The 71,334-nt window shown below is 45.2% G+C and overlaps 1 protein-coding gene across 7 annotated transcripts; it reads left to right on the top strand.

Annotated features, from left to right (window-relative positions):
• The first annotated feature begins 27,085 nt into the window (after window positions 1-27,085).
• COG2 (component of oligomeric golgi complex 2) lies at window positions 27,086-68,211 on the top strand. Of its 7 annotated transcripts, XM_082424986.1 has the most exons (19): window positions 27,092-27,291; window positions 35,975-36,136; window positions 37,262-37,327; window positions 39,508-39,588; window positions 41,054-41,157; window positions 43,776-43,884; window positions 44,751-44,813; window positions 44,928-45,107; window positions 46,774-46,898; window positions 50,514-50,640; window positions 53,961-54,100; window positions 58,381-58,442; window positions 59,484-59,635; window positions 61,258-61,455; window positions 62,355-62,427; window positions 62,728-62,870; window positions 64,439-64,578; window positions 65,805-65,988; window positions 67,531-68,211. In XM_082424986.1, the coding sequence occupies exons 1-19, from the start codon at window positions 27,220-27,222 to the stop codon at window positions 67,630-67,632; spliced, it is 2,283 nt and encodes a 760-aa protein (XP_082281112.1). In that variant the 5' UTR covers window positions 27,092-27,219; the 3' UTR covers window positions 67,633-68,211. The 7 variants fall into 7 exon arrangements, with proteins under 7 accessions (XP_082281113.1, XP_082281112.1, XP_082281114.1 ...); XM_082424987.1 differs by lacking the exon at window positions 44,751-44,813 and having other exon boundaries at window positions 27,086-27,291; XM_082424988.1 differs by lacking the exon at window positions 37,262-37,327.
• Window positions 68,212-71,334: the final 3,123 nt, after the last annotated feature.

The following is a 71,334-nucleotide window of genomic DNA, read 5'->3' as shown; positions in this document are numbered from 1 at the left end:
CGCAGAGGTCCAGGGCATGGGCACGTGGAAGCTGGCAGTGGCGCCAGGGTCTGTATTCCAAACACTTTTGAGTGTGAATTTTCTTTTCAGTCTACCTATCCTGCAGAGAAATGCTCATATAGGAAATTATTCACTTGACAGATGGAGAGATAACCATAGCCTTTTTTCCTTAACAACTTAAAGCTCTGATCAGCAATGTGCCTTGGGGAAGAGTTTCATCCTCATCAACACAATATAGGCTGTGGATATGCACATTTTTGTCATTTTTGTGAGCGATGAACAAAGATTCTAAAATAAAACTCTGAAATAAGTAGGCCATTATAAATACTAAGATTAATTTTATGAAGCACCCTGGAGTTGTTACTCTTCTGGAATCTGCTGATGGCACCCAGAGTGAAGCCTTTCGTTCTGCTAACTTTTGGTTAAGAAAATCTTGTTATCCATTTATAATACGCTTCACTGAATAGGGTATGACTCAGGGCCTCCCAAGCTCACACTTCCCACATGGAGCTCAGCGTGACATTCAAAGTATTTAACAATCAGCTGGCCTGAGCAGTAAAACCAAGCGTACAGACACTGACCAGCCTGCCGTACTAGTGTGCACCAGCTAAATGTCACTGCCACTTAGTGCTAACCTCTGGCCTCACTTTTAGGCTGAAAACGTAAAATGATTTAATAGATATCAAAAGGCCTTAACCCAGAAACTCCTTTAACTGCAGCTGTGCACGTGAATTACGGTGTTGCATTTCTAGAAAGCTTTACCTAAGAGAAAGGATAAAGTAAGTGGCAAAGTCATAGGCATTTTTGTTACAAAAAATTATCTCACTGCAAAGTGGCTTCCTGTAATAATGAGATACATGATGGAAAATTTTGTTGAAAGGAAGAGCAAAGTAGAGTTGGTGAAAATTCCTTCTTATTCTATTTAAAACTCATTTTGTTCTGTTCAAATATATTTAAAACATTCGCAGGGAAAATAGCTGGTCTCTTTGGTTAGCTGCCTTAAAGAAGTTGCAAGTAGAAGCAGTTTGGTAAAATGTGAGGCCCGTAACTTAATAAAGAAATCTTTCTCAGTGCTAAAATAAGCATAACTTGGTGGTGGGGGAGGTTGGAGTGTATGCTGGGAGAGGAGGTGAGACAGTGATTACAGAGCAGGGGATAAAATACCTTGCACACACCATCTGTGTGTTGTGTACAGCAAATGCTGGGATGGCCCCTGAAAGCGACCCACAGATTTCCATGTGCATCATTACCGGGTCAGCCTAGTTTCACAGTGACTTCAAGGTAGGGGATCAAACGTGTGATCATAGCCGATTTGATGCCTCCCTGCCCCTCCTCAGCTTAGCCCAATTCCAGGCAAGATGAGGGTGTGGAGCGTGAGGGGACTTGGCAGAGGTCACGTGGCAGCTGCGACTGGCATTTTGGAGGCAGGAAGGAGCCCATATTCAAGGGTGAGACAAGACAAAATTTTGGAATTGATGATAATTATCCAGGACATATTTCCTCCCTCTGCGATGGACATTCCTCTTCAATTTTTTGATACTGGCCGTTTATACTTGTGCGGCACAGGGTTAACTCAGCAGCTTTGGGGGTGTTCAAACCCTGCACATTCCAAAGAAACTAGCTCTTGACTGGCTCCTGGGAGATGAGCTTCAATTCCTTGGAATCTGCTGCCTGATAAGACTGTTTCTGTGTACCTGAAGCTTTGGGCCCTGCCATATAGTTTATGCTAACAGTGTGATTTATGGCGGGGTCCTTGGGCCATGCCGTAACCGTTTGAGCCCTGAAGTAGCTGGAGACTGAGAACTAAGGTCAGCCCTGTGGGCGTTCCATGCTTATGTGACAAAACCCCAATAAGAACCCTGTACCCCAAGGCTGGGGGAGCTTCCCTAGCTGTCAGTGACCCACACATGTTGTCACACATCTTTGCTGGGAGAAGTAAGTGCTATCTACACAACTTCAGGGGGAGAGGACACCTGGACCTTGAGCCTGGTTTCTCCTGGATTCCATCCCCTCAACTCCTTTTCCCTTTGCTGGTTGTAATCTGCATCCCTTCACTGTAATAAACTGTAACTGTGAGTATAACAGCTTTTCTGAGTTCTCTAAGCCCTTCTAGTGAATCACTGGCAAACTTTCTATCCGAGGGTGGTCTTTCTGTTTCACTTGAGGGTGGCCTTAGGGACCCCTGACCACAATGTTGTTCTCGCACAAACCCAGACGATCTTCCTCCAAACAGCCCCAGGCTGTGAAATACGTTGCCCTCCACTCCCTTTCATCAAACTTGCATTCCTTCTAGCTGATCTCTGAGTCCTGAAAGATCCAAGACGAGCGCCTTCCAGGCCCAGGGTTGCTCTTGGCCAAGCAGCCAGAGTGACCGTGGGTACTTTTGTGATGCGGCCTCATCTCACTCCCAAGTATAATAGTGTGAGGCCGGGGCACTGTGTCCCCACGATGTCCACCCAATCTGTCAGGCGGACAGCTTCTACTTTGATTTTCTAGTTACACTGAAGTCTCACCTCCCCCCATGAAATGGAGCCCAGCCCTAACCTCCAGCGAATGGTTAAGGCCCAGACCATGTGCTTACTTATTGGCTCCCCTCTTCCCTAGAGCTGGACCCTCTCCTCCATGTCCCCAGGGGCCCCCAGGCCATACTGACCACCCTGATGTAGGTTCTGGCCTAGTCCAGTGCCTCCAGATCACTGCCATGGTTGAAAGCAGCCCAGAGTCCCTCCTCTAAAACATACTGAATCAGGGGACAGGACAGACTAAACCCCAAAAATATATTTTCCAGCCGACTGTCATCCTTACCTCGGCCTCCACCTGTAGAGGACAAAGCACCGTGTCCTTTGCTCCTGGAGGACTTGGAGTTCTAAGCAGTATGTGAGTGTTGTGTCCAGTCACCTTGCACCTCACTTGCTTGGCCACCTCAGGCCGCCCCTCCCCTTCCAACTGAGGCTCGACTCCCACTCATCATTCAGATCCCTGTTGATGTATTAATCATTCCTTGGGGAAACCTTTCCCGTGCCCCAGTCTAGGTCAGGTGCCTTTGGTCTATGCCTTCATAAAATTATGATCTTTTCCTTCCAAGAGTTCACCTGCGTTTGGAATTATTGGATTAATGTCTCTCCCGTTGCAGACTGAGGGCTCCGTGGATGTTATGTCCCATTCTGCTTACCATGTATCCCAGGACTTAGCACCATGCCTGGGCCATAGCAGGATGCTCAAAACATGTTTCTTGGACTAAGTATGAGGTCGCAATGTCACAATCACCTTGCGCTTTAAAGAAATTATGACAACGTTCTCTTCCATATACGTAAACTCAGTCTTCAAGACCTTGTGCTCTTGTAATTTGGTCATCTGTTCACAACCTTAAAAAAAATTAGAGAAGTGATCGGTTGCCAAGGTAACCCATTTATAACTGGGAAAAAAGTAGCCCTGCAGGAAACAGATGTGCGGGCATGTGTGGATCAGTCATGTTCCTTCTCCACGCCTCTTCCCTCCCCGTAGAAGGGAACAGAGCTAATTCTGGGGCGCTGCACGGACAACTACACAGAGAACCAGTTCTCCTTGAAAAAGTGGCTGGGAAAATTCTGACACGTGCTACAACAGGGACGGCCTGGAGTGAAATGAGCCAGACACAAAAGGACACACACTGTAGGAGTTCCACTGATGTGAGGTACCTGGAAGGGTCAGATTCATAGAAACAGACAGTAGAATGGTGGGTGCCAGGGGCTGGGAGGGAAATGGGAGTTGTTGGTGTGTAGTTACAGTTTGGGAAGATGGGAAAGTTCTGGAGATGGATGGTGGTGATGGCTGCACAGCAATGGAAATGTACTTAATGCCACTGAACTGTGCACAGAAAGAGTTAAATTGGAAAATTTTGTCACGTATATTTACCACAATAAAACAAACAAAAAAAGATGAATGAAGAGATCTTTCTAGTTAATCAGGAATTCAAAGGAAGCAATTGATGCTTTCTTGTTTAAATACTATAATCAAAGAAGTAGAAATTCTGTAAAGACATACAGTGGGAAAACATGGCCCATGAGCAAAAGTTAGGAGGTCTCCCTGTGACAGGTCGAGGACACCTTGGTCCCGTCCAGCAGTGGCTGAAGATCGAATGTATTCATGTTTATTTAATCTTGTCCCGTGAAGTGTGAGGGAAGAGTCCCTACTTCCTTTGGAGCGTCTCTGTCACTGTTCTGTACGTCTCCAGGCTGTACATCGGGACGACCAGGTGACATTGTGAGGAACGCTTTCCCAGATGCTGGAGAAGGGGAGTGGCACATGCGCAGCACCTGCTCTGCACCTGCAGCCTCTTTGGTCTTCATTAATCCTCAGACACAGGAAGCACACCTGCGACCTATCTCAGGAAGGTTATGAGAGAGAAAGAACCGCCTGGAGTTTACACCTTCTAAGAGGCAGAGACAGATTTAAATCCACCTGATGCTCTCGAGGGCGGCCCCCTCTGAAAGGGGCAGCACGGGTCTGGCTTCAGCTTTCCAGACTGAAGTGTGCTACAACCCCCTGGGGTCCCCTCCCTCTCCGTGATTGCGTCCCGGACACTCCCTCCGTGAAGGATGTTGGCCCTTTCCTTGGTTGGTGATGTGGCATCTGTGTAATTCTGGAGATTTCCTGCAAGAGGAACTCAAATGCCAAGAGGTTGGGCTGAATATCCCCAGTAAAGAGGGTTCACCGGGAGAAGCTAGAAGGGAACCTCCCAAAACAAACATGTTTGAGCAAAAGGCAAAGTTCCCAGCATTGCACCAAGCCCTCCCTTCTCTCCGCCTAAAGTTCTCGCCAGGCTGTCGGGCAATGCAGGTGGTGACGGTGCTCAAAGTGAGCTGCTCTTTGGTAGGACATAAGGTGTGGCAGCTGGCAGAAGCGGGCTTCCTCCTTCACGCAGGGCCTTCTTCAGAACGCCTCTTCCGGCATCCAAACCCCAGCTGCGGTGATGTCCACCCTAACAAGTGGCATCATACAAACCCCTCTGAATCTGGAGCCAGACGCGTCATCACCTCCCTTAAGTCACTCCAAGATCCCCACAGGGCCACGACTTCTGGCAGAGGGGCCCTGACATAAGGCTCCAGAGCCTCTATTTCTCCACCACTGCTCTCCAGAAAAACCCGTGCAGATGCTGTTTTTTCCAAGCGAAAGAAAGGAGCTGATTTGACTAGACGGGGGAGATACGTTGTGAAAACAAGTCCGGGAACTTCCTGTAACGTAGAGACTGGATGCTGCCTCCTGGAGGCTGGGGGCTGTCGGGTGGTGGCAGCAGCTACAGTTCACGTTGTCTCGGCAGCAGCAGGGACAGAAAGCAGGCGAGGAGAGCGGACCAGAGCCCTGGGCCGGGCGGCTGGCTCAGCGTGGGTGTTGGCTGCAGAGAGGTGGGTCATCAGTGAAGGGCTGAGGTGGGTCAGGAGCCAGGGCTGGGCCAGGCATCGGGGACCCGAGGCGGGGTGGGGCCGGAGAGTCTGCGGGAAGAGGCAGCGTGTTCCTGGTGAGATGGGAGGGACTTGGGATCACGCAGAACTGGAAAGCTCCTTCATTGTAAAAAAGAGCAAACGTGATAGATGTTCAATGTCAAAAATTCAAACAACAGAGAGGTGTGAGCGTGAAACTAAAAGTCCCTGCCTTCCTCTTCCAGCAATTTCTCTCCTCTCCCCGGGGATGGCCACTATGTAAGTACACCTCCCTGGTCTTTCTTCTAGGTATTTGGAAACACGTAGACTTCAGTCATCCAAATCAGATGTCATATGAAATGCTAGATTGCTTTATTAGTATTTTAATCAAGTTAAATCTGAATCCAAGCCCCCATCCTCCATCACCGGGGCTTTCCCAGTCCAGAGTGGCACAAAGATCCCAGGGTCCTGTGCCAGCCAAGGAGTTATCAGCTGCTGTGTGAGCCCACAGGGTCCCTTGAGGTCCGGCGCCTCTCCGGATTCTGTGCCTCGTGGGAGGCTGGGACACTGGCATCTTTGACAAACAGATACCGGTTCCCTGGGTCCAGCCCCGCAGGGCACATCAGGCTCTACCCTCACTGAGGTTTGCCATCCTGGGGGCAATATCAAGTTTCCCTCTGGGCCTAAACCCCTACCTCCTCCTGCTTTTTAGTTGGAGGGATTCTGTCTTGTTCTCTCCTCTGATGAGGCATTCTCTCTCTCTCTCTCTCTCTTTTCTTACCTTCAAACCACGCCCTAGTATAATCTCTTCGCTGAATGTGTTGACTTCTAAGGACCTGTGTTTTCTACCTGCAAAAATCACTAAAGCAAGAAATTACCAACCGTCTAAGTGCCTTGAGGAAGGGAGTAAACCGCGAACAATACACAAAATAATATAACACACACACACAAATATTACAGGATTACATAAATGGGTCCCACTGTACATAATAGTCTAAAGCTTGCTTCTTTCACTGAAGAATAGATGAGACATATTTCTTTGCCAGTATATTTAGATCAACATCTCCTTTTTCAAACAACTGAGCAAAGTAGTATTCCATGATTTATTTAGCCATTTCACGCTTAATGGAGATGTCAGTTTCCCTTTAAAAAACCCCCACACTATCAGTGCCGTACTTGTACACATACCTTTAAGTGCACATGCACGTATTTCTGTAAAAGAGAAACTCAGAAGTGGAATTACTGGACTTACTGGATTGGCGGCATATGCTCTTTATATTTAAATAAATATTGCCAACTCCTTAAACATACTGAGCCAGTTTATACTTCTACAGGTTCTGAGCACACCTGTATCTATATCTCCTCACTAATCCTGAGCCTTATCAGTCATTTTCTTTTTTTTAAATCCATTTTGTGGGTGAAGAATTGCATTTCGTTATGATTTTGTTTTGCATTTCCCTAATTACTAGAGAAGTTGAGCATCTTTTGAAGCTTATTGGCCACGTCTATTTCTTCTTCATGATCTTCTCCTAGCTTTAATCTATTAGTTTAAAAAAAATTCTTTTCTTATTGATTCTAAAGAGAATGCACTTTTCTGTTTCACGAAATTAAACCTTTGTCTTAACGCAAGTTACAATTTTTTTAAATTCCAGTTTGTCATTTATCTGTCAGCTTTGTTTGTGGTTGTGATTCTGACTTAACTGGTAAAGGGCGGGAAAAGTCGGTAAATATTTCAAAGCTCCATAAGGTAATTCTAATCAGCCAGGGTTGAGAACCACCAGTGCAAAGAATAAAACACACAGGGACTGGGAACCAGAGAAAGCTTCCAGGTGTAGCTGACTTAGTGAGCAGTCTTAAGTCACTGAGCTATAAACATGAGGCCACTTTTATACCAGCCCTATAGCCTCCCTAGTTTTGCCTTACTTTCCATTTTATTTACCATACGGAGGCGAAAGGGAACGACCAAGTTTCTCTCCAGCCGGACACCCTTCAGTGGCATCCCATTGCCCTTATAATAAAATCCAAACTTCTTCCCCTGACTCCGTAGGTCCTGCATGATCTGGCCCCTGTCTATTCAACATCATCCTAAGTCACACCCCCTGTGCTCACATCAGTCATTTCTTCCTGCTCACTCAGGGCCTTTGCACATGCTGCACCCTCCCTTCCCGACTCCCGCCCACCTCTCCTTGCACGGCAAGTGCCTTCTCCTTCTCTCTCCTTCACAACCCTTCAGAGATGTCTAAGAAGACTACCCCACCCCCTTCTCCACTCTGTGCCCTCTTTATTTCCTTCACAGCCTACCACGACTTGTCAGTATTTAACACACTTGTTTATTTTGTTTGGGAAGCAAGTATTCCCCCTGACATGGGGACTCCAGGATATTCCACTGCCTGGCACATTTTGTGGCACATAGAGGTTGCTCCATCACTGTTTGTTGAGTGATGGAGTTACAGCACGACCCCACCAGTGTTTCCTCCAACTCCAGCCCCTCCCCTTGGCATAGAACAACGGCTGAGGAGAAGAGGATGAGGGGCCCCCCCGGTCCCCAGGTGTAACTTGTGCTGACACTGTCCTCCCCTATGGCCCGTGCCTCTTGGTCTCCCAGGTGACCGATGTGCTGGCGAATCTCAACAACCGCTGGGTGCCGGGGCCTCTGCTCCTGCTCGGAAGTACCGGAGCTGGGCTCTTGCCCTCCCTGCCTGCCGCCCTTGACGCCCACTCTGCAGCACCTGGACTCCTCTGTCCTGGACAAATAGCTCCTCTTCCGGCCCAACATGGCCTCCTTTCACCTCCTGCACATCGAAATGTGGGGAGTGAGGGGAGGGTGAGAACGTTCCCCAGAGGCATTTTGTCTCCCTTCGGAAATGGACTTAAAGCCCCAGTAGAAGGCAGGTATGGTCCCCCCTCAATTTTTCCATTTCCATCACCACATATCTAGGAAAACCCTAGGGCAGTTCAAAGGATCCAGATGCCAGACCTTCACTCTGGTCTTTTCAGAAGCCCTAGACCCAGCAAGGGGAGGGGCGGGGCTCGTGGTCTCAGAGGGAGACACCCCACGGTGCTCTGTTATGGGCACAGGGTCTGCCCAGCATTGGAGTGCTATCATCCTGTCCCTTTAGGTGGTTTAACATGCCAGTCTTGCCTGCGACAAGTTGTCACATCTCTTTACAGTGACAGCATGCAACCCATCCGTCTGGAAAACAGGCATTTTACATCCAGGAGGATGCTGAGAAAATTGGCCACCAAGTACTGCTGGCCACACCTGGCCCGGCGGGAGTTCTTGACTAGGAGGTGGCATCGGTGGGCGAATCTACACGCCGCTTCCAGGGGACCACAGACAGGGTTGTGGGTATGATGACTGGGAATTTGTCCCTTGACCTGAGGCTTTTCCTGTTAAATCCTGGGTCTTCTGAGAAGGGCATCCATATGAGAGAGCCAAGGTTTGCCCTTTGGGATGTAACCTCTGAAACTTAATCCTTCGCCTTTTACTGAAGCCCAGTAGATTTCCTGGTATAACCCACAAGGCGCCCTAGTCCCCAGGGGACAAAACTTTAATTACCTAGAGAGGCCCTTGGGAATATGGCCTTTGTACAATAGCGATTAGTATTAGTCACTTCAGCTTATTTCCAATTCTAAACTGTCACACAGTCCTAGGGGAGCACAAAAGAAGTGTCACCGACACACCCTGTACCTCCTACACTCCTATCCACCACCTGCTTAAACCTTCCTTAGATTAGCTACTCTACAGCCCTTCGCTGGGGCTCTGGAGAGGGTCCTAGCTCGACCTACGGTTATCCTGTGCCCCACTGTGAATAACGTCATCACTCCCAGGCCCCTGCCCCCAAATTCCTGGGCTCCAGTGGGTCATGGGATTTATTGCTTTAAGCCTAGATTCAGTGCTCTGGCTTAAGGCTGAAAAAAATTTTTTTTCACCCAAAATAAAAATAACTTTACTGAGCCTCATAAAATGCATATCGTTTCAATTGAATTACCTATCTTATTGAATAAAGGGACTGAAGGAGAAATCTGGGAATGCTCATTAGCCACTAAAATGTCAAAGTCCTGCTTTCTGCGAGAAGCAATAACGAGGAAGCAGTTTTGCTGGGTTTCATACAGAAATTAGATCTGGACTCTCCCAACACTAGGCTGACTGGTGATAGCCCTTCACTGCTTTCCCTGTTCTCTTGGTAATTACATCCACCCCCTCGGAGTCAGCTATTAACGGAAGATGATGGCTGTGATAACTCCCGGTCCTTATCTTCAGCCCAAACCTTTCCAGATCTCCACATGGATGTCCTGTGGAAACATCTGCTCAGCATGTCCAAATGACCTCATCCCCTAAGCCTTTGGAATCTGCCACCATTACAACTGTTGCCTGGGTTCAGACCCTCTACCCTGGCATCCTCAATATCGCTCTTACTGTACCCCCCCCATACGGCATTCTAGCCCCTCGATTCCGCAGCACGGTGGGTGTCTGTGTCCTCCCTGTTGTCTCCTCTTCTGCCAGGAGCCCCTCCAGGCTGCCCAGGACCCCCATGCTCCCACGTCTCTGCCCCGGGTCACAGTTCACTCATCCAGGGTGGGCACACAAGGCAAGCTGGACCACCTGGACCCCTACTCCAGGATCCAAACTGGGTCACAGAAAGATGATTTCTGGTGGAGGGAGGTGTAAGGATGAAACTCTAGAAAACTTCGCTGCCATGAGGAGGAAACGAAGCCAACATGTAGAGTCAGGAGATGGAAAATCATCTTGGGGATATTTGCATTTTTGAGACTCAGATACATCCCCGCCCTTCCTTGGTTTTTGTAGGTTTGTGTGTTTGCTTGCTTTGGGGTGGAGAGTTTGTTGTTACTTAGAACAAAAAGAGGAGAGAAATGTTTTATTTGTCCCCCATCTGCCTGCTGCCCCAGCACCTAACACAGAGCCTGGCACGTATTAAGTACTTGAATAACATTCTCAACTGCTTGTCTCTCCCTCTAGGATAAATCTTTGAAGACATAAAGCCATGTCCTATTTGTACGCCCTGCACCAAGCACACTGCTTGATACATAGACAATGCTCAAGAATGTTTACTGCCCTTGTCTTCAGGGCAGGAACAAACAGCTGATGTAGAGTAGCGGGGGCCATGATAGAAAAGAGGGTTGACCTGGAGCAGTATTTGATGCTAGAATCAACCCACCCCACTGGGACAATATGTGTGGTACGAACAGAGAAAAATCAGCAGATCTTCTGGTTTCTGGCTGCCTGGCTTTGGTAGCTGTGTGGATGGTAGTGCCCTGCAACGTGTAGAGAACACAGGGGAGAAGCATGTTTCTTCTTCTTCTCTCAAGGTCGCCTGTGCTTCTCTTTGAGCCCAAGGAATTTTCCGACACTTCCCACTGTGCCCCAGGGACGTAACCACAGCCATCCTCACGAACAAACACCTATGAATACCTGCTCTGTTTACAACATGAGTAGCTATTTTTGGATTCCTGTCAGTTAAAAAATATAGCCCTCACATTCCAAATTATCAAAATTCTAAAAATGAATAAAAGCTTCTTATTTAACTAAAATTTTTACTGGGAAATAATGGTTTTTAATGTGAAAGTTCAAAATTTTATCACATGAATAAATTCAATTAATTTCATGCACTTAAGATGCAGACTCAGTCCCTGAGAGATGGGGCTAGAGATGGGACTGCAGGCACGTGAGGGTTTGGACAAGTTCCTGCCACCGCATGGCTATGATTGAAACCCATAATTTTCCTGCTTTTAGAGAATAACGAATCTCCCTGGGTGTATTTTCTATCTTTGTTTCCATCTGTCATTTGGGGTTCTTTGGAGATAAGTCAATCTACCGTCTCATATGAACAGTATCAATGCTAAATTGAAAAATAATCATAGGCTGAAAGGAAATTAAGGCTGTGTCAAGGTGTGTGTGTGTGTGTGTGTGTGCGTGCCTGTGTGTCTTGAGAAAGAAAGAGTGGACCAAGGAGAGACATCCTAAAGAGAGACTCCCATTTCCCAGCCACTTGTGGAAATCTATTTCAGGTCAACTGGGACCAGTTGTGAGTTCTGGCCTTGGGCAAAATTCCTATTTGCAGTCAACAAATGAATGGGTGGCACCTTGAAATGGGTTGGCCTTAGCTGAATCAATGTCTGATATGGCAATCTTTCCTCAGACCAAATTCCCACTGAGGTTCCTAGGTGGGAGCTGACCGAAGGAATGGACGGACCCTTGAACTTTTCAGTCTTCTCATGTATTCATTAAATGTTCATTTAGTTAAAGAAAAGACAATATTCTCACAGAGTAGCTCTTTGCGTTATGATGAAAGTCTTGGTTTGTAAGTGTTTTCATATAAATACAAACTGGCTATTACTTTTTATTGCTGAAGTGCTTATTTAACATGCAAGCTACAAAAGTGAGAAAGAATATTAAAGTAATATTTGGGGGGTTGATGCCATGCTTTGCTAAGATTAAAGAGTATACTCTTTCCTTCCCTCCAATTTTGAGGCAATTTTTAAAACCCTCTATGGCATGTAGCTGAACTCAAGCTGCCCTTCTAAGACCTGGAGACCCAGAGGCTAGAAACCAAATTATTTTTACCTTAGAGAAATGAACAATCACACAGGTGCACAAGGAGGTTTGTGTAAGGATGGTCTTTGCAGCATTTATTTATAGTAGCTAAAAACAAACAGCAACCTGAAAGCCACATAATTGTAAATCATAGGGGAATGGCTAAATAAACTTTGACTTATCTATGCCATAGAACACAACAAAACAGTTAAAAAGAACCAGGTGGAACTCAGGCACTTATTAATAAGGACCCACCTCTAAGACATAGAGATAATAAAAAAAGAAAACCCATATTGAACTCTTTTACACTGTTGGTGGGAATGTAAATGGTTCCTCCTTGTGCACCTATGTGATAAGGAAAACAATATGGAGGTTCCTCAAGATATTAAAGATAGATCTACCATACAATCCATCAATTCCACCTCTGGGTATACCCTCCAAAAAATGAAAGCAGGGTTTTGATGAGATGTGTGCATGCCCATGTTTATCACAGCATTATTCACAATGCCCAAGATATGGAAACAGCCCAAATACCCATCATCGGATGAATGAATAAAATTGAGGTGGGTTATATATACAATGGAATATTATTCAACCATGAGAAAGGAGGATATCCTTATGACAGCATGGATGGGCCTTGAGCGTATTATACAAAGAGAAATAAGTCAGATGGAGAAAGACAAGTAGTGTATGATATCACTTATATGTGGAATCTAAAACAGTTAAACCTGTAAAGAACCGAGAGTAAAATGCTGGATACCAGGAGATGGTGGGGAGAGGAATTAGAGTGATGCTGTTTAAGGTCACAAACTTATAACGAGAAGTAAATAAAACATAAGAGATCTAATGCACAGTATAATAAACATAGTACTCTTGTACTATAATTATGTAATGTGATAAATACCCCTATATCAGCCACCATACTACAATATGTAAATGTATCAAAGTAACACTGTACACCTTAACCTTACACAATGTTACATGTCAAATTTATTCAATAGTAAAATATTAAAATCATGCATACTATTTACATTAAATACACACTTACACACGTAAAACAATACTTTATAGTTTCTACGTAGAAGAAGGTCTGTAAAGGAAACTTGATAAACTGATAAAAGACTCCCTTGGAAGCGGCAGGGGCAGAATTGGGATTGAGAATGGTGGTGACAGGGGAGTTTAGCCTTTTATGTAATATTTTCATTTTTCACAAAGAAACTGTATCCATATATTATTTATATAGTTCCAATTTAAGCCCTTGTAAACAATCACAGTATTACGAGGTTAAAACATTTATTTCTTGCCTTGCTCTATTTAGCCAGCCCTTCATATTGTCCTAAAAATCAGCGATTCTTCTTCCTGAGGCTTATTTACTCCGGAGGTTCTGTTCTAGCAGAGCAATCGGAGAGGAAGGGTAAACAAACTAGAATCTGAACTAAATTTCCACGTGGAATAAAACAGTTCAGGAGGAACCAGGTCATCTTCAAGGCTGGGTCTACCCTCCCACAAGACTTCCATAAGGTGACACGGGAGACAGCTTCTTCCTAGCAGATAAACATTTCAGGTACTGACCTTTGTATATTTCAGATCTCCAGACGGAGGAACAATTGGCCACATTAGAGCAGAATGGAAAATGCAGAGACATTCTCCTGGATGTGGGAAGAAAAGGAGGGAATGGAAGTGAGCTTTGCAGCACCGGGTGCCAAGCTGGGGGAATGCCCTCAAACACCTCGGGCCCCAGAACAAAGTGCCGGTGTGTAAGCTTTCACTCCTCACCAAAAAGAGGGGGCCCCAAACCAAGGCCCCTTCTTTTATGAGAAATCTGACCCCTTAAAGGTAACCTTATGTGACTTTTAAAGTAAACAGATCCGTTGGAAAAAGTTTCTCTGCTGGATTTGCGACTTTTCACCTTGTTTTCATCAGAGCTTGTCAGGAGAGTTCAAGAAATGCTGAGAAGGCAATAGAATTGAATTTTCTGTGACAAGCACGGAGGACCCCCCCCCCTCCGTCACTCCAGTATTTATCCTGTGCCCTAAAACTCCTTGAAGGAAACATAAGCAGTGAGCTCCTTGACATAGGTCTTGCCAATGATTTTTTTTTAAATCTGATACCAAAAACAAAATCAACAAAAGCAAAAATAAATGAGACTATAGCAAACTAAAAAGTTTCTGCTCAGCAAAGGAAGCCATCAATAAGATAGAAAGGCAGCCTACTGAGTGGGAGAAAATATTTGTGTCATATCTGATAAGATGCTGATATCAAAATATATAAAGAACTCATGTATCAATAACTCAACAGCAAAATAATAATTAATAACACTAATAGTAATGATCTTAGTCATCCAGTTAAAAAATGGGCACTGGACCTGAATAGACATTTTCCAGAGAAGACGTGCAGATGGCCAACGGGTACATGAAACAGGGCTCCACATTATTAACCATCAGGGAACTGCAAATCAAAACCGCAGTGAGATATCACCTCTCACCTGTTAGAATGGCTATTCTCAAAAGGACAAGAAATAACAAGTGTTAGAGAGAATGTGGAGAAAAGGGAAGCCTCGTGCCCTGTTGGTGAGAATGTAAATTGGTGCAGCCGCTATGGAAAACAGTACGGAGATTCCTCGAAAAATTGAAAATAGAACCACCATATGATCCAGTAATTCCACTTCTGGGTGTTTATCCAAAGGAAACAAAAACACTGACTTGAAAGATATCTGTACCCCCATGTTCACTGCGGCATTATTCACAATAGGCAAGACATAGAAAGAAACAACCTAAGGGTCCATGGATGAAAGAATGGATAAAGAAATTGTGTCATATATTTATAAAACAATGGGATATTACTCAACCATAAAAAAGAATGAAATCTTACCTTTTGCAACAACGTGGGTGGACCTTGAAGGCATTATGCTAAGGTGAAATAAGTCAGACAAAGACAAATTACATACGACCTTTTATATGTGGAATATATATACATGTATATGTATGTGTGTATATATATGTGTGTGTATACATATATGTATATATATATATACATGAAAACCAAACTCATAGATACAGAGAACAGATGAACAGATTGGTGGTTACCAGAAGCAGGGAGTAGGGGATGGGAAAATGGATAAGCTATTTTGTTTTCTTCACTTTAAATAAATTGCATCTTAAGAAGGGGGAGGGGACATTATCGACCACTTACTCTCATGGTTTTCACTGCAAATCTTGCAATTTTGGGTCCAGTTCGATAGATACACCGAGAGAGAGAGAGCTAGAGCTAGAGACATTCATGCACACACAAATATATATTTACCAAAGAGAGACAGAGAGATTGATTTATTATAAGGAACTGAGTCATGCAACTAGGGGGGCTGAGAAGTCCCGGGATCTGCCATCTGCAGGCTAGAGACCAGGAGAGCTGGTGGTGTGATTCAGTCTGAGCCCAAAGGCTTTAGAACCAGGGGATTTACCAAACTATAAATCCCAGTTTGAGGGAAGGAAAAAATGAGATGAGATGCCTTAGCTTGAGCAGTGAGGAGAAAAGGGGTGAATTCCTCCTTTCTCCACCTTTTGTTCCATTCAGGTCCTCAATGGATTGGACGGTGCCCACTTGCACTGGAGAGGGCCGTCTGCTTTACTGAATCCACAGATTCAAATGCTCATCACATCCAGAAATACCCTCACAGACACACCCAGAAATAACGTTTGATCTGGGCACCCCATGGCCAGTCAAGTTGACACATACCATTAGCTATTGCAGTATATGTATATATGTATAGGTGTAAATATATATATATATATATACCTATCTCTACCTACATATACACACACAATATGAATACATATACTGGGTCTCAAAGTAAAACTTATTTCTTACTGTGGATCGAGTTAAAAAACAGAAAGCCGAGGAAATCCTGACATGGCCCCAGACAAGAGGGGCCAGGTTTTTCTGTAGCTCCCATGACACCAAGTCCACAGCCTGCACTAGGTAGCACCCTCTTGTGTCCCTTGGGGAGGGAATAAAGAAGAAAAGAAAGGTCATGGAAAGGGTTTACACTGGGTCAGTGGATGGTGGTAAGATTCATTTCACATTTTAAAAGATCACGTTGGCTGCTATGTAGAGAACAAATAGAAGGAAGGCAAAAATAGAAACGAATTATTCTTCAGTATTTATGCAGCACCTACCCTGTGCCAGGAGATGGAATAAAGAAGAAAAAGTTGCTGCCCCCGTGAAGCTTCCATTTTAAGAGGAGAGCCAGACAATAAGCAAAGAAATACACGTATCTATCAGGGAAGGTATGTTAGGGAGCATTCTAAGACAGCCTTGTGACAACTGTTCCCCTTCTGTTATATGTCTTTTGAGACTGGACAGAATCTAGGACTTCCTTCTAACCAGTAGAATTTGGCAAGGTAAGGGGCTGTCACTTCTGTGATTACATTATATTCTATAAGACTCTGTTTTTTGCTGATTGGAGGGAGAGGTCCTCTTGCTGGACTTGAAGAAGCAAAGAGATGTGTTTCAAACCACCTGTGGAGTGAGCTGTGTGACAGAGAACGTGCAGGCAGCCTCTAGGAGCTGAGGACGGTCTCCAGTTAAGAGCCAGAAGAAGGCTCCCTCCACCCCAAATCATACAGGTCCAAGGACATGAATTCTACCAACACCCCAAGTGAGTTTAGAAGAAGACTCTTCCCTAGTCGAGCCTTCAAATGAGAATGCAGTCTGGCCAACATCTACCTTTCTGCCTTGAGTGAGACCCTGAGCTGAGGACCCAGTTACGTGTGCCCTGACTCCTGGCATACAGAAATTATGAGACGTTACATGTCTGCTGTCTAAAGCTACTAAGCTTGTAGTTACTTGTTATGAAGTAACTGTTAAAAACAGGACAGTAGGCCCAAAATGGAGTCGCTTATGCTAAGCCCCATGTCACCAAACCAAAACAACTTAATTACAACTTCTGCTCTCCCTGAAATGGAATCTTAAACCAGTCAGGAATCGCGTGATCAGCACTAGTGAGGTCATCTGTCCGATAGACCCCTGCCCTCCCCTAAAGGAAAACCACCTTACAATAACCCATCCCATTTTTGCCTAGAATAACTTCCTTGTTCCTGCTCCCTTCTGCCTATGAAAGTGTTTTACTTTGTACTGCTCCTTTCTATCTGCCTGGTTGGATGCTGTCCAACTCGTAAACTGTTGAATAAAGCCAGTAAGAGCTCTAAAACTGACTCAGTTGAATTTTGTTTTTTAACACCACAGAAAACTAAACCTGAAGGCCCTCATCCAGGGCACACCAATGTGTAAAGGCCAGGAAATTCCAGGAAGACCAACAAAGAAGACTGAAAGGGACAAAGTGGACACAAAGGGAGAGTCAGAAGCTCCAGGGGCATACAATATAATCACATATAACAAGTTTAAATGAATGCACTGCCTGTCGTTTAGGACCGACGGGTGGAGTCATTTGAGATCTGAGAATTAACCACTGGATTTGGCCCTATGGTGGTTATTAGTGACCTTGTGAAACGCCGGTGTAAGCGTGGTAGCAGGGCCAGAGCCTGATAGCAGTATCTGAGTTTAAAAAATATTTGAATGGGAGCAGTGGATATGAAGAGCAGTGACAGAGGCTGATTTCTGTTTTGGAGGCAGGATCAAGATAAGGGAAAGGGAGGAATCGTCCCGGGGGCTGAGGCTTTGGCCACTAAGCAGGTGGGGATTCCAGGGAGACCGGGAGAGAAACAGGAGAAGGAGGGAGCAGAAATTATGTTGAAAATAAGATGGCTCTTGTGTATTCGTACGGAGCCACGCTGTGGGCAGTGGGACATACAGGTCTCAGCTGCAAGGAAAGGCTAGGGCTCGAAGTACTAACTTCAGTTTATAGATAGTACTTAAATCAATGACACTGGATGGAATCATCTAGAGCAGTGGTTCTTAAACTGGGGGGTGAGGGTAGGGGGGTTGTTGCAGGGCACACGCAGAGACATTTTGGGTTGTCGTAGCTGAGGGAAAAGGTGCTAGAGGCCAGGGATGCCACTCAACACCCTACAGAGCACAGGACGGCCCCATAACAAAGAACAATCCAGTGCCAGGTGTCAACAGTGCCCAGGGTGGGCAACCCTGACCCAAGGAGAACACGGCTACAGGAGAAGACCCAGGATCAAGCTCTAGGGTACTTAAGAGTGTAGAGGCCAGTTAGAGAAGAAGGGTGAGAATGCAGGTCCAGACGGTGGGAAGAGAAACCCAGGACAAGAGGGCACTAAGGAGAGGGGGGGACGTGAGTGCCTGGAGCCCTGGGTGCCTGCCTGTGTTTGCTAAGAGAATCTGTGCACCACTGCAAACAGTTCCGGGTTGACACCTGAAAATTTTCATCATAAACTTTTCATCGTAAGTTTACATAGTCTTATGGATTAGAGGTTGAAATAGTAAACATTAAAAAATGAAATAGGGAAGGATTGACTTAATCGAAATAAAATTTTCCTGTTACAATTTGAGTTTTTAAACATACCAACAACCTAGTTTTCTACTGTATTATGTACTAAGCCACACTGAATCTGAAAGAAATCAGTTGAAATGCTTGTTTGTGTTTTCTCCTATTGTATCTGGAAACTTCTTAATCCCTCAAAACAGTATAGTTTAAAAGAATCAGTGTCACTGACCCAGATTGATTCTGCTTTTCTGATTTCACAGCCTTTCAACATCAGCCCAAATGTCCTTTTTCTAATGCTAACTTTCAACCTTAACTAGAAGGAGAGGAAGCCCTAAGGGTGGGAGTCACCAAGATTAACCACTGAAGGAGGTTACTTGAGATGCAACCAATATTTCAAATTTGGGGTCACCCCAAGGCACACACTGTAATAAGATTTGGAAAGAAGAGGGTGTACTGCTCTCTTGTAAAGTGAGAGAAGGAGAATTGTGATGCCTGACTTGGGCATATCAGGTTTACTAAAGAGCATTAGAGGAGTAGAGGATCTGGAAAGGGACTCCCTTAAAATGATCTGTGCACAGGATTCTTTTTTTTTTTCAATTGAAGTATAGTTGATTTACAATGTCGTATAAGTTTCAGGTGTACAACACAGTGATTCAGTTATACACACACGCACACACACATATATATTACATATACATTCTTTTTCAGATTCTTTTTCCTTATAGGTTATTACAAAATATTGAGTATAGTTCTCTGTGCTATACAGTAGGTTCTTGTTGGTTATCTATGTTATACATAGTAGTGGGTATGTGTTAATCCCAAACTCCTAATATATCCACCCCCCCTTTTCCCCTTTGGTAACCATAAGTTTTTTTTTCTATGTCTGTGGGTCTATTTCTGTTTTGTAAATAAGTTCATTTATCAGATGCCACATATAAGTGATATCATATCATATGATATTTGTGTTTCTCTGTCTGACTTCACTTAGTACGATAATCTCTAGGTCCATCCATGTTGCTGCAGCTGGCATTATTTCTTTTTTATGGCTGAGTAGTATTTCATTGTATATATGTACCACATCTTTTTTTCTTTTTGTCTGCCCTGGGTCTTAGTTGTGGCACGCGAGATCTTTGTTGCCATGTGCAGGATCTTCAGTTGCGGCATGCGGGATCTTTAGTTGCTGCATGTGAACTCTTAGTTGCAGCATGCAGGATCTCTGTTGCCACGTGTGGGATCTTCAGTTGCTGCCTGCAGGATCTTTAGTTGCGGCATGCGAACTCTTAGTTGCAGCACATGGGATCTAGTTCCCTGACCAGGGATCGAACTCGGGCCCCCTGCATTGGGAGCACAGATAGCCACTGGACCACCAGGGAAGTCCCTGTACCACATCTTCTTTATCCATTCCTCTGGTGATGGGCACTTAGGTTGCTTCCATGTCTTGGCTATTGTAAATAGTGCTGCTATGAACATTGGGGTGCATGTATCTTTTTGAATTGTAGTTTTTTCTGGATATATGCCCAGGAGTGGGATTGCAGGATCATATGGTAGCTCTAATTTTAGTTTTTAAAGGAACATCCATACTGTTCTCCACAGTGGCTGTACATTCCCACCAATGGTGTAGGAGGGTTCCTTTTTCTCCACACCCTCTTCAGCATTTATTAATTGTAGACTTCTTGATGATGGCCATTCTGTCTGGAGAGAGGTGATACCTCTTGTAGTTCTGATTTGCATTTCTATAATAGTTGGCAACGTTGAGCGTTTTTTTCATGTGCCTGTTGGCCATCTGTATGTCTTCTTTGGAGAAATGTCTATTTAGATCTTCTGCCCATTTTTATTAGGTTGTTTGTTTTTTTGCTATTGAGCTGTATGATCTGTTTGTATATTTTGGAAATTAATCCCTTGTCAGTTGCATCGTTTGCAAATATTTTTTCCCAGTCTGTAGGTTGTCTTTTTGTTTTGTTGATGGTTTCCTTTGCTGTGTTCACAGGATTCTTTAGAGAGTTTTCAAGTGCATGTTACCCTAGTTGGGCAACCACAGGTATAGGTAAACATTTTAGAAGTTATACTGTGAATGAGAAGATGTAGGTCAAAGGAAGGTTTTGTTTTGTTTTTTTTTTTAAAGATGGAAGCTGGTTTGTATGCTGATGGGAACGCTCCCTTAGAAAGGAGCCGTTGATGTTAACTCTGGGCGTGGAAGCCTTGAAAGGGTTGGAAGGAATGAATCCTAAACGCAAGGAGGGCCCCCCTGGTGAGAGCTGGGAAACATGCTCCCCCATAATAGTCTATCACGGCTCTTCTCCATCAACCTGTTTTATCTTTAGCAAACACCCTCTTTTTCTTTGTTTATGGTACATTTCTCTGATTACAGTGTAAACCCATGATGACAGGGACTTTTCCTATTGTTCATCCCTGAATTACCAACACTCAGGGCAGTACCCAGCACACAGTGGGTGCTTAATAAATATTTGTTGAATAAATGTTAAAAAAAAACAGATTAAAATGGGTACAGATGCTGCTATTGATTTTATCTGATGGTGAGCATAAGGGAATTCCTGCGTAATTTGCTTTTATTTTCTCAGAGTTGACACTTGGCATGAGCTGAGAGTGAGGAGATGTTGTTCAGAAGGGGCGGGGTTAGGTGGTGAGGCACACCCCTAGGTGGGAAATGGTCATTTCCATCAGAAAGGAAGCAAACCACTGGAGAGATAGGGGAGTTTACAGTCAGGGCTGAGCATCCGTTTGAGGTCATGGTACAGCAGGTTGGCTCAGTTGTGTGAAGGATTCCTGGGTGTCTGGCCTATGCAGCTGGCATTTGGTGAAGCCATTTATCAAGAAAGAAAATGAAGGAGGATAAGCAGGTCTTTCAGAAAAGATGATGAATCAAGGTTTGAACATGCTGAGTTTGAGGCACCGGTGGGACATCACCGTGAAATAGCACCAGTAGGTGGTCAGTTACTTGGGCACGGTGGGGAAGAAAGAAGTGGATAGTGGGGAGGCAATGGGAGAGGAGCTGCCTTGTGGATGGGAGCTGAAACCAAAGGCATAGTTAAGATCACTACAGGAGAGGGTAGCACGGAAGAGGAAGGTTAACTGAGCCTGGAGGAACACTGATGGGAAAGTCACATCATTGGTCACGCATGACAATTTCAAAGCAGGTCACAGCTTCCCAGGGCCAGATGCCAGGTCTGGAGCCTCATTCATTCCCCACCTCTGGCCTAGTGCTGGCCGCACAGAAGTTAATTCTAAAATTCACCCTGATCTGATTTCTCTGCACTTTCATTTACTAGCATCCTATCGCAGCTTATTATTTGAAATGCTGCTAGGGGAAAATTTTTTTGAAGGTAAAATTATGACTTTCATACAAATATAAAATGAACACTTGTAAAGATTTTATTTAATTCATTAATTAACAAGGAAGTCAGTAAGATATTACCACCACTTCAAGGGAGAATTCAAAGAGCAGACACATAAACAAACAGGAATGCTTAAAAGTATTTGCTTTTAACAGAAACGAAGACCCAACACAACCATAAATAAAAATAAATAAATAAATAATTAAAAAAAAAAAAGTATTTGCTTTTATAGATGCAAATAGATGCAAAACTGGATTCCTCCAAAGGAAAGAGGGGGTCAATTGTACTTCCCATGGACAAAATTCATTTGTATAGCTACAGATAAGAATAATTTGCATTGATATCAATTATCTACAGTTTACAGGATTGTCCATAGCTCAAAGACAAGAAAGACACACAACACTCCCCCAAAATCGGCCCAGAAGGGTGTGCTAGAAAACACCTATTTTTCCTTTGAAGACTCTATATTCTTTCACGTTTATTTCAAAGTCTTTCACGTTTTTCCCTATAATGTTAAAAAAAAAAAAAAGAGTTATCCTTACCACTTTTATTAGTTGGGTCTGTTATAAAATACACATGGAAGAATATTCCAGTACTACCATACCCAAACATGGGTACTAATTGATTAGGGAGAAGAGGCCAAATTTGGGATACTTTAGGATTAATCTTGTCTCCTAGTTAGAATGGGAAATTCTAAGAATCAAACCAAACCACCACAAATCTACTCTGGAATGTAGTGGGATATCAGTCAAATAAAGAAGATGTTGAAATGGTCCTGTCGGCTCACTGCGAGCTTGCCAAGTTGGTTGGAGGCCTGGACCATAATGTTTGTTCCACCCCCACCCCTGTCCCAGCCCATGCCTGCCTTCCTCTTGGAATGAAAGAGTGTCAGACTATATACTCAGCCTTCAGTTCAAGCGTATGATCCGTATAAAAATGGAAACCCTCCTCTCCTGCGGTAGTGAACAAGGATGACTCCGGTTGCTGCTGGAAGATTTCGTTGCTCTAGCACAACAGTTCAGGAGCCATCAGAAGGAGAGCACATTGATGATTACTGGAGAAAATGCTCATATGAATTCCCTGAGCACAGTATTTCTCTTTGCAAGTTTTAAGTGTTCCATGGCAAGTCTGCCAAAAGTGTGAGAAGTATAAATAGGGAAGAGTGGGAAGGAAAAATGGGGACCTGTCACGACGCCACTGAAAATAGGGAACTAAGAACTTTCCTGAGATTCAAAGTCAAAGGGGGCTAATATTTACTTAGAAATGGAGTAGCAGGCATGAGCTTTAGAATGAAACGAAAGGCAGAAGAGTGAAATTAGTGAATAGAAGAGAGAAACTTGAAGATAGAAAAATGTGTCAAACTGAAGTCCTGCTCTTACGAAAAGTACAGATCAAAGAATGAGGGAAAAGGGGACTTCCCTGGTGACACAGTGGTTAAGACTCCGTGCTCCCAAGGCAGGGGGCCCGGGTTTGATCTCTGGTCAGGGAACTAGAACCCACATGCATGTCGCATGAACTAAGAGTTCACGTGCCACAACTAAGGAGCCCTCGAGCCGCAACTAAAGAGACTGCTTGCTGCAACTAAGACCCAGTACAACCAAATAAATAAATAAATAATTTTAAATAAAGAAGAATGAGGGAAGAAAATTAGGATACACTGACTGCTTATTATGTCTTGCACTGATTAGGAACTTTATATCTACTTTTAATTTAATCTTTCAGTTCCTATTTCCTATGAAATAGCTATCTCACTAAAGACGATATTCAAATATTTAGCAGCACAGACGATGAACCAATCAGAAGCTGGCCAGAGGACCCCTGCTGAGCCAGGCCTTAACCCTTTATCAATCGGCTCCCCAGGCCACAGTAGGGATCTTGGGAAGGGCTCAAGGCAACAAGGGGATGGACGGGAAGGAGGCTCTAGACAAAGGCCATGCACCAACATTTGCATGAGTGAAATGATGTGTACCAACTGAACATCAGCTCTGAGTGAAACCTGTCCTCTGGGCAGGTTTAGGCTTAATCTCCATCTTCACTTTGTCCTCTCCGTGATGCTGCACTAGCACCAGGGGTCTTCCCTGCTGCCCTTGCAGAGGCCGGAGATAGATGGGCTCCAGGCTAGACATTTACAACCGGCCTCCTGTTCACACCTCCTGGGGTGAGAAGAAGATGGGCCGCAGGCCTGCTGTTCACTACCAGTCTCTTATTTACATTTCCTGAGACAAGAGACAAATGGGCTCCTGGCTACATATTTATGACCAGGCTCCTGTCTGCATTTAAAGATCTGCACTTTGATATAAGAAACAACAATAGGAATAGTGCAAGTAACTGGACATTGGACACTTTTATGGCAGGAAGAGAGAGGGGCTAAAGCCTGTTAAGAGATCAAGAGATCACACATTTCCCGTCCTTGGGGCAAGGGAGACACTACCCATGCCCAAACGGCCTCATGGGGTCAAAAAGGCAAGGGTGCCAGACCATAATAAGTGTTGCCTTTGCCCATCCCAGACGCCTTTGCGATGAAATCCATCTTGACTGAGGGGTGCATGCTCACCTAGGGGAGGGTCCCAGGACAAATTAGCCATGGGGTCAAAGCAAGACGATTAGCCAAGAAGAAGGCAAAGCCCCGGAAGACTGACCCCTTAGAAAGGATTTAAACTTCCCAAAGGCATGACTCTCCTGACTCTCTCGCTGAGTTCGCCCATGCATCTTTCCACATGTACTCTGCTTTTCTAATAAACGCTTTACTTTCCTCTATACCTTCCGTCTCCTTGTCAGATTCCTCCTTTCAAGGTAGACAAGGACTGGGGGTTTAAGTTCTAGCCTCCGACCCCCGTGGTCTAGTGCTTAGGATTCCTGGTTTCCACCCAGGCGACCAGGGTTCAATCCCCTGGTCAGGGAACTAAGGTCTCGCTTCAAGCCGCTGCTCGCTCACTGCTGTGTGCGTCCGAAATCACGGCCTTTGGTGGGTAGGGCCACTGCCACAGCCTATGGCTCTAAGTGGCAGCCTGTTCTATGGGGTCTTGGGTGCTACCTGCCCCCTCTGAGGAGGAGAGCGGGCAGCAGCAGGGACCCTCGTTCTCCTTCACCCCCTAATCCCTTCAGCATCCCCACGATTAGCACACCAGCCAGTATAAATATAGGTACGTTTCTTTACTAAAGACCTGGGAACAATTTCAGGAGGCAATTATAATGAAGGAAGGAAAGAGTTCAAGTTCTAGTTCACTTAGACTTCTAGAGAAGGCAGTGTTTCCCAGACATTTTTACTTGGTCTACTCAGCACCTTCCCCCCAACCCCCCATCTTGGTGCCTTGGTTAAGGGTGTGGGCTTTGCAGTCTGTGCTGACTGGGTTTGCAACTGTCACTCAGTAACCCCGTGGCATTGGGCTAAAAGTCACACCTCTCAGAGCCAGTATTAGAACTGGTGATTTTTATTAGGTGTGATGATGGCATTGGGGGTTTGTTAGGAAATATCTTTTTTCTTCTTTTTCTTTGATGTGTAAACAGAGGTATTCGGGGAGCAGGAAGTGATGTGGTGTTTGCAATTTGTCTTAAAATACATTCCAGGGCTTCCCTGGTGGTGCAGTGGTTGAGAATCTGCCTGCCAATGCAGGGGACACGGGTTCGAGACCTGGTCCGGGAAGATCCCACATGCCGCGGAGCAGCTGGGCCCGTGAGCCACAACTACTAAGCCTGCGCGTCTGGAGCCTGTGCTCCGCAACAAGAGAGGCCGCGAAAGTGAGAGGCCCGCGCACCGCGATGAAGAGTGGCCCCCACTTGGCTCAACTAGAGAAAGCCCTTGCACAGAAATGAAGACCCAACACAGCCATAAATAAATAAATAAAATAAATAAACAAATAAATAAAACATTCCAGACCAAAAAAAGGGAGTGGTAGTGCCGTGGTAGGGGAAGACAGATGATTGTTGAAGCAAGGTGATGAATACCTGGAAGGGGGTGAGGTATCCTGTGCTCTCCAGACTTTTGTGCACGCTTGAAAATTTTTGTAATAAGAGCAAACAAACCAAAAACAAATAATGAGGCTTTCTGGCTCCACATTTTAAAAAAATAGCAGGATTTACTTTTCATGATTGCAATTTATTATGATTTTCCAGATAGATCCCACCTCTCATCCTATCCATCAGCTTCTCTAGCCATTAGCAGGGAACATTCCCTTTGACGAGACTTGCCAGGCCCAGTGGTAGGGAGTATATTGTTTTGGATTCTATACCCACATTTTAAAAATGTGACCAGTTTCCTATTTGGAGTAACTTGAATGCAAGTGTCTCATCTTAAGGTGTTGCTTTCCTCTGTCTCACTTCTTTTTTTTTTCCCCCAGTAGGCTTGCCATTTCTTTTTTTCATTTTCATTTTAATACACCTTTATTGGAGTATAACTGCTTTACAATGGTGTGTTAGTTTCTGCTGTATAACAAAGTGAATCAGCTGTATGCATACACACATCCCCATATCCCCTCCCTCTGGAGCCTCCCTCCCACCCTCCCTATCTCACTCCTCTAGGTGGTCACGAAGCACTGAGCTGATCTCCTTTTTAAGGACTGTTAGGGGTTAGCGTTATCTCCAAGGAGGAAATAGCCTTGGGAGGAGCAGCTTACACCCTGGTGTACAAAGGCAACGGGCTGCAGGAAGGAAAGACGTGGCAGGGTGAAGAGTGTTTACTGAGGTTTGTGGTTAGGGTTATCAGGGTCTCAAGGAGAAAAAAAGAGAAATGAATCATCATCATTTGATCATGGTATTCACAGCCAGAGGGAGGGACAATGGGAAAAAGAGTAAGGAAGAGAAACACAAAGAAACCGTCAAAACAAAACTGAGATGTACGGGGGCAGGAGGAGGGAGAAAGTCTGAGAAACGGGGGTGGGGGGATGTAATCGCACCGATACTGGCCACAAACACAAAAATTTGCCCATTCCTGGTTTAGATTAAAAATAAATATGTATGCACGTGTATTTGTCGGCTGTGTCCCGACTAGGCAGGTGATGAGGCGCTCCTTTAAGAACCTTGAAGACCCAAAGTTGCACTCAGACTGCCCACCTGGATCTGAGCTCAACCCTGGACCTGAGAACCGAAGGGCCGACTGCGGCCGTGGCTGTTCCCTCCGCCCTGGAAGAGCGCTGCTGGCAGATTTTTGCCAGTGGGTCGGGAGGGAGCCCCGGAGTCCTCCAGCCCGTGCTCTTAGCGATCAGCCCCGCCTGGACCGCAGGGTCAGAGCCGGCCCGAGCTGCAGGGCCGCCCTCCGCCGAACGGGGGCAGCAGCATCTGCAGCGCGGCGGCGGCGGCGGCGGCCGGCCCGGCGCCCCTCTTGGCGGCGGCGGGCGGAGGCCGGCCCGTGGCGCGCTCGCTGATTGGCCGCGGCGCGGGCGCTGCCATGTTGGCGGAAGCGGCGCCTTCTGTGCCGTGGCTGCGGCCGCCGAGTCCGTGCGCGCAGCGTCCTGCTTCTTCGCCTCGCCCGGGTCTCGGCGCTGAGAGGCGGCGGCGGCCGGCGGGATGGAGAAAAGTAGGATGAACCTGCCTAAGGGGCCGGACACGCTCTGCTTCGACAAGGACGAGTTCATGAAGGTGCGCGCCGGGGCTCCGCTTCCCGAGCCGGTGGCGGGGGGCCTGCCCTCCTTTCGCTCCGGGGCGTCCTCGGGCCGCGCCCGTCCCGGACCGGCCCCCGGCGGGACCTCGCTGCTCTTCGCAGTGAGTCTGTTGGCCTCAGGTGTGGCCGGGGCAGCCCGGAGAAAGCACCACTGTGAAATCGTGCGTAGTGAGCGAAAAGGCCTCGAAGTTGTGTGCAAGTGGTTTTGAGCTAAGCGTAAAAGCTCCTGTTATTACCCGACCCCGTTAGCATGCAGTGCAGTCGGATTGCCAGTCCCCTGGCCAGACAAGCTTGTTGACCAGCGCCTTGCACCTAAAAGTACGAATGCATTGTCCAAATCTCTGAACCCACGTCTATACCCAGGGATCAGGTGGGGGGAAAAGGCACTAAATCGCAAGTTTTTCTTAACGTTCACCTAAAGCTTCTGAATGAGATATGTAAAAGATGAGAGTTTTCTGATTTTGTTGCGGTACAACAAAGCGAGCCATTCTCCTTTTCTAAAGTTGCCCTACTTCTCTTTATAAGGTGAAGTCGAAGTTGGTCTGCAGATCATTGTAGGACATAAACTTACATAAACAAAATAGCAATATAAACCGAAAACATTTTATGGATAATGAAGGTTCATCAGGCACAGCCTTGAAAATATCCAAGATTTGAATCAGAGCTAGGGGGAACTTTGCATACCTATTTGGTGTAACCTTCTCGGTCTGTACTTAAACTATCAAGAAACATATTTATGTTTTATATCTAAGGATTGGGGGTTTTGATACCACTAAGTGGCTGTTTTCAGCGTTAAAAAGTTAAACGTTTTGGCTCAGTAGACGCTAAACTTTTAAGGAAGTGAGTGTAAGTCCCTTACTGTTCTTTTTTGATGACTTTAAGTCATACTATGTTTTTTCTTATTTTAGGTTCATTGGTCTATCTCTCTTTTTGATATTTTCATTCAGATCACGTCTCTGGTTTTTAGAAGTATTTATATCTGTTCTTTTTTATGGCTGAGTAATATTCCATTGTATATATGTACCACACCTTCTTTATCCATTTCTGTGTTGATGGACATTTAGGTTGCTTTCATGTCCTGGCTATCGTAAATAGTGCTGCAGTGAACATTGGGGTGCACATAACTTTTCGAATTATGGTTTTCTTCGGACATATGCCCAGGAGTGGGATTGCTGAATCATATAGTAGTTCTATATTTAGCTTTTTAAGGCACCTCTTTACTGTTCCTAAAAAAGAACGAAATAATGCCATTTGCAGCAACATGGATGGACCTAGAGATTATCATACTAAGTGAAGTAAGTCAGACAGAGAAACACAAATATCATATGATACCACTTATATGTGGAATCTAATTTAAAAAATGATACAAATGAACTTATTTACAAAACAGAAACAGACTCACAGATCTCAGAATCATACTTACGGTTACCAAAGGGGAAACGTGTGGGGAAGTGATAAGATGGGAGATTGGGATTGACATATACCCACTACTGTGTATAAAATAGGTAACTAATAAGGACCCACTGTATAGCACAGGGAACTCTACTCAATATTCTGTAATAAACTATATGGGAAAAGAATCCAAAAAAGAGTGGATATATGTATAACTGATTCACTTTGCTGTACACCTGAAACTAACACAACATGGTAAGTCAACTCTACTCCAATAAAATTTTTTTTTTAAATGTGGTAAAAAACAGTATTTACATCTGGATCCTCTCCAGTGTGGCCATATCATTTTTAGTATGTGGGACTGTCTAGACCCAGGAATAATGTACTCTTGTTCTTGTACAGTGGTGTTTCTGCTAAACCACGGTAAGGAAGAGCGTAACTTGACAGGGTTGTCTGAAAGGGACTGCGGAGTGAACTTGCTGATCCAGGAACGCTTTGTTCCACCCCCTGGCTGAGAGCTGCCCTGGAGCGAGGGTAGAAAGAAAGAGCATGATGATGAGAGGCGCACTGGAAGAAGAAAAGCCACAAGCAGAGATCAGGGGCTTTGTTCTGACTTCTGATTTCAGGAGTTTCAGAATACAGAAAACTTAACTTGGCCAACTTTTGCCTTCTTCAAGGCTTCCTTCAGGCTCGGTACCAGCATTCTTTCGGACTTGCTAGCCCCACCGTGTTTCTTGCTCTGATGTGGCAGAATGCCTTTGGCAAGAGCAGCTTCAGAAAGCGGAAACCTCAAAATATAAGTTCTAAAGTAGAACATGCAGTAAGGAGAGGGCAAACTGGGAAGGTGGCTGGAATGGCCGTATTCTTTCATGGCTCTTAAGCCTCTGAATGTGCCCTACAATTTGTAGTGCTGATAAATGTGACCACTTCACATGTAGAAGAAAAATACCTAGGACAGCTGTCCTGTGTTAAATGTTGTTGGTTTTCTAGGTGAGACCTGGAGATAAAGGTAATTTGCAATTTGTGTTTCCTTCAAAGAGACATTTTATAAGTTTTAGTTCCATGGCAGAAATGGTGGGTGGAGAGCTTGCTGTCGGGGTTATATTTCTACCTCTGTGTCTCATTCAACACATTTTGTAATTTGTTCCTGTGGGAAAGTTAGGGAATGACCGATTTGCATTAGGAGAGTTGAGATTACTTGAACTCCAGTCACTGGATTGGAAACTGTGTCATTAGTCCGCCAGACATGACGAGGGCCTGTTCGGACAGTGGTAGCAGTTGCTCACTTAATAAACAGTCATTCATTGATCACCTGCTTTGTGTCACCCAGCAATCTAGACGGGATAGTACAAGGGTACATAAGATATGGTTTGGGCTGTTGAGTATGGTCACAGGAAGACCACCGTGTGTGCTGAGAAACTGGACCTAGTCCAAAGAGGCTGGAAGGCTGGAAGGCTGGCCAGGAGTGAGACCGGAAAGGTAGGAGGGCAGCTGGGATTGCAAGTTGGACTGGGCCTTGTGTGCTACTCTGAGGGGCTTGTGCTTGATGAGCTGCCGTCACGTTTAAAGCAGGAGATTACATGGGCATGTCTGTTGCATTGGAGCAGCATTAGAGGGCGCTGTGCCACTGGTTACTTCAGGTTAATATCAGGTTCTGTCTCAAGGGAAAATTGTGTTGGATTTGAACTGATGAGCTAATATTTTGATACGGGCCGTTCTTGCACATGTGTTTCAGTCCTAACTCAGTGTCTTAGTGGTATCTCAGACCTTTAGGAAAGTATTTAATAAATTCTTAATAAATAACAAACTACCTTTCTGAACACAGAAAAAAAAAAAGAGGCTGCTAAAAAGTTATTTCAGTGGTCCTTGTGAGATCTAATGAGAGAGGAGGGGACAGATTTGTGGAAGATGGAGGTGATCAAAAGACAGGAGTGGCAGATGGAAGAATGACTTGGGGCAGAGGTGGTGGTGACATCACACCGTTAGCTTTGTCACCTTGCAGAAATCTTTAGCGCGCGTTGATAGCCAACTATCAGATGAAATAGGACCTAAGATCTTGGCAGCAGGGAGAGAAAGCGGCCTGCTAGCAAAGATAAATTAGATCCCTTTACCTAGGGGTGCTGTTGGAATTTTAGCTTTCCCCTTCTAGCCCAGCATACGACTTCGCTTCCTGTTTTTTGTGTTTTTTTAAAAAAAATTATTTATTTATTTATTTATGGCTGTGTTGGGTCTTCGTTTCTGTGCGAGGGCTTTCTCTAGTTGCGGCAAGCGGGGGCCACTCTTCATCGCGGTGCGCGGGCCTCTCACTATCGCGGCCTCTCGTTGCCGAGCACAGGCTCCAGACATGCAGGCTCAGTAGTTGTGGCTCACGGGCCCAGTTGCTCCGCGGCATGTGGGATCTTCCCGGACCAGGTCTCGAACCCGTGTCCCCTGCATTGGCAGACAGATTCTCAACCACTGCGCCACCAGGGAAGCCCCCGCTTCCTGTTTTATAGACAAAATAGTGCCCTCGAATGGGAGCTCCTTCATCTTGCTGACGATGGCAGCTCATTCTTGTATTGGTGCCCGTTCTCTTTCTCCTCCTCGCCTGTTGTGTAGAGGGGTTTTCCTTCCTTCCTTCGCCCATGCTTGGAGCCCAGGCCCTCTTGCACTCTCCCCGCTGGCTTTCAAACACATTCTTGCTTTGGTCTCTTCCCCTTGGCCCTCCTGCCTCTAGTCTGTCCTGTCACGCTCGTCCACATCACAGCCAAATGCTCCAGTTGTTTTTACTTCCTTCCGTGCTTTTTGTCCATTTATGTATCTTCTTTGGAGAAACATCTGTTCAGATCCTTCGCTCATTTTTTAATTGGGTTATTTGTCTTTTTATTGTTGAGTTGTAAGAGTTTTTGTATATTCTGGATATTAGACCCTCGTCACATATATGATTTGCAGATATTTTCTCCCGTTCAGTGGGTTGTCTTTTCACTTTTTTAGTAGTGTCTTTTGACACATAAAAGTTTTTATTTTGATCGTGTTCAATTTGTCTATTATCGTGATGCTTTTTGTGTCATATCTAAGAAACAACTGCCTAATTCAAGGTCACATGGACTTTCACCTGTTTTCTTCTAAGAGTTTTATAGTTTTAGCTCTTCTATTTAAGTCTTTTGATCTATCGAGTTAAATTTTCGTTCATGGTTTGAGGTTGGTGTCCAAATTCATTCTCTTCCGTGTAGATATTCTCTTGTCTTAACATCAGTTGTTGAAGAGACTCTTCTTTCCCCATTGAATGGTCTTGGCACCCTTGTAAAAAATCAATTGACTATAAATGTATGGGTTTTAAGTTCTTTCTTTTTTAAATGTTTAGGAAATCTACAGTATAAAGTAAAACTATTTCTGATAAATGAAATGTGGCAGTTGTTACATGCCACTGAGTTTGGGGTTGTTTGCTGTCATAGCAAAAGCTGCCTAATCCAATATTCACAGATGTTCTAAGTAATTTAGTCTTGTGCAATGCAACACTTGTTTATCTAAGGACAAATATATAAATGGCAAGTTGAGCACTAATATTACCTGATAGCATTTGTTTGTGAGAGCTGTTATATGGTTTAGAATGTCGCCATGAAGTTCATACCTGAACTTCATCCATCTGAAGTTCATACCTTCAAGGATTATGTACCTGAGGCAAGCAGAGTGCTCTGCCCAATCATACAGCTGGTTAATAGCAAGGCCAGGGTGTCAGGCTGAGGCCTGCCCACACGTTCTTGCTGCGATTGCTGTGTAACTGTGAATGTAAGGTGTTACCTGAGGTCGTCTCAAGCAGCAAAGCATCTAGGCTAACTCTGGCTCTAGGTAAAGAAGCAGATGGTTTTTCACTAGGTGGCTAGTTTTCACTAGGTGAAATTACAGTTTGGTAAGAAATCCTCTTATCTGACACTATCAGAGCAGGTGTTTCGGTGATTAATTAAGGAAGTCAGTTTTTAAAAGTACTCAAGGGGTGGTGCTTGAGTACTTAACGTTTTATTTTCAATCATACATGTGTACATTGATTCTCTATTGGTGTGGCACCAAGCTCTTTTCTCTGAAAATTGGTCTGCTGATTCGATTTCTAGATTGTCCTTTAAGTTGGACGAGAACCCTAAGGCATCTGCAAAGATTCTGGTATGGAATCCTTCAAGATTTGCATGATCCTCCTTCCCGCTGCCCTACCTGGTTCATGGTCATCTGATACATACTTCAGCACAAATTGTCGTATCAATTTCTCAGTATCAGGTCTTCGCAGAGCATCATAGTTTTCATGAAAACAGTTATCTTCTTGCACTTACATTTTGTTGGTTTATATAATGTTTAATAAAATTTTGTAATTTTGATGATAAGTACAAGTGCCCTTAACAAGCTCGGGAGTCATCACATCTGATTCTTGATGACTAAGCAGCTCAGCTAGTAGCAGAGTCATGGGTGCAATAGACTGAATGCATGTCTGCCTACCAGGGGCATCAGAACATTATAAAGGGAGATGGCGTAGCGAACCTGTGAGACCGGTACTTGGAAGTCGGTTTTGAAAGATTCTGAGCATCTGTTCAGTGGAATACTCAACATCCCTATAAAATGTCAGTACAAATTTGTATGTATTATGAAAAGACATTGAAGTTATATTTTTATATGGGGAAAAGTAGCTTAGAAAAGGTTTATTAAGATTGTGTGTGTGTGTGTGTGTGAACACAGGAAAAGGTCTGGGGTTTCGTTCAAGATGGTGACGTAGGAGGATCCTGAACTCACCTCCTCGCATGGACACGCGAAATCGACAGCTACTTATGGAACAGTTTCCTCTGAGAAAAACCCCCGAAACTAGCTGAGCAACTCCTGCACATCTGGCAAACAAGAAAAAACCCACATCAGAGTGGGTAGGAGAGGCTGAGACACAGTCTTACCGTACACCCCTCCCCCAGTGTGGTGACCCACAGTCGGGGGGAACTCCCATCCCAGGCTGCTCCCCGAGGAGCGAAGGGTGTAAACCCCACCCCTGGCACCCCTGCTTTCAAGACCTGCCCCTGGGAGATGAGCCCCCAAAACATGTAGCTTTGAAAGTCGATGGGGCTGGCATCTAGAAGACCCATGAGGCTGCAGCGACCTGAGAAACAGTTCTTGAAGGGGCAGCATGAACTGACCCTCCCCAGGGCCTGACACAGACACAGCGACTGAAAAGGGCCCAGACTTTCTGTGAAAGAGGCTTGTTTATCTTAAAGCATCGGCCTGAGGGGCAGGCTTCTAATTTAACCCACGTCTGGGGGCTTGGAGGCCGGCGGGGCCGTCTTTGCTCTCTCTCTGCCTTGCTCCGGCTCAACAGTATCTCCTGGAAAGGGACTTGTATACTTGGTCTCGTGCCCTGATTTTTGCAGCTGCTGCCTGGGGACACGTCTAGGTCGCCTGGCTCTGGTGGCCAGTGAGGTTTACGCTTGTAGGTCCCCAGTGTTCATTGCAGTATTATTTGCCATAGTCAAGACGTGGAAGCAGCCTGAGTGTCCGTGGATGGATGCATGGATAAAGGAACTGTGATACACACACCACACACTGGGATGTTATTCAGCCACGAAAAAGAAAGAACGCTTGCCATGTGTGGTGGCAACGTGGATGGACCTTGAGGGCATTAGTGCTCAGTGACTAAGTTAGAGAAAAGGTGATCATGATCTCACTTGTGTGTGGGATCTAAAAAGCAGAGCAAGAAAAAATGGACCCACAGGTACTGTTCAGATAGGTGGTTACCAGAGGCAGCCGGTGGGGAGTGGACAAAATGGGCGAAGGGGGTCAGATGGTACAGGCTTGCAGTTACTTAGGTAAGTAAGCCTGGGCAGGTGGTGTACAGCATGGTGACTGTAGTGAATAATACCATGTTGTGTATTTGAAAGTTGAAGGGAGTGAATCTTTTTTTGTTTTTCCAGTGTGTTTAGAAAAGTCATTAAACAATAACAACTACAATAAGCAGCAACAACAACAAATCCTAGGAAGTGGAGAGTTGGTACAATTATCACCACCCAAAGTCCATAATTTACATTAAGATTCATTCCTGGTGTTGTGCACTCTATGAGTTTTGACAAGTGTATAATGACATGTATCTACAATCACAGTATTGTATATAATAGCCCTAAAACTCCTCTGTGCTCTGACTGTCCATCCTTTTCTCCCTCTCACCCCAGGCAACCACTCATCTTTTTACTGCGTCCATAGCTTTGCCTTTTCCAGGATGCCATATAGTTGGAATCATATAGGATATACCCTTTCCAGATTAGCTTTTTTCACTTTGTAATCTTAAAAGATCTCATAGCAAGAAAAGGGAACGTGTAACCGTGTGCGATGGATTTTAACTAGACTTACTGCGGTGATCATTTTATAATAGATACAAATGTGGAATCATGTTGTGCACCTGAAAGCCATATAATGTTATATGTCAATTGTATCTCAATTTAAAAAATAATTTATATTTTAAAGAGATAGTCAAAAACATTCTGGAAGGATGTGAATCACGATGTTAAATAGTGAGAAAAACGTTAATAGTGCCTATCTGTAGAGCATCAAGACTGAGTGATTTTTTTTTTACTCTCTGTCTTTTGTGTCATTATAGTCTACCCTCCTTATCCTCAGGTTCCACATCTGTGGATTCGACTAACCATGGATCAGAAATATTCGGAAGAAAAATTCCAGAAAGTTTCAAAACGCAAAACTTGAATTTGCTGCATTGGCAACTATTTACATAGTATTAACATTGTATTTACAATTATCTACATAACATTTACATTTTATTAGGTATTATGTAATGTAGAGATGATTTAAAGTATACGCAAATACTACGCCATTTTATATTAGGGACTTAGGCATCCCCTGATTTTGGTGTAGGGGGTCCTGGAACCAGGCCCCCATGGATGCTGTGGGATGGCTGTATTTCTTTGTTGGTTGAAAGTTTCACAGTGAACATCTGTTACTTTTAAAACTAAGGGAAAAGGAGCAGTTTCTGTTTTGTGAGGAGCCCATTTAACATGTGTAGTTAAAAAAAATTAAATCCCGTGTAGAATTTAGGCAACAGGAGAGAATGCTCTTGGTCAGGGGCCTCCCTCTTGGCACCTTGATAGCGCACGAGCAGCTTTATGTCATGTGTACTTAAAAGGGCTTTTTCCCAGCGGCAGTGTAGCCTTTCAAATGAGTAGAATGGCGTTTCTCTCTTATTCTTGCTCTCCTTTTATTTCTATGTGTAAAATGTGATATTGTTGCAGTAATTCTTTTTTCTGGTTTTATTTTCAGGAAGACTTCGATGTCGATCACTTTGTGTCCGACTGTCGGAAGCGGGTCCAGCTGGAAGCACTGAGAGATGACCTGGAGCTCTACTATAAGCTGCTTAAAACGGCCATGGTCGAGCTCATCAACAAGGACTACGCAGACTTCGTCAACCTGTCAACGAACCTGGTAAACTTTAAACACAGAGTTCCTACCAGTCAGTGTATTTACACACGTACTACACACTTTTTCTCACTCATGTTTATTCTTAAAAGTGCTGAGTATTTTTAGAAACCTTTTAGTTGATTTTTCCCCCAGAAACTTGGAGAGATTACTAATCTTATTAATAAAAGAACTAAACTTTCTTGATACACATTTTTTGTTTTGAGTTTAGTCTGATTATTTTTTGAATGACTTATTAAGAAGTAGTGAAAAGTAAAGGATAACAATCTCAAGAGGGGTTGTTTTTGGCAGTTGCTAAGTGATTACCATGAAGTCTCAATGGTTTAGACTAATTTGCAAGAGCAGATACCAACTATTCTTAAGGAAATTCTTAGTTTACTTTCAGGTACAGTGCTAGCCAGACATGGATTGAGGAAACGTTGGCCAATATTGATCTTTAGGTGGCCTGGTTTTATAAAAACGTAGGAATGGTTTGTGAGAAGCGTATCAGTTACTTGGAAAAGTTGTTTAGAAATGCTCGAGTTTTAATACTTGGAAAAGTCTTCTTGTTCATACTTTATTTTGTTGTAAAATCTGTTTGTCCGGAGAAGTATAGAAAGTCGCCATCTCCATGGGAATTTCAGGAAGCGTTAAGAAAAGCGAGCCATGTTTGCTTTTGGGAAGTACACCACTAAGATAAACGTTCCAGTAGGATTAGAAACCCTGAAACTTTTATTTCCATTCTATTTAATTTGGATTTTTCTCAAGGGCTATAATAATGCTTAGGAGAGATAAAGCCCATCAGACTTTCACATCAGCTGGCTGAACATCATAAGTACAGAGATAGCTATTTTTCCTGTTAAGGTTTTTTTAATTCATTTAAAATTTCATCCAAAGGCAAATTGTACACGAGGAATCTTTGATTTATTATGACTTTCCCTATTTGCATAGTTTCATGTATATCAACAGATTTTTTCACATTCTGTGAGCAGTATTTGTGGTAAGATAACGTTTCTGTTACGTATCTAGTTACTAGCAATGTGTGATTGTACGGAAGGAATAACCTAAGTCTAGTACTGCTTTGCTCGTTAAACAAGCTTCACTGCCGCTCCTGACTCTGACGTGCTTGTGCCAACATGGTTTTGCCTTTAGGTTGGCATGGACAGAGCCCTCAGCCAGCTTTCTGTGCCTTTGGGACAGCTACGGGAAGAGGTGCTGGTAAGTCCTCAGGTGCCGGTAAACAGTCTATATATATATAAAGCACGTTATGCTTCTTTGCCTTCTCCAAGAAGAACTCCTTTAATGTGTTAGGTTGTTGTGGTGGTTGTTTAATGGTCCATGATTACAGTACTCACCTTCAAAACTGGTGAAAATGATTCTCTACTTTTTGCATGGGATATTACAGCCTAAAATATGTGTTTGGTTGGAAGATGACAGATCGTCAAAGAGTAGACAACTTTAAATGTCAGGGAGGAAAAGAAGGGTATTTCAAAATTTAACTTGTTAATACCACCTCACCCATCTGTAAGTGGTCTCCAACTTAGAACTGGCTGACTTATATTTTAAAGTTTGTAATTTTACAAGTGTTTTCTCAGACAGTGTTTTACATGTGGTTAGGTTCCTGGACCAGTCTACAGAAGCTGTTTAACCCCTGTATGTAACTGAAGGGTAATATAAATATCATGTAACGCCTAGTTTCTGGGAGAAACTCTCTCCCGTGGGAATGGGACTCTCTGCCTGTAAGCCCTGAGGACAGGGACCCCATCTGGATGAACGGTGGAGGGGGAGTTTTGGCATCACCTCTGACAGGAGACCGTGTGGCCTGTCCTCCCCTCACCCGCTCGTCTGCGCTAGGCACCCGACCTCCATTGTCCCTTAGTTGTGATGCACTGCACCATCACTTCCTGTGTGTATCACCACTGGACCACGCCAGACCAAGTGGCCTCATGCACCTTGCACCCGAGACAGCGCCTGGCACGGGCGAGGCTCTCAGTAGGTAACGTAGGTAAAGAGGCCCTGCCTGGATAGAACTGAAGGAAATGCAGGATAATGGGAGTGTCAGGGCTGAGAAGTCCCGAGGAGGGGTTGGCGGGAAAGACTTCATAAAAGAGATAAGTCTTGAGCTGTACCTTGAACTAGCAGATATGTTTGAAAGTGTATGTCTTTGAATTTTACAAAAGCTCATTACAGTGCTTTTCCTTGGAATGGAAGGAAAGGGGTTTTGTGTTCTGCCGCTGGGCTGCACAGCAGCTTCTGCGTGGCCCTCCTGCCTCCCTCTCGGTGCTCCCCTCACCTCGCAGCTGTGTGGCTGACGTCTCCTGAGCCTCAGCCTGTGCTAACCTCCCACTCTTCTCTCTGTGTTCTCTCCGCTCTGCTGACCATCCTGGGCTGCTCTCACGCCTCCAGGCTCGAGTCCTGCCCTGCCACCTGCCAGTACCACGTCCCCTCCCTTATTCTGCAGCTGTCTTTGTAGCCACCTTTCTCCTCACCAGCCACAGACCTCACCTGCCTTTTTGATCTCAACTCACGACGCTACTCTGAGATTCTAAGGTCACTGAGGGATAAGACTGTTTCTGTCTAATTCATCATTGTAGCCTCACTGGCTACCACAGTAGCTGACATTTAATAGACATTTCATAATGTTTATTGAATGAATGAATTCACCTTTCTATAAAATTTTTGTGATTTATCTAGTTTATTCTGATCGTTTCCATTACCTTCATTTTGGCCTCAGTTCTTCATACTTGGCTTAATTTATTAGCTTCTGGACATGTTTCTCCACCTATGACCTCTGCCTTTTCCTGGCCATTCTGTTCCTTACTTCTTGATTCCTACCATCCCCCAAACAGCATTTCATCAGGAAATATCCGTGCTTCGGGATTCTCTAGTTCCCTAAAATGTGTAGAATCTAAAGTCCTCCTAAATCAGCCCCTCCCTGTTTATTTCTACTTCTCTGCAAAATGAAGCCTGCAGCGCGCCCGGGTGCATGCCTCACCCACCCTGAGTGTGCGCCAGTTGTATCTTCCCGCCTTTGTCTTCTGATAACCTCCTCTCCACCATCGTCAGCTTTCACAGGTTCTCAGGGTCAGACTCAAGTCCCATCCCCTGTGCCAAACTCTCCTATCCTTTAATTCAGATGATTTCTTGAACGACATTGATTGTACATGTATTATTATGCTTTTGGCTGTTAATCCTCTGTAACCTTGGCTTTATATGTCATTTTGCCGCCAAATCATGAGTACCCTCGACAGCAGTTGTGTCTGATACTATGTATTTTTGTCAATATCTGCATAATACCGGCCCGAAGATAATTAAGTTCTGTGGAATTTAATTAAATGTGTAAGTTTCATAATGTCACAAAACAGTTTCTGCTGTACGTTTTCTTTATTCTTTTAAAGAGTCTTAGGTCATCTGTCAGTGAAGGAATTCGGGCAGTAGATGAACGAATGTCTAAACAAGAGGACATTAGGAAAAAAAAGGTAGGTTGCACATGGGTTCACGGTAGCACCTTGGAGTTAACGGCACTTCCGCGCATGTCGTCGGATTTATTTCTCTTGGTACCTTTGCAGAGAGGAAATGTGGGGTCTCTCCTTATTTTTAGGCATCAGTATTCAGCAGGGTTCGCGAGGGGTCGAGCCAGAGCTGGAGCCCAGGTCTTCTCACTCCTGGGCTGATTAAGGTCCTGTTAATAAGAGGGGTATGCTAAAGTAACTAATAGAAGAAAAAGACAAAGAAAGTTGCATATTCTTCTTGTGTATTAATTTATTCGTGATGGCATTAAAATTTTTAAAGAAAACTGTAGATTTCTTACGCTGCATGCCAGCTAGAAGCCCTTCCCTCATGTCTCTACTTTTACATTTTACTGGTCCTGTGTTTTAATTTTATTATCTGACTTTAAAGATGTAATGGCAGAGTCAGGATTAGAATTTGAGACTTCTGATTCTAGCCTGGTGCTCTGTCAGTGTTTTCTAAATTTATTAGCGTATTTTTCAAAATCTCAAGGGAGAGAAGCCTATTTTAGAAACCTTCTGTTTAATTCTCCTTTAAATATCAGCTTTCATCCAAAGATTTCAAGAATGCAGTGCCTTTCTAGAAAAGATTGTAAGCTTTGTGAGAGCAGGGAGTTTTTGCCTGTTTTATTCACTCATGTCCTCACTGTCTAGAAGAGTGTCTGGTGCACAGTAGGTGCTCAGTAACTATTTGGTTTTTTTTTTTTTTTGTCTTTTTTTTAAAAATTAATTTTTATTGGAGTATAGTTGCTTTACAGTGTAGTGTTAGTTTCTGCTGTACAGCAGAGTGAATCAGTTATACATATATCCACTCTTTTTTCGATTTCCTTCCCATTTAGGTCACCACAGAGCATTGAGTAGAGTTCCCTGTGCTGTACAGTAGGTTCTAGTAACTGTTTGTTTAATTAATGACTTTCTTTTTGTTCTTTTAAGGATGAGAGTTTTTATAATGTTCCTCAACCTCTTTGATAATATTTATTGTGTAATAATGTCTTTAATGAATTGACGCTTAGGCATATAATTGTGTCGTATACATGTAAATAGAGAGGATAAAGATGATCAGAAACTAAAATTAAAACATGAAAAAAGGGTCATAAGAAAATAAATGTAGTGCCCATACAGGGGTTCGTTTAAGATGGGGAAAAGAAAGAAGGAATAAAAGTGCAGGAAATGAGAAAACAAAGTCTAGTTTTTTTCTTTTTTTAACTATAAACTTGTAATAGAATATTGAAATATGCTTCTTCTAGGCAGCTAAAATTAAGATTTGCATTCTTGGGAATTCAGTGTTATGTGGAAGTATTCAAAATGTAGAGTGCTCTACATACTTCAAGTTGACTTTTGGCTTTGTATTTCCCTGCACTTAGAATGGGGAAATAAGATAATTAAGATTAAACATCATGATAACTTTTTTTTGGCTTCATTTTTATTTTTATAGATATGTGTGTTGAGGCTTATACAGGTTATTCGATCAGTGGAGAAAATTGAAAAAATCTTAAATTCTCAACATTCTAAAGAAACATCTGCACTAGAAGCAAGCAGGTAAGTATTTTTTACTAAATATCACATAAATTAATACTTCACACCCAGGCTACTTTTTTTTTTTAGTTAAAACTCATTTCTGAAAAAGAAGAAAAGCCAAGTCTATGGCTCAGTGTTTTTGAACGTAGCTTATGAAAAGTGGATGGCATGAGATGGTAAAGTTTATAATACATCCTTCTAAAACCTTTGTGGTGATGGACCACTGTTCCAACACATCATCTTACAGGGAGTCAGAGGAGTGTACTTTCAGTGGAAGATTTTTTATCTTTGGAATTGCCTTATGTAAGCACTGGCAAAATCCTTTGATCTTCCAGGTCAAATATGGAATAGCTTTCATCTTTCTTAAATTTATGTAGACATGCCCAGAGTATCGCCATTCATGTTATCTTGCACGAGCATTATATCATTAAGAAACAGTATAGGACACATTTAGTTAAAGTTTATAAACAGGGGAAAGAAAGCTTGTGAAATTAGAAAAAAATGACCATTTCCTTTGTTACACTGTGACCGTCTTGTTACCTTCCTAGTGTGAATTTTAAATCAGCCAGGTAGATGAGTGGCTCAGAAAATGAGTAGATCATACCAGCACCATGGTGCCATGGGAGGAGCACAGGTTTGTGCTGCATCTACCATTGGGCAGCCTGAGTCATGGAACCTCAGCTCCCTGTGTCATGGGCACTGTAAGGCTAATAGTAACTCCACTGGCAGGGTTGGCTGACAGTCAGCCCGTCAGCCGCACCTGGCATGTAGTAGGCCCTCACACATCTAATTTGGGTCTAACAAGAGCTTCTCCTAAAGTCACGTGGACAGCCATAACATTTTTCCCTGAGTAATATTGGATAATCTGCTGCAAAACCAGCCAAAGCCAAATTGAATATACCTATACCAAAGTCTTACCGTACGATAAAGGCATGTTGGATTTCTTCATTGTAGGAATCAAAATGTTAGATTTGAGAGCACCTTAAAGACAGTATGCTCCGTATCTCTCGTTGTGTAGATTGAGGAATGCGGCATCCAAAGAGGAAGTGATTCTCCCGTCCTGGGTCTCTCCTTCCTTTCATAATCAAGATGTACAGACAAGTGGTCAGCACCTGCCGTCTTTGTCTCTTCAGCCCACTGCCCTTGTGCTCCCGCCCTTACCCGCGCTGGTCAGCGTCTCCGCTGTCGTCCCTTCTGCCCCGTCCAGTGGAGCTGTTTGTCTTGAGCTGCTCCGAGTCTCTCTTGCCCTCAGCAGCATTGGCAGCTCCTGCCCACTTGTCCTCACTCGACATCCACCACACCTGCCTCCCTGTTTTCTTTCCACTTTGGTCCACTCCTACTCCCTTCCTCACTGATGTCTTTTTCTATGATACTATTCCTTTGCGATGTTCCATCTTTTTTTTTTCCTTTTTGGCCGCACCGCACGGCATGTGGTATCTCAGTTCCCCAACCAGGGATCGAACTGAGGCCCCCTGCAGTGGAAGCACAGAGTCTTAACTGTTGGACTGCCAGGGAAGGCCCTCTATGTTCCATCTTTAATGTAATAGATATTATGCTGTTTCTTGCTCAGAATCACCTTGGAGTACTTTTTAAAAATTCAGATCAGCAACTTTGAGCTGTAGAGAAGGGAAAACCAGGGCAATGTAAGTGAATGGTAACTATATCATGCTTCTTAGTCCAAGAAACGTTTAGATAATTTATAATTAATAGATCCACACTAGGTTACTCAGGAAAGAGGGATTAACCTTTTGTTGGTCTTGCAGGGGAATTGCTCTCCCTCTAAACTAGTTTGAATGCTACAGATACAGGACTGGATAGACCTGAAATGGATAGCATTTCATTTCCTTGTGATGTGGATTTTTTCCCCTCACTCACTGATAGGTCACCGTTAGATATAGGATGCCTCAGAGAAGCCCAGCAGATGCTTCAGTGCCTTTACATTTTTCTTCTTTTGCTGTTTAGCTTCCTTTTGAGTGGTATTGTTGCAATGTATTTTAGAGGAAAAAAGTGCATTTATTACACTTTGGGGCAGATACACAATGAATGTCCTTTCACTAGGACCCAGAGAATACAGATTGACTGCTCTATCAGCTCTTTGCTAAACGATAATGTAAAGCTCTTCTGACTTATTTGACGTATTGCTGCTGGAGGGCCGCTTTCATTTTATTAAGGAGACAGCAGTATTTGGTATTTTAGAAGTACTGGAGATATTTTAGAGGAAGAGACAATGAGACAGAGTAGTAGAAGGGCATTGAGGTATAAATAATAGGATAGGGCAAGAGAGGGAAGGGAGGTTAAAAATGAAGAAGGCCACGGACGGGAGAGCCTGGGGGAGGAGGTGGAAACACCCGTCGCACCCACACTGGCCTGGTCCAGCTCCTGCTTCTTGCCTGGACCCTGTGGCTGAGGCCAGGCAGGGTCAGTGGCTTACACTGAAGTAGTTGCCCACTGTCCTAGAACGTGCTGTGCGTGTGACTTGTGAAAGCTGATGGCGTGGAGGATGCTTTAGCTTCTGCCTGTAACGGGGGCTGGGGAAAAACGCAGTGGGTGCTGAAGCGTCACCATTGCTAATCACGTGACGTGTTCCCTCGGAAATTTAAAACCTTTAGGAGTTAAGTTTCTCTCATTGTCTCTACTAGCCCACTTTTGACTGGACAGATTTTGGAGAGAATTGCCACAGAGTTTAACCAGTTACAGTTTCATGCTGTTCAAAGCAAAGGCATGCCTCTTTTGGACAAAATAAGACCAGTAAGTGTTGTTTTAGATTTTCACACTTTGGTATTTAGGAATTTGCTAAATAATATTGGTTTTACCTGATACAGGCATACCTCACGTTATTGCCCTTCACTTCATTGCGCTTCACAGATATGGTATTTTTTTTTACAAATTGAAGGTTTATGGCAACTCTGCATCAAGCAAGTCTATCAGCCTCCCAGTGCCATTCCAACAGCATTTGCTCACTTCATGTCTCTGTATCGCATTCTGGTAATTTTCACAGTGTTTCAAACCCTCCACCAGCAAAATGATTATACCTCACTGAAGGCTCAGATAATGATTAACATCTTTTAGCAATAAAGTATTTTTTAATTGAGGTAATTAAGGTATATACCTTGTTTTTTTAGACATAATGCTATTGCAGACTTAATATACTGCGGTATAGTGTAAACATTTCTTTTACGTGCACTGAGAGACCAAGAAATCCCAGTGACCCGCTTTATCGCGATACTGCTCGATTTAGTGTGGTGGTCTGGAACCACGCTCGCGGTATCTCCAAGGTATGCCTGTAATGCCTCTGATAATTGTTGATCTGCAGGATTTTGAAACTAGCTTTGAATTTTTTCCTTCAGTTTTTGTTTTTTGGACCCCTGCCCCCTAAGTGTCACACATTGTAGATTTGTGTAAAGACACAGGCGTATTCTCTGAATTATAAGGGTAAAATTAATTCTAAATTTCATGTAACTTGACACACTGTATGATGTAGTCAGAGTTAATTTATCCAAAACTCTCGACTGGGCTTTAGATTCATGATGTTTGTCAGATTTACTCTGTAGCTTAAGAGGAAAATAACTTTTTTTCTCATTCTGCAATTCTATCTAAATCCTCCTTTGATATAGCAAAGGTTTACTTATAAAGAGATGTGGGGTGGAGGAGAGGTTCATTGTTACGCTCCAGAAAATGTTAATATTTTAATTTTACATATACTCTCTTCTAGTGCCGCCAGAGATTTGTTAGGTATATATTTGAGTCTTTAGAAGTTGTTCCAGCTGCTTTCTTACCTGTTTTTCTTGCAGCGTATAGCTGGCATTACAGCCATGTTACAGCAGTCACTGGAAGGCCTCCTGTTGGAAGGTCTTCAGACTTCCAGTGTCGATGTAATCCGTCACTGCTTACGGACTTACGCCACGATTGACAAGGCACGGGACGCGGAGGCGTTAGTTGGTCAGGTCCTCGTGAAACCGTACGTGGACGAGGTTTGTGCCCCCCAGGCCTTCGTGCAGCAGGTGCTCACAGGGCGTCGGCTGTGTGCTGCATGCTTCACTGGGCGCGAGTGTGGGTCACAGGTCCTTCTGTAAAGACTCTCATAGTTACTGCAGCATCAGCTGTAAGAAAAGCTTGGTCCCTGGTGGTTACAACCAGCCTGCAGGAGTCAGGCACCCTCTCTCGTATTTTCTAGTGATGCCGTAGCCCAGGGATAATCTTAATTTAGTTGGGGGGGGGGCGGGTCCTGCCTAGGGAGAAGGTGTGTATCAGAACATTTAGGTCAGTTTTATGCTATGTAAATTATTTGTCAATAAAGTTTTTAAAACGAATTTCTAACTACTGGTCTAGTGGGTAGAATGGAACAAGTAGAGCAGATGCCAGCACCGTAGCTCAAGTGCCTGGTGGTGGGACAGCGTGCCGAGAGCCCTGAGCGTGGCAGGTCTGCGTGGAGGGCTATCTTCACAGGCATGCTGAGGAGTGTGTGGGCCAGGAAGGTGGGAGGGAGGGAATATTCACAGATGAAGGGCTTTCATAGGCAAGTTAGCAACGTAATACCTTAAATCCGGAACTTGGCTATCCAGTGTCCTTCACCTACGAGGATACAATTAAAATTTGGGAAGTAAGCATGTTCTGCCTTTGAGCAGCCAGAATATATTACAGATTGTACCATATGAAGTTGCCAATACTCAACATTTTCCGACACACAAAAATGGCAGCTTCGTCTGGTTCAAACTGATGGAAGTCACAGGCCCGTCCTCAGTGTTTGCAGACTTTCTTTAGTGCCACACCAGTGTGGACGCTCTTTCTGTCCAGTAAGTACAAAGCCCTACTCACCATGACTTTGGGGTGAAAGTCTCCCATTTATAAATGGGGAAGATTGAATCTCATTGATAAAAATGAAACTTAAGGATTAATTTCAATATTCCGGTCAGCTTTCATTAGGATTACTAAAAATAAATAATCTGTCAACTCCCTCTGTTTGTATCCTGTTGTATTTCAAAGCTGTCTATATAGGAGTGAAAAAGACAAATTACCTACACTGTTTCTTTATCACTAAGTGAAGATGGTTACTAATTTATGCCTTTGTTTTTCATTGAACTGAACCTAATGTGCTAAATTAAAGAAACATTGGATGTTTCAGTGGCATATTAAATAAACCATGGCCACATTTTAATTTTATTTAAATTCGTATGCTTATCTTGTCATTCGCCTCTTGATTCTCAGCCTTAACACAAAAGATAAAATAATAATAAAGCAAAATAAAATATACTTCCTTCCATCTTTCTCTGTCTCAAACCTTCCCCTAATCTGAATGATGGTATTTAGAAGAAAAGGCCAAGGTCAAGACAGCAAGGAGCTGTTGTCATGGGAAATCATCGTTTTATTTCATTTTCAAGCTCAGGAGGGAAGCAGACGAATGTGTCTGGCTTTTCAGCTTCAGGCCAGTCTCTGTCACCCAGCCTGTGTCTCCCCCAGGTCAGAGCTACGCCCCCGAATCCTGGACCTAGCTCTGAGTGCGGCTATTACCGTTAGAAAACCTGTCAGCTGGGGAGGAGGGGGGCGAGAGGAAGCACACTTTGAAGGTTTTCTTTGTTCTTTTCCCTGTGATACGTAATTCATACTTGTCTTTTTTAAAAATGGTGCTCCTTTTACTAGGTGATCGTAGAGCAGATTGCCGACGCTCGTCCGAGCGATCTTCAGCTGATGTACAGTAAGCTGCTGGAGTTTGTTCCCCGCCACTGCCGCCTCCTTCGCGAGGTCACCGGAGGAGCCACCTCAAGGTAGTTGAAGCGGCTGCTCTCAGAGCTCCCTCAGCCGGGGGCCGCGCCTGGGGACCGCTCATGCCCTGCTGATTATTGCTGTCTCGAGCGGACCGGGGTCGGATGCCCTTTCCTGTTTGATGGCTAGCACGGTGCTCTGAGCCGGGCAGGGGCCGTTAGCCTCGTCTGGCAGAGAAGGGAACTGGAGTGGGTGGAACTGAGGTGAAGGGTGTGTCTCTCTCTGAATCCACAGCCCATGCTTTGCCCTTGCCTACACTGTCATTTCCCTAAACTAGGTTGGAAAGAAAAGTTGGTTTCCTTCCATTATTCTGATGTCATAATCTGTTAATAAATATCAATTCAGTTTAATTCCACAAGTTTTATAAGATGTTAATTGTGGTTAAAGTCATCTTCAGTTTTCCCTCCTTTTGTCTGATTTCCCTGGTTTTCAGTTCTGTTTTGTAACTACCCCACTGCCTTCCACCATTGCCACTGTCCTGGTCCAGGCCTTTGTCACTTTTCTGTCCACAGTAACAGGGTTTCCCCACCTGCTCTCGCGTCTCAGTCTGCCCCTCTGCTAGCACACTTACCCACAGTTCTGAGATTCATGCCCTGCCTTCTTCCTAATAAGTCTTTAGTGGCTTCTCACTGCTCATTGCGGAAAATGCAGGCTTCTTGATCAGCACACAAGGCCCTTTGTGCTCTGGCCCCGGTGGTCCTCGGTGGGGCACTCTGCTCTGTGGGACCCTCGCCCCGCCGTTCTCCAGCACACAGCCGCACTTGCCCACCCCAGCACACGCTGGGTGGCTCTGTGTTTTTCCCCAGAGTCCCCTCCGCCTTTCCCGTTCCCTCTTTTTGTTGACCTGGTCACTGCACGTGAAGCCCCAGCTCAGATGCCACTTCCTTCAAGAGACCATCTTTTATCCTGATGTCATGTCTACCTTTAACCCTGTTCTCTGCAGGCCAGTGCATGTTGCTCTCACTTTTTCCATCTCAATAGCGTGCTCCCCTCCTGCACGGCCCACACCTCCCTCCTGGCACGGTGTCTTGAAGACAGTAACTACCCAATGTTTGCAGGATGAAAGACTTAACCTATTTACAGCATTAGAAAGGCAAATGAGGTCCCTGTCTTCATGGAGTAAACATTATATTTGGTCTTGAATTTTTGTTCTTTGAAAAGAAAAAAAATCTGGGGAACAAATACGCTGCTTGATTTGTGAAGTACCCTATTTCCACTACACGATTTCAGATGAAGCCTTGTTTTGCCACTTTTGTTTAGTAATCATGAAGATTTAGTTGGATTTGGATTTGGGGTAAGAATTTAATAGAAGCCGTGGGGTAAAATTAAAGAAGCCACAGCTATGAAACAACCAGTCATTGGATTTGACGAGCCTAGTCTTGGTCCTGAAATGTCAAGTTACAAAGCCTCACATGCTCTTTTCCGTGGTGTTCAGTGTGGCAGAATTCATGTAGAAACCTCAGAAATTTGAGGAATCTAACTGTACCGTGGTGGGCCATCTGCATTCGCTTGAGGCCCCATCATCCTGCCACCCCTGACCTTCCCTTGCTCAGCTTCTGCCTTCGGGTGCCCTTTATAACTGGGGACACCAGCGACGTTCAAGATTTATCTTCCGAAAAATGTGGATTAGCTTTTCTAATTGTTGATCTCACAGATTTAAATTTTCTCTTTGGGGCTTTAATTAAACATTTACTTTGGGAATGAGGTGATCTTGTCCTTCAGTGTTGTTCAGATTATGTGCATTTGTATTTTAAAATCTTCAATTCTGTTCTTTCTTTCTTCCGATACCTTAATAGAGCTAGTTCTTATTATGATTAAAAGTATATGATATGATACTTGGAATTGGGTATGTGGGACACAGGCATCTTCTTTCCCTCCTGGACCCCCCTCCAATCCCGCCAGTAATTTCTCATCAATTCCTACCTATTATAGAATGAGATTATCTGATGATAGCTCTTTCTGAACGGTAAAGCTGAATAAGCTATTTGTCTTGATAGTTTTTGCTAAGCAGGAAAATTATGAAAACTTTTTACTGTTTATTTTTAATACTTATCAGAGTGTTAAATGCCAATTTGTTATCACCACTTAGCTACACGACCCCCCCATTTTGCTAAAATAAGACCGTATATTGAATCGATGATCAATTTTAAAGACAGTTATCTTAATATAGAGCATATTAGTAACGCAGCAGTCAAAGTGGGTCAATCAGTGAGATGGTGTTGCTTAAAGCTACTTACAGGTCTTTAAGTTCAAGAGAAACTTAAGGAACCTGCCTTTTTTGTTTATGTACTTGTGTATTTAACCACTATTAACATAGCACTTATTGTAGGCTAGGCACCATCCTAAATGCTTTACAGATATTAATCCATATAATGACCCTGTGAGGTAGATATCATTATCATCCCTGTTTTGAAGATGAAGAAACCAAAACACAGAGAAGTTAAATGACCCAAGATTTGAACTTAGGTACTCTGGCTCCCGAGTGCATGCTTTTATCTCAGTGTTGTCTCTTATCTAAGTTAGTGAATTAGAAACCCAGAGTCCAGCCTTTTGGCTAAAAATGCAGAATAAAGCATACACACACAAAAAACATGACTGTTACCAGGTTTTTGTATTAAGATTTGTGATCGAGATTTTACGTAAAATAGTCATAGAACTTTAGAACTGAGAGTAATCTTAGGGATAGCTGAATCAGAAAGTTGTTAGTAATTGGGCAATTAGCGTGATTTATAGTGCTTTAGAGTTGAGTGGTGTTAAGGTTGACTACAAGACTGCTTTTCTTTTTTTCTTTCTTTTTTTTTTTAAATGTATGTGCTGTCCTGTAGGCTTTATTGTTCCATTTACAGAGCACAGGCAGACTAGATGTAACATAATTCTTCTTTTTTTTTTAATAAATTTATTTATTTATTTATTTTTGGCTGCATTGGGTCTTCGTTGCTGTGCGCGGGCTTTCTCTAGTTGCGGCGAGCAGGGGCTACTCTTCGTTGCAGTGTGCGGGCTTCTCATTGTGGTGGCTTCTCTTGTTGCGGAGCACAGGCTCTAGGCGCGCGGGCTTCAGTAGTTGCGGCACGCAGGCTTCAGTAGTTGCGGCACGCAGGCTCAGTAGTTGTGGTGCACGGGCTTAGTTGCTCCACGGCATGTGGGATCTTCCTGGACCAGGGCTCAAACCCGTGTCCCCTGCATTGGCAGGCGGATTCTTAACCACTGTGCCACCAGGGAAGTCCCGCAAAGACTGCTTTTCCTGTGGTATTAAACTGTTTCCTTTTCAAGACAGAGTACAAACATGGTAGCCCATTTTAGGGGAGAAAATTGTGCCAAGTTAAGTCGGTGTAGTTTTCCATTATCCTTGACCCCAGCTTGCTTACTACTTGATAGATAGATGTAGGAGTCAGGACACAGAGGATGTGTCAGGTTCAAGGTGAGAATGAGGTCAAGGAGTGAAATAGAAGTTTGGGTCTAAGAACAAACTAATTGACAAATACCGTTTTTTTAAAAAGGTTGAAATAAATTTTAGGCTGAGGAACTTTTATTTTAATAAAAGCATCACAGTGGAATTTTGCTTTTTGGAAGTAGAAGATTCTGGTGTATTTGACTGAAATTTTCCTCTTATCTTACAGTGAAAAAGGCAATACTGTTCCCGGATATGATTTTTTGGTGAATTCTGTCTGGCCAGAAATAGTACGAGGATTAGAAGAAAAATTGCCCTCACTTTTTAATCCTGGGAATCCCGATGCCTTTCACCAGGTACCTTTTCCTCCATCGTCTTGATTCTTGAAGATGTTAACCTGAGACTTTAGGATAATCATATCTTTTCTGCACAGTCTTGGTTCTGTGGTTTTAGGAAAAATCACAGTCTGAGTTACGTAGCAAGCATTTACCTTAAAACACGCACTGTTTTATTCAAGTCATAGTCTCTGATAACTTCGAGGACTAAGAATATTTTTTAGAATGTAAAGTAAAATTCAGTCTAGATGCAGTTGTGACTGGATCTGAATATTCTGATTTTAAAAAAGATCCTAAGGACCATTAAAAACAAGGCTGTTTGCAGTTGTTTTCCATGAAAAATTAAGTTTGTAGATCTCTACTGTATTGTTTTAAAGGAAAACGAAGTATTGGATTGGATTTTAACATGCAATATGTAAGTGTCCTCTATAATTTGAAAGATTAGGAGGCCTCGATATTTTCATTTTTTAAAAAAAAATCATGTTATCATTTAAAAGACTTCATGGTTGATATTTCAGGAGTAGACTCATATGTTAATTTTCCGTTGTACCATTTCTAAAGATAGTACGTAGTGTCCTGGAGAAGAATAAAGGCTCTCGGCCAGGTGGCCTGAGTCCGTGCCCAGCTCTCCTGTTCAGTGCCTGTGTTGCTTAGCCCCTCGGTGCCTCTCCTCTTCTTCCTGCTCTGGATTTTGATTTTTGGTTTTTTGATTGTTTTATTCAACATGACAATCTTTGTCTTTTAATTAGGTAATTTGTTAAATTTACAATGATCGTAGTGACTGATATATTTGGAGTTTCTTTGGTTCTTCCTATTTGTCCCATTTTTCTTCCTGCTTTTCCTTTCTCCCTTCTTTTTTTCTTTCCTTTTCCACTTTCTCTGTATTTTGGACTTTTGGGGATTTGTTTTCCTCATTTATTCTGTTTTTCCCCTCTACTAATTTGGCAGTTCTACCCTTTATTTCTTTATGTATTAAGTAACCTTAGTGGTTACTTAACAGAATCTAAAGCTCACTGGTGTTCTTCAGCCTCCCAAACAGCACAGGGATCTTAGAGTATTTTGCTGCCAGTCACCCCGTTCCATAGTATCTATTACTGTTTCCAGGGTCTTATTTCTATTTTGATTTTTTTATCCCCCAAATTGGGCGTTATTTTTATTGTTTTACATGGTCGTCATTCTCCTCTCAGAATTATTCCACACGTTTATCATTTCCTTTGCTTACTGTTCCTTCTTGGACGTTCAACCTTTTTTCTTGGATCATTTTGCTTCCTCCCGAAATTCGTCTTTTAGCAGGGCCTGTTGATAATAAATTTCACTTTTTTATGATAAACCCTCAGGTTGTATGTCTGACAACAACTTTATACCTTTTGTGTTTGAAAGGTAGATTTGATGGAAGTAGAATTCTCTGCACTTTGAACATTGTCTCTTGACTTCCGTTATCAAAATAGTTATTGTTGTTTCTTTGTAGTTATAATTATGCCTTCTTTCCCAAATCTTCTCTGTGACTTTAGTATGCTGTTTCATTATGATAATCTAGTGTGGGCTTCTTTTTATTTATTGTATTTAGGATTTGTTGGGCTTCCTGAATCTGAGGATTGGTGTTTTTTTAATCAGCTCTGTATCATTTTTATTCATTAACTCTTCAGTTGTGCTTCTCTCTCATTCCTCTGTTACTTTCTTCTAGAACTTTTGATTAGACTTCCTCACTTTATCCTGTGTGTTTCCGGAATTCACTTTTTAATTTTTTGTCTCTTTGTGCTCATTCTGGAGAATTTCTTGGGACTTTTCTTCTAGTTCACGGATTCCTTCTTCAGATGTGTCTAAACTCCTTTTCACCTGTTTCCAATTTACCCTTATTTTCGTTTCTAGAAGTTCTATTTGCTTCTTTTTCTAATTCTGCTTGGTCAAATTGCTTATTAGTTTTTAAAGTGTAGAGAGGCACAAGGTGAGTGTGGTGAGCCTGGGGCCTGGTAGACTTCAAAACAGGTAAGACAACAAATTGGGAGCTTTATTATCCCAGAAATACCACTGATCTGTTGTCTTGGCCCATGTTACAGTATGTTGAACAATATGAGGTCTTAAGCATTAGCAGTTTAAGACCCTTTACATTCCTCTTTAGAGAATCATATTGATCGTGTTAGGCTCAGGAGATTTTTCAACTCAGAGATGAAGCTTTCTGATAGAATGTCAACTTTAGAATTCTAAACCAATACTTAATGTTTGTGGGTACAAACATTTCTTGCAAGAAATGCTTTCAGCTTTCAGTTTTAATGGGACATGCTTTGGTGAAGAGAAAAATATTTTTGTATTTTTTTAACACCCATTATGTGCAGGGGTATAGTTTTATCCCAAAAGGGATGAGTAATACCTTTCTTTGTCTCAACTCCACACGTGTAGACCGCACTCAGGGGATTCAGTAAGCGTAGCTCAAAACCAGTTGAAAGAAATGGAACACCTGTGGTCGTGTTACTGCACTAAAATTCCCACGGAAGCACAGGCATCGTCATATTCAGGTGATTGGTTTGGTGACCCAGAACAGAGTCCCTCTTAATGAGAAGTACGTGGGAAGTCCTGCAGCGTCCTCCCCGGAGCCTGGGGACTGGGGAATAGAGCCCTCGCCAAAGGAATGTGCAGCTGCAGTTTTGCACTGCTGACTGGCGAGGGTTCTGTTTCCCCTGTTTCCTTGCTTTGTTTCTGGGTAAATTCTCTCTGAGCCCAAGCAGAAGCGGAAGCGTCATTTATAAAATGGGAGATGATATAAAAGTAGTTACCGGGTAGGGCAGTTTTCTGGGTTAAAGTAAGTAATACAGTTTTAAGCACTGTGTGAGGGTGATAGATATTAAGTAAGTGTTAGCTTCTGCGCTTAACGCTGCTGTTCAATTCCTCCTGTCAGTCTTCATGCTGTAGCATCTATAAAAAGGATGTAATTACTCACATGGTTTGAGTCTTTCTTTCCTTTTTAAAATTTTCTACTTCTTCTTCTGGAGAGGCAATGAAAATTATACCACTTAATCTGCAATCTCTTGGGATTCCAATGGACTGGGTTAGGGGTGCCCTAGAAGATGGGGGAGAGCTGTCGCTTAAAGACCACTGGACTTAGGATGCCTGGGTCTCCTGATGGGCTTGCCACCTAAGACCTTGAGCACGTCACAGAACCTCTTTGGGCATTACTTGATCTTTAAGCGGGGATCTTGGAAGGAAGATCCCATAAGGTCCTTATCAGATCTAGAAACTATGATTCTGTGTGTTGATCTTTATCTTGATTACAGTTTTCACTATATGATCTCAGTTCTGGTTAGTTCACTTAAAATGAAAATGCCACTTGTTTGTTCTTATTTTAGAAATATACCATAAGTATGGATTTTGTAAGAACATTTGAACGGCAATGTGGATCACAGGCCAGTGTAAAAAGATTAAGAGCCCATCCCGCCTATCACAGCTTCAATAATAAGTGGAACTTGCCTGTGTATTTTCAAATAAGGTCAGTAATTTATCCCCCCCACCTCCACCCTTCTAAAATAGGATTTGAACACCAGTTAAGGATGTTGGCTGCAGCTAACAGCCCCTTCTTGATGATCATCATACTGTTCTTTGGGAAACAGAATTTAGAGTGGAAATGCACAGGAAGTACCATGATTGCCAAAGTTCCAGCTTGTATGACAAAAAGATAAGTTTTACTCTTTAGTCATTAGAGAGCTGAGAACACAAGACTCAGAGTGAGCTAGACCAGGCCCGGCTTCGTTCCCACGTGCTACGTCCTCGTTCGTCGTGAAGAGACAGAAAGAGCGGGTCACCTAGCAGCTCTTTCTCTACATTTTCCTCTCTCATCTCCTGCTTCAGATAGCAGACCTACCCTGCATTTGTTGTTTTGCTCATCTGGAACATTTTCTGTCCTCAGAGGGAGTCGGGAGAAGTATTCTTTCTTAAAGTAGTCTTTGTAGCTGATTCCATCTTATCAGTTGATAAGAATTCTATTTATTGTTTTGGATTCCTTTATAATACTTGGTGACATTTTTTCTCTCTATTCTGGAAAATGGTGACCCTTTTCTTCCAGATGTCATAATGATATCACCTATGTCAGTAAGTGGTCTGTAGACTATTTGGGGACATTTAGGATAAATTCTTAACAATACGTGTTCCCTTGGAAAAATAGATGGTAATAGCCGTGTTTGCAGATTCTCCTGAATGAGATCACAGCAAGCTCCTCCACAGAGTGGTGTGAACTAGAGCATTTCAGTTAGCACACTCTTTAAAGACTCACAGGCTTTCTGTTTAAATTGTTGGGTGTTTTCATTAATTATGATGCAGTCCTTCCCCAGAGTTCTAAGGAATAATTACAGAGGGAAATACACTAAGAATTAGATACCTTGATTTGTCATTACTCGCCATGATGGAGAATGTATGTAATCATCTTTTGATAGTGAAATCATAGCTGTCAGACTGTTAGTAAGATGCCCTTTTACATGCAATACTGGGTTTTATGCTTAATTTTTCAAGGTTACATTATCCTGTAGGTAGGAAATTAAGGATTTTTTTGGTCTAAGATACTCATGGACTGCATGGGAAGTAATCATTACGTGATGATCAAGACCAAGCCAGGGCAAGAAGCCCTTTTGGTTTGTGAGAAGAATTTAAAATGGTGAAGCATCATTTTATAGCATAAGACTGCAGTAGAGAAATAATGTTTCAAATGTCCCATGTCGTTTGGAGTCCAGGTTCAAAATTAGATTGCTTTAGATATCCAATGCCGTCACAGCCCATACTCCCGTCTACTGCCTCCGGACCCCTGTTTTCTAGTCATTTTCTCCAGACCCCATGGCCCCATGCTCGGTAATCTTGCACTGTCACCTTGCTTCCTGGAGCTCTGGGCCCCGCAGGGACGGCACAGCCCGGCCTCGGCAGGTTCTCCTCTCATTATACGTTCTCTCAAAGCCGGTGATTGAGCCTTAAACTATGTTGGAACTCAGCCGGTGCCCTGAAAGACGTTTTCACCTTCAGCAGATTTTAGCCATAGCATTCAAAGGGAGTGGTTAACTTTTCTTTGTAAACAGTTTTATTTAAAATGTATAAAATTTTTTAAAAAAATTATGTTTGAGTTATGAAGTGTGGAACTTCATAACTTTCAATACCTTTGTTTTTCCGTTTAAGAAATAAATTCAAATAATACTTTATAGGACACCGTTCTGTTGATTTTTATCAGGCATTAGATTGTTTATTCTGAGGGATGACAGAATGTTCTGCAGACACTGCTGGGGTCAGAGTTGTAGTGTTCCCTGATTCACTTCAGGGTCATTTAAAGTAAGACTAAAGCCAGTGGGGTGGTGATGTGTTGACATGTTTCTAGGAAGAAGTATTAACATTGCACCCTCAGTAGCAGGTGGATGCTCCCGGGTCTGACTCTGTGCCTGCACCCCCGTCACCTTCAGGAAGAAGGCAGCCCTGCCCACACGCACCGCTCTATGAGCACTCGTGCACCCCTCCTGCCCCTGGTACCCTGCTGTGTCTGCGCTTCATTTGTTCTTACAGGAGTATCGGAAAGTAGGGTTAGGACTCTGTTTCTCATAGGAAGAGATTAAATGCACGTGTGCGCAGAACAGTCTCAAATGGTAGCGAATCAGTGGCTACCTGGAAACTGGGCTGGTCGCCCCTTAAATGCCACAGGCAAAGCGTTAGGTCTTTTTTAATTGAAATCTCGCTAGAATGTGATATAATCCCAGGACGGTCACATGTGTGCTCTGTGTCTGTTACATTCAGCACACGCTGAGCGTGGTGTAACTCCTTTGTGACCTGGAGTCCGTGTGGCATAACGTACCTTCCTTTCCCTCCACCCTCCACAAGTGTGTGCACGCGCGAAGTAGAGACGTGCGTTGGGAAGTGCGTCTCCAGACCCTCCCCAAACCCAAATGTAAGAATTTGGGAGTGTTTGTATTTGGGGTTGCCTTTCTTACAAATCTCCTATCAAGAGCAGAATAGCATCCCATATACACGTGAAGACTACAGCACAACTTTTCAAATTCCACCAAAGTAACATCTCACTTTGTTTCTTTTCTGAGAAGTATAGCGTATCACTTCAGTCCTGGAAGTTACTGCCCAGCAAGGCTGTGCCAGGGGCTGGTGCTGGGCTCCTGGCTCTTGGGGGCCGAGGGGACAGCTGGGTCACGTGACATAAACAGCTTTCCTTTCAAGGGTCCAACAGCTGGTCCCACGCAGTCAGCACGTCTGTGTGAAAAGCACTGGTGTCGGGTCTGCTGCATTTTTCTTGCACTTTCTCGTTTGTGTGTTTATCAGAATTGTCATAGGCATCCATATAATTTTATCCCGTGTCTTTACTTGCACTGAATTTTACCTGCTCTTCTCATGGCTGCAGAGCTTCGAGCTGACGTCTCTCCGTGCTGCTGTCAGCATGGATGTGCCGCGCGTTGCAGGCCCTTCCCTTCCTTGAGGCCCGGTGTTCCCTCTTGTAAACGGTGCTGTGTTAGCTGTCAGGTCTTTTCCGTGTTTTGTGTGGATTTGGAGGAAAGGTGGGCCGAGGGTCTGAGGCTGACGCAGGTGCTGGTTTGCTCTCTCCACTGCAGGGCAGCCCCTCCCCGTCCTCACTGTGCTCGGGGCCACCACCTCCTTCGCTGGGCCCCGGTGCTCTCTTCTGTTCCCCGCTTGCCTTCTGTCACTTGCTCCCTCTGTGCCTCTCCCTGCTGCTTGGAGAGACTAGCCTTTCGCAGGCTTCACGGGGCAGAGGGCGAGTCCCTTCCCTCCCTGTGGTGTAGGGACGCTGCGGGCACCGGCCAGCTCCAGTGCCCAGGGCGGTCCAGAGTCCCCCGCTGTCAGCCACTCGCACCTTGTGGCGGGCAGGGGGGCTGCTCCTCGTGTGCAGTGCTTTTGCTCCTGAAATCCAGTCTCTGAACTGCTTTTAAAAAGCACGTGAGTGCTGTCCAAACACCAGAATTACGACTTCAGTAAACTGATGTGCAGCATGTGTCAGAACTTACTGCTAGCAAGGGAACTAGCAGGTGACAGAAGAGTGTATGGTGAAGAAAGTATGAAGATGGAAGAGTTATATAGTTGGGAAGAAAGATGCTACGTAAGCAGCTAGTTAAGGAAATACACACACACACACACACACACACACACACACAAAGTTTTCATTTCAGAGTCATAAAAATGTGTCCACACTAGTCATTAAAATAGAAGTCTGTGACAGGATGGTATGAGGGGACAAGTGGGCCAGCAGAGGAAAAAGAAAAACCATCCAGGAAGCAGGTCTTGAGCCTCGGGGCCGGCCGGGCCAGTTACCATGGCAGCGCGAGAGACCTGCAGCAGACACACGAAGAGCACCAGGCAGAGAGTTGTTCTGGTGGAGCTGCCTACCTTCAGTGACTTTCTCAAGCTGCAAACAAAGACACACAGTATAGCTTTCCCGTTTCTTAGTTTGGGGGACATTCACTTTCTTCTGATAGGGCTGATGTAAGAGGATTGGAAAAACCAGTCTTACGGCCTTGAAGTGAGTACCTGATTATAGCCGGTGGGACTTGCCGGAAATGGCTTCCTGGTGGGTTAATTGAGACACGTTTATTTCCTGCTCAGTAAAAAAAAAAAAAAAAGTCTGGGGAACAGGCATCAGGGCTGGTGCGACATCTCTGACAGCGCTGGCCTCACCGGCAAGCCAGTGGAGGAAGGTCCTGTTGCATGGGGAGAGGGGAGGATGGGTGGGACAGCCGCCTGCAGCAGAGAAAACAACAGTTTACGCTCTTGTTTCTCTCTCAGATCTAGAGAAATAGCGGGACCCTTAGAAGCAGCGCTTACAGATGCCCTGGAAGACGCACCAGGTAACTTCCTCAAAGTGACAGGTGACAGGCTGTCACTGAGTGAGCTAAGTCGGCTCACCAAGTCATCTTGGGGACCTCAGTACCCTGGGGGCACTTTCACCTTTTCCTGTCTTCCAGTAAGTTAGACCCAAAGACGTACTTTAACTTCTTTTTTAAAAAGAGGTTTATAGAGCTTCTTGCTGGACAGAGATGATAAAAAGGCTGCTTTAAGAACACGGGAAGGAGACCTCATTTTCATTCCTCAGCGTAACGTGTCAAGGGGATATAACCGCTGCTGTGCTTAAGGGAGCAGCCCGTTTTGCAGCCCAGTGGCCACGCTCCGCTTCTCTCCCGAGCTGAGGTGAAGGACCAGGACGGCCTTCCCTCTGGGGGACGGCTCACAGCTGGGGCTCCTGGCCCCAGGCCTCCAGAGCCCTTGGGCCAGTCCTGGGACCATGCGCAGGTGGCTGGGGTTAGGATACGCTTTCCAGACACGTTCGCCTCATTTGCACCCCTACAGCCTCGTTCATCTGTGTCACGTTGTAGCCGTCCCCGGTGGCCACTCACCTAGTAGGTGGCTGTTCCTGTAGCCACAAAGGTCTTTGGGCAGCTCCACTCCACTTTCTGCTCCCTTTCGTGCAGCCAAGTTCCATCTAAGCTGCACTCTTTTAGCCTCAAAGTTGGTTTCCAGCTGTTTTTGCCAAAAATGGCCATATGTAATCGACATCCTGTATTGAAATAGCATATTCAGGAGGGGAGGAGAAGACAGGACAAATTCAGAACCAAAGATGAAACCCTTGCCAGTGACTGCCACTCCAGCTCGTGTTTGTTGAGTTGGTACAAAGTGCCTGCCAACTGATGATTTCTGAATGCCGTTTATGTTTAATGTTTATCAAGTGCCTGGGAGGGGGCGTCATGTAAAATTAGAAACACCTCCCGAAAGCTTCGCTGACCACATAGGGTTCTTGAGAAGGCCACTGGCTTCACTCTTGGGTTGTACGTTGAAGATTTTAGATGTTAGCCCTTCAGCTGAGATTCCTTAACTGTATGTTTTTTGTCTAGCTGGAAGTTCGTATTGCCTCTTGGCTTCTCACAGGACGTGGAGCAGCCTGCAGAGGTGTTGGTCTGACCAGATGTTCTTGCCGTCGCTGGTGCATCGTCTGTGGAGACTCACTCTGCAGATTCTGGCGCGGTACTCCGTGTTTGTCAAGGAGGTGAGGGCTGGCGGGTGGCTCATCCCTAATCCAGGCTGAAACGAATTCAAGATGGGTGAGGTTAAACGTGCTGAGAGTTTCAGGGGCCGTGTTGTCATGAGAGGTTGACGCGGGGACTACAGGCCAGCGTCTCAGTTTCTATCCAATTCCGCTTCTGGGTCTCCTTTTCGCTCTTGCGCGTGTGGCCTTGAGGGGTGTCTGCTGTCACGTGGTCAGTGCTTTGTCTTTTTGAAAACTGCCACACCGACCACCTCATTTTTCCCTTCTGAAAACCAGAATCTTTGCCTCCAGACTAAAACCGAAATGCCCATTTTAATGAAAATGATTTAAAAAGTGCGTATTTTAGTATTTAGTCTTTGGAAGTGTAAAAACTCCAAGTGGTTGAGATTAAAAGGTAGTAAAATTAATTAACCTTCCCTCCATTTCAGAAGTAGTAGTTGGATGCATTAAGTGTCCGCACGCCTCTGATGGCTTATTAGATATTGTGCGTAAAGCCACAGGAGTACTCGTGTGGTCCGCTGCTGAGACCCCGGCCCTGCCAGGCCCTGCGCCCACGTCTCAGAGCTGCCTGCTGCACAGACAGCTCGGTGACAGACGCACGCCCCCGCCATGGCAAGGTGATGAGTATAAAAGAGATGTGAGCGGAAGCTCAGGGAAGGCGACATGAGGAAGGCCTCATCCATGGAAAGGAAAGCACTCTGCCAGCTGGAGCAGAGTGTCTCAGTGGAAAGAGTGCAGGCTTTCAAGACAGCGTCAGACCTTGGCTCTGCCACTCTTTATCTCATTTCGTGGTCTTAGGGAAATTGAGTCTCAGATTCTTCATCTGTAAAGTAGGAAAACAGCTTCTGTCTGTGCTTGTCGTGAGGAGTAGAGAGAGATTTGACCAGCCAACTGATAACCAAGGGGCCTGGCAGACAGCGACGCTCCACGGAAGTTCCTTTCCTCCTCTGCCTTTGCCTCTCTCTGCTCAGAGGGGGTCTCAGGAGACCACCCTGCTCCGTGAAACTGTTCACGAAGACCGTGCAGTTCCCGGGACACGGTCGGGTTGGTACAGTTCTGTTAGGCCTGGGCCTGCTACGTCACGCCCAAGCACGATGCTAGCCAGTAATTCTTCTCACATCCAGAATATTCCATTCTTTTCTTGATCCCAGTGCACATCTCGTAGGTTTCTTCCCCTTGTAGCAATCCATCATGCAAAGAACACTTCTGTCGTTTGTGTTATTTGAAGCATAATTGAGGTTTAGATTTTGATTTTTTTTACCCTTAAGATGATAATAAATTTATTAAGTAAATACAGTAAATTATTTACCTTAAGCAGTTAATTAATTTTTTAAAATTTATGATGTTCCAGATCTTAATTTTCCTTTAGTTTAGGGGCCTATTGTTTTATTTCTGCCTGTTACTTAAGTCAAGGAGGGGAAATGCACATGGGGTTGCAGGCTGTCCTGTTTCTCTATTTTCCACACCTGCCTGGAGAGAGGGTTGTGGTGACTTTTCATGAGTAAACTTTCACTGAATCCTTTGTGGACAGCTGGCACTTTATGGCGAGTCATTGACCTGTATAAATGCTCATGTATCTTGCTGGTGGAAACACATTTAATCGTTGAAATCCTTTTTTTCAGCTTTTACTCAGGCCCATCTCTAATGAAAGTGCCAAGGATATTAAAAAGCCTTTGGTAACTGGCAGCAAAGATCCTTCCGTCACCCAAGGAAATTGCGAAGACCAAGGAAGCGGCCCTTCCGAAACAAAGCCCGTCGTCCCCGTTTCCAGCACTCAGCTTGTTTATGTGGTCGCAGACCTGGACAGGCTTCAGGATCAGGTGAGCCTGTGTCCCAGAGGGATTCTAAGTACCGGCTTCAGTGTGTGCAGCGTCTGGCCTCATGGGGCATAGAACTGTGGGCCCAGGGCGCCCTGAGAGGCCATCCGTTCGCCTGCCTTCTGGAGGCGATGTTCCAGATAGGATGCTCCAGATCGGATCCAGAGCGGGTATTCCCGCTCCCCTACCCGGCGTGCTCGCTCCTCCTTGCTCACCGGGCCCGCCGAGGACGTGCTGGCCCGGAGCCTCGGCTTCCCTTCCAGCGGCGACGCCACAGGCTTGCAGCACGCCAGGCACCACTGTTGTTTGCGTTAGCTCAGCTTACTCTGTGCAGGCATGACCTTTAGTGGGTTGGATTTTAATTATTTCTAATTCACTTACCCAGTATTTCAGGGTAATATGTAATCTTCAGCTATACTTTGAAAGCGCTGACCTATTAACACTCCTTCCTGTTTTCTCCAAATAGATTCCATGTTTTTGCTTTTACCATGGACAGAACTCTGTGGAATGCATGTATTTAAGTGCTGTGATATGTAATTCTGCTTTTCTCAAGTTTAAATATTTTGTGGTGCTTGGACAAATATTGTATGTTTGGAGCAAAAACGTGGTGTTTACCATGAGTTTTTTTGGTACTGGGGAGAGCTATAGAATAGAAAATGATTTTGCATATTTTCTGGGTCTGTTAATAGCCGTGAAAATGCTGTTTTCCATGTTGTTGGATTCTTTCATAGTGAAAGCATTAATTAGGAATTTTGTTTTCTTCTGATGAAAATCACTGGAAGTTCTGAGTTTAGTTTTATCATTCATTAATAATATTCTAGAGTTTGTAGATGCATAAAGAATTGACTCTTCCTTTGGTTTATAAAAAGTAACTGACTATATAAAGTGCATATTTATTTCAGCTTCCAGAACTCTTGGAAACAATCAGGCCAAAACTTGAAGTGATTGGCTTTAAGAATTTTTCTTCTATCTCAGGTAAAAATGAATCTTTAGATTCAGCAAATCTTTGAATAAGAAATAATTTACAATAGAATTTTAGAGACTGTAGGATAAATTTTAACTAACCATTTTCTTCTCTAGTTGTAAGTCCTTGGTTGTTTCTGTATTCTGTTCTGTGTTTATAACTTCCTTGAATGAGATATTTTGTTTAATTCTAATAATTTGATTTGATTTGGTTTGTTGTAGTATGCTCTCTAAATACATTGATGGTATTTAAAACAGAATTCACCCCTGGGCCTGGGTAGCGTGATTAAACACAGGCTTCTGTCTCTGCAGCAGCCCTGGAGGACTCCCGGCTGTCCCTGTCTGCCTGTGTGCCTGCCTTGAGCGACAGAATCACCCAGGACTTGAGTGAGTCTTGCTTCAGTCACCTGAAAAGTGCCCTGGAGGTTCCCAGGCTGTACCGAAGAACCAATAAGGTCAGTGCCCTCACTGAAAAGGATTTCGAGGTGGGGAAATATATATCAGGAAGGCCAGAGAGGGAGGAAGTGGTTAAGCGAGGGACAGAAATAGGTTCTCGGGGGGAGAATCCGTCTCATGGAGAGAAACCCTATATTTGTGAGAAGGGGGCTCCTCAGGAGACGTGGCGCAGACACAACTTAGGTAGTTGGACTTGCACAGCACGGACTTCTGGCCTTAAGGAAAAGTCGTATTTTCAAAGAAAGCATTTTAATAAAATATTTTTAAGTCCTACCCTTCTTTTGGTCTCCATATCTTATATTTGAAAAGATCTGAATTTACCTTATTTCCTTTATATTGTCATTGGAAGTACCTGCTTTCTCCTGTCTTTTACTGGATAAGGTATAAAAAAAGCTGCATTAAAAAATATTAAAGGCATTTATAAGGTGAAAAATTAAGCTCACACTGGTGTTCAAAGCCGAGTTCTGTGTCCTCACTTTGTAGAATGGGGATTGGGGGATTTGTTTTTACCAGCGTTTTAGTTTTCCCTCTTGAACTCTCATTTTCATGCATTTATTTATGCTCATTTCATTCTTGCTAGTTCTCACTTATTTTCCCTCTAGATTTTCTTTTCTCCCAGTTGGATAGTTGGGTTTTAGGCCATTTACAACTGAAATTATTCTCAGGAGCTGTGAGAATCCCCTGCAGCATTGTGCTCCTTTGGAATATCCCGGAGTTCCTACAGACATGCCTGGGCGGGCGGGGCCGCCTCTTTGTTGTGCCCTGAGCCTGCGGCCTGGTCTGCTGTCGGGGTTACTCTTCCCGCCCGGCCCGTGTTCTGGGTGCAGCGAGCGGCTGGGCTGAGTGCTGAGCTGAGACCCAGCTCACCTCCGCTGGGGCTGTTCTCCTTTTCCTTTTAAAATCTGGGACACGCAGCAGAATTCCCATTTCTAGTGAGAGTACCTTATCTCCCGATTTTCTGGTCTGCAGTGGGAGAGACCTATTTTATTTTGCCAAATTCATTACTTTTCCTTTAGGAATCTAGCAACTTTTCCCTTTCTCTTCAACGGGGTGTTACATTTACCGAGCGCTTGCATCGTGGGTCAGACACTGTGCTAAAGACCTTATACCCTCATTAGTCCTACAGAGTGAGCGCCCGTGTCCTTATTCACGGATGAAGAAACCAAAACTAAGAAAAGTCAGACACCCTAGATCCTGACCTCTCAAATGGTGGTCTGTTGACCAGCAGCGGCTGGTCACTGGTGGGAACTTGTTAGAAATGTGCCATCTCAAAACTTGGCCCGTTCCCCTCCCTGCAGCACACACACGGAATCAGACCCGGGATTAACGAGGTGGCCGGGTGATGCGTGTGGGCACCAGGTTAGGGCGCCCGAGTCCAGTCGGCTCCGGGCGGCGTCCTCCCCGGCTCCCTCTCGGTCTCCGCGGGTCTTTCTGTGGACAGCGCTTGTATGTGTCTCCAGACTGGGACCTGCGTAATGCCCTTTTGAACGTGATGTTTGGGTAACTTACTCTCTTCCTTCTTTTTGTTTTTTCTGTTCATCTCTAACCCCTACCGACATGATCCCAGGAGGTGCCGACGACCGCCTCCTCGTACGTGGACGGTGCTCTGAAGCCGCTGTACCAGCTGCAGAGCGGGCACGAGGATAAGCTCAAGCGAGCCGTGATTCAGCGGTGGCTGGCAGGCGCTCTCTCCGAGAGCACGCATAAGTAAGTAGCTTAAAAGCGGGCTATTCTGCACTCTCTTAGAAAAGCCCTAAGCCGGAGATCACTGGGACCATCACAGGCTGCTTGTAGATAAGGCAGTAAGAACATCCAGTGGCCTCATCGCTGGACAAGGCAGGGAGCGGGCACTCAGTCCCGTCCCGGCTGTGCTCGCTCCACCCCACCCAAGGCTCTGCCTGGCCTCGCCCAGCTCACACACCTTTCAGGGCCCGGGCACATTCCACAGTCCCCCCGGCACACCGCCTCGGACTGTCCTTAACGTCGCTTCGTGCAGGAATGTTCTGCAAGTCCAGGCACGCTTTCTCCTTTCAGGTCCTTTCTCTTCAGCTCTGTCAGTCCATGATGGCTCCAGTCATGCCATATAATCAGCAGACTTGCGCTGGGGAGACCAGTGTAATCAAGGAAGCAGAAACGCTCATTGTGCAGTGTAATGACAGCTGTTGAAGGATGGGTGTTAAAATCCTAACACTAACGAGAATAGGGGAGGTCTTCAGTGTCACTGTGGTCGAACGTCTCTTCATTTCCGATTCCCCCTACTTTTCCCCAAATCCAGCACTGAGTTATGTCAGAAAGTATATTATTTGATTTTATTGTTGGATTTTGTTTAATTATTAATTTTGCAGTAGTATTTTGTTTCTTTCGACTACTTATGAGTTAAGCAGCATTTGTGAGTTAACTTAGAACATAACAATGAGTTATCATACTGTTTCTGTGGGGAAATATATTCCAAATGCCAAATAACCAGCTTGTAAACAAAATTTTGAAATATAACTCATTTATAATTTGGAAATTATATTGAAACTAGTTAAAGGCAATTAGTTTTACTTAAGGGCTCTGAAATACGTTTTAAAAGACGAGCTTTTCCTAGAACTGACGGCAAATGGGTTTGTCCCTTGCATTTGGGGAACGAGCCGCAGCTGCTCACCCCTGACACAGGAAAGACAGCTTGGCCTGTGATTCTCGCTTAGTGTTCAGGGCTGAAATTTTAGACACAATTCACATACGTAGTTCTCATGTTCCGAGAGGATGCAGTGCTAGACACTCAAGGCCCTGTTTTTCTTTCAATCTTGAGAAACAGTGTTACCGTGGCTGGTTTTTTTTTTTTACTGGAATTGAATTTTCATCTTAAAAATCCCTGTTTTGGTCCACAAAGCTCTCGGGCGTGTTTGGCGTTGTGTCTCTTTCACCAGTCTGTGTGTCTCATGCCCAAGGTACTATGAGACCGTGTCGGACGTCCTGAACTCCGTGAGGAAGATGGAGGAGAGCCTGAAGAGGCTGAAACAAGCCAGGAGGACCACTCCCGCCACCCCCGCCGGGCCCAGTGGCGGCGGCATGAGTGACGATGACAAGATCAGGCTGCAGTTGGCCTTGGACGTCGCATATTTAGGAGAGCAGGTGACCCGAGCGCCGCTGTCCTTCCAGGGGGCCTGACTCCACATTCCGAGGGCCCGGCAGCCAGCTGGTGGTGCGCCTGAGCCCAGAGATGCTGGGAGGGACCGGGAGTCCATTCCTGGTGCTAGAAAAGAGGGCCAGGGCCCCAGACACTTGAAGGAGGAGGACGTGCCCCTAGGGAATATGAGAAAGAAAAGACAGACTTTTTGAGGTCCAGGGAATTGACATCCTTTTGGCTCGCTGGCATTCATGTTCCCAAAGCCGCTGGGGGTGAGCCCATGGGCAGAGATGGTGTCCTTTTGGTCCACTGCCTGGAACGTGCCTGATATGTCATGGGTGCCAGATGAGGGTCTTTTGAGATATTTGTTAGTTTGGCTTTAGAATAACTAGAGAAACATCAGGCCATTGATTTCTCAGTGCGGTGCTTGAAAAATAGCACAGCTTCTTTGCTTCCCTGCCTGCGTTTTGTAGGTTTTCTATAAAACACAGATTTTGGAGTCACGGCGTGTGGGTGGACATTCACGTAGGTACCATCACGTAGGGGCAGGTGTGGATTCCGCGCAGGGCCTTCCGTCCTCACAGACTGTCAGAGCTTTGGGGTGTTCGGAAACTGGCTTTGTCAACTGCTTAGGTTGTCTGTTGCAGTAGATCCTCAAGGAAGACCTTTTTGCGAGAGAAAAAGAAGTGAGATCATAACATTCCCATCAGAAGATGCCTTGTTTTCTAGTCACTCTTTCATACAGTTCAGGGTCATCACTGAAAATCTAAATTTTTCCCCTTTCGGGTGAATTTAGAGATGCATTCTGGCAGAAGTCCATTGCCTTGTTTCTTTATTTCTCAAGAGAAACTTAGAAGTCTTTTGACAGGCAGGAAGGTTGGTTATAGACACATGAAGAGAAAACAAGCAAAAGAGTTGTGGGCCGGGGAGGGAAGGGAAAGGCAGTCCTCGACCCCAGCCCCCAGACGAGCCACAGCACGCCAGCAGAGACTCAACACTCGGTCTGGGTTTTTCCAGGTCCGCTTGTGCACGCGTGCGTGTGTAGTTGGGTTAAGGTGGGAAGGACGCTGCATGCTGCGTCTCTGTCACTGAAATAATCCACAGCAGCTGCTGTGCAAAGCTGTTTGACTTCATCAGCTTCTGAGAAAAGGTTGTGGATGACACACTAAGAAGTGAAGGTCTCAGGCCGGTTGTTTTCTGAAAATGCTTCAGTTAAAAAATTACTTTATTGTTTCTCTTAGTGTGAGTTTCCTCTTCCAGCCCACAGAAGAGGCTCTTGTCCTGGTGAGAGTCTGATTCAATGAACTGACATAACGTAACACTGGCTTCTTAGACTGACCCCCCAAAATAAATTCTACGATAAGGAAATTTTTTTTTACTTCATTTATTTGAAAGGAAGGAATACCCTGCCGGTCATTAGGGAACTGCCTTTTTCTGGTTCCGCGGAGGGTGAGGTGAGGGTGGATGTTTTGTCTCCTTCTTTGTAAGGGTCTCTCCACGTTCAGCTCACCTCGCAGTAACTTGATTCATCCCCGTGGCCTTTGCAGATCGAAAAGATAGGCCTGCGGACAAAGGACATAAGAAGCTTTCCAGCTCTTACAGAGCTTGTTGCTGCTGCTACGGACCAGGCAACGGCGGAGCAGCCTTAAGCATCTTGGAAGAGCCCAGGGGAGAAGAAGTTGGGCCTCGCGCCTGCAGGGAAGAAAGCGGCTCTGTTCTCTCACGGCTGCAGCCAAGAAGCGCTCGCACGGGTCCCAGCAACGTGCCACGGCAGCCTCCCCCGCAGCCTGTTTGGGTTTCCTTTCACCCAAAAAGAATACAAAAGCCTTTTTCCGTTGTATGGAAGATAGTTTTTAACTAAGACATTTGAAACTTTCTACTATAGTTTACAGAGCAAATTATTTTATTTTTATCGTAAATCTTAGCGTGGCAGAGCTGATTTCTAAGATATGATTGAAGGAAATATATATATGAATGTAAAAAGTCGTCTCCCTGATCCTGCAGTTAGAAGTGGCCGGCTGCAGGGGGGTGACCATACTGTGTGCAAACGCCCTTCTCCACGATGAAAGTAACTGCCCACTTCCTGACTTTCTAGAAGTCGCGGTCCTGGTGGCTCCCGTTCCCCCGTTAGGCGTTCAGGAACAGTGCACGTCACCCAGGCCTCTGTCGGGAGCGCAAACCAGCGGGGGGGGGGGTTGGTCTCCTAAATAAAAGAAGAGTCTGCCAAAGCCTGTGTGCCTCTGATGTGTGAATTGCGCACAAGGCAGGTGCTCCTCAGTCATGCCTGTGACGACGCGCCCCCTCTTCTGGCACCTGCGGGGTCCCGTCCGCCCAGAGCCTCCCTTCAGGCGCGCGGCGGTTCAGGGCCGGGGGGGGGGGGGGTGGGGGGGCGTGACCCAGCGCACCTGCCCGGCAACCGCCTCCTGCGCGTCGGGGAGGGAGAAGAGTGGGGAGTGCTGGAAGGAGGTACAGCACGCGGCTGGTTCGTCGGCTCACGGGTTCACGCGCGTGCAAGCGCTTGTGCTGGGCCGTGGCGTGTGCCCCTTCAGCCCGACCACGATCCGAGAGCAGGTGCGCCTCCTGCTCTGCCTTGGCGTTTCCTCGTGTCTCAGTCCGGTCCAAGGTTAGCTCTAGGGGGAGAGAAGGGTGACCAGGAGTTAGGGGAGCGGACCCGGGAGGCCTTGGCAGGAACGAAGCGGAGGAGCCGGGGAAGGGGGTGGTGAGGGGAGGGGAGCCCCCAGGAGAGCAGGGGGCACAGCTGGGCGGCGCTCTGGCATCCTCCGCCCCCCCCTGCAGAGAGCAGGTGCCCCGGTCCTGGCAGGGAAGGCCCTGCCCTTGGACGGATGGGCGTCCTAGCTCTGCGTGACATTAGGAAGCTGGTCAGAGGGACAGAACGGTGAGTGACACCACGGGAGGGACTGACGCGAGGGGCTGAGCCCGCTCGGCCGGGGGCGCCGGCTCACCCGCCTAGGCTGGTGCTCCTTGTGCGGGGCCGGGCCCGTGGGCGGCAGGGGCCAGGACGGGGAGGAGAGGTGGGTGCCGGGTGGGGAGAGCCGGCCCCGCTGTGCCGCCTCGGAGCTGCACGCGCACCTGGGAGCTGAGGAAGGGCCTCGTGCCAGGAGGCGAGCCTGCAGCTCGGCGCGACGGGGTGCACTGCACACGCTGCATCACCGCCTCCTCCACATCCCGCGGGCTCCCTCGGGGCCTCGGCAGCCTCGTGCACGCCTGACGCGGCCTGCCTCGGCAGCCACGTGGCCCAGTCTCAGCGACGGACTCCGGCGCTGTCCCCATCTCCCCGGCTGCTTTGCCTTTATCGGTTGTTTCAGAACGTGGCGGACAGGGATACGGTTTATCAGCCCCTCCAACTCCAGCACTGTTGTTCCCAGTGTGCAGATGAGGAAACAGAAATTAAGGAGTTGAGTCGGTAATGGGTTTGGGATCTGATGACACCCCTCGGGGGCCATGAGGCGCGTCCCCTGGCCGTCCTTGGGCCGGGGCTCATGCCCAGCTGGAATGTCAGATTGAAGGGACCTGTAGTTGTCGGATGATGACCTTGTCACTGGATAAGCACTCGCAACCCCAGGAAGACGCACAGTTGGCTGCAGAAATGTGTAAGAGAAACAAACCCCTACCATTAATCCGTTAATATTTTTGTGTTAAGTGATCCACAGGACATCGGTACTGAGTATCCTTGTAGCATCCTGAGCCGACTCCGCATTTGTAAAAGAGCTCCAGAGCAGAGAGCAGCAGGTCCGTTCGTGCACTGCCAGTTGCTTTTGGAGATAAGACCGGGGCACAGACATCCCCTTCCTCTGGCTGCCATGGTGGCGCTGCCCCAGGTCTATCCAGGCGACTTCAGCCCAAAGCTGGGCACCCAGCGCCCTCACAGATGTTTGTCAGATGCAGGAAGGCATGTGCTGGGGGGGGATTGTTTTGAAGGGCAGCTCTGAATCCAGTAGTCAGCACCTATTTTGAAAATAAAAGCCGTTTTTCTCCCGAAGTTGTTTTAGGAATTACAGAAGACACCGTGATGGTTGTGGTTCTGATTTGCAGATGCGTCTGATTTGCAGGTGATTTGTGGTTCTGATTTGCAGATGCGTCTGTCCCCTCGAGACCCTAACTCCAAGTGGTGGGTCCTGACTGGTGGTGGCCACGTTCCCGTCTAGAAGCGTGTGCTTGGAGGGGAGGTTTTGAGCATCGCTTGAAGCGGTGCTTCCTAAATTCTAGGTGATCCCGGGGCCTCCTGCAAAGATGCAGATTCCGACTCAGGAGGTCTGGGCGGGGCCTGCGGGCCTGCCTTTCTCCTGGGCTCCCAGGGCTCCCAGGGCAGTGCTCCCCCGCACGCTAGCGGGGACCCTGCCCTTCCTGTGCAGCCTCTCGGGGCTGTCCTCCCTCCTTGCCCTGCGGCCCCGTGTCACATCTCCTTTCTCCTCCTCCAGTCTCTCTGTGCCTCCCTCTTACAAGGAGGCCTGTGTCCGCACCCAGGGCCCACCCAGATAATCCAGGATCACCTTCTCGCCTAAAGACCTTTAATCACATCAGCAAAGCCCCCTTTGCCATCTAAGGTCACATCCAGAGGTTCTAGGGATTGGGACCTGGGTGTCTTTGGGTGCCATTATTTAGCCTGCCACAGCTGCCCACAGATAGGCACCCCCCTTCCTGCCGTACTTTTGTGGAGCAGGACTTCCAGACAGGGAGGTCGTGACCTTTGTGTGGACTGAGGGCCGTTGACGTACTGGTGGTTGTTATTCAGTTATTCATTCAAGTGTTTCCCATTTTACAAATAAAGGCAGGGAGGCCCAGAGAGGCAAAGTAACTGGATCTGGGGCACTCAGCAGTTCGTAAGTGTTGGAGCTGGACTTCCTGCCCAGCCACCCATCTCTGGAACGCCTCTCATGTGCCCGGCACAGCAGACTAGACAGCTGGGAAGGACAGCGGTCTCCCCTGACATCGAAACTAGGGAGAGGTGTTCTGACTACAGAGGGGGGCTTGGGCGTGTGGGGAGAGAAGCTGAGCTGCTGTCCCCTGCCGGCCTGGGTGGTCCAAGGAGCAGACGCCCACCCCGTCACCACAGTTCCCTCTGGAAGAGCCGGGCCCTTGGAGCGGCTGCAGGGGCCCAGTCTGGGGTCGGCGGGGCAGCTTCTACAAGCAGAACAAAGACGCTGCCCACTCCCAGCCCTCGAGCCTCCGGCTCCCTCCCCTGCTCCTTGGCCCTTATGGATAGTGGCCACGCTTCAAGGTGGCTTAGTCAGGGACCGAAGGTGCTCTGTGTGGCCGGCCTGTGAGGGCACACCTCCCTCTCAGGCTCTGCCTGAGATCTAGAAAGTGGGGGGGCAGGCAGGCACTCAGCA

The sequence above is a fragment of the Balaenoptera physalus genome, assembly GCF_965194825.1.
Source record: "Balaenoptera physalus genome assembly, chromosome: 14".
Classification (NCBI taxonomy): domain Eukaryota; kingdom Metazoa; phylum Chordata; class Mammalia; order Artiodactyla; family Balaenopteridae; genus Balaenoptera; species Balaenoptera physalus.
Note: the sequence above shows the minus strand (reverse complement) of the source record. Positions and strands in the feature narration are given on the sequence as shown.

Excerpts from the sequence above, each read along its gene's own strand:
- COG2 (XM_082424986.1), top strand. The coding sequence starts at position 27,220 with ATGGAGAAAAGTAGGATGAACCTGCCTAAGGGGCCGGACACGCTCTGC. Across the intron at positions 44,814-44,927 it reads ATTGTTACGCTCCAGAAAAT|CGTATAGCTGGCATTACAGC; the intron begins GTTAATATTTTA and ends TTTTTCTTGCAG. Across the intron at positions 46,899-50,513 it reads ACCGGAGGAGCCACCTCAAG|TGAAAAAGGCAATACTGTTC; the intron begins GTAGTTGAAGCG and ends CTTATCTTACAG.